The sequence below is a fragment of the Quercus suber genome, unplaced genomic scaffold, assembly GCF_002906115.3.
Source record: "Quercus suber isolate HL8 unplaced genomic scaffold, Cork oak 2.0 scaffold_457, whole genome shotgun sequence".
Classification (NCBI taxonomy): Eukaryota; Viridiplantae; Streptophyta; class Magnoliopsida; order Fagales; family Fagaceae; genus Quercus; species Quercus suber.
In genome coordinates, this window is record NW_027069908.1 from 133,702 (window position 1) to 205,790 (window position 72,089).

The window sequence follows — 72,089 nt, forward strand, 5'->3', positions numbered from 1 at the left end:
TGGGATCAAAATATAAATTTGAAACAGTTTTGGGGTCAAAATATGAATTTGAGATGTATGATGGCATATTAGCAAATATAGCAAAGCATGCTATTGGACCCATTTTTTTCTTTAGGAAAACATTTTTAAAGGTTTGTTTACCCAAGCTTTTATTTTATGGCAACAATGTACATGAGAAAGAATCTAAATTAACAAGAGTTAATATAAGTGCTAAAAATTCAAAGGCAAGAAAGTAAAGTGCATTAAAAGTAAAAGAATTTAAAATACAAGACGGAAAAAATAAATTGCTTGAAATTTAAAGGAATTTGAAGACAACAAAAGTAAATTGCTTGGAATTTAAAGACAATAAAAGTAAATTGCTAGGAATTTAAAGACAAGAAAAGTAAATTGCTTGAAATTTAAAGACAAGAAAAGTAAATTGCTTGAAATTTAAAGACAAGAAAAGTAAATTGCTTGGAATTTAAATGACAAGGAAAGTAAATGATTTGGAATTTAAATGACAAGAAAAGTAAATGACTTAGTGTGGGGATAAAAGTCCAAATTAATATATTGGGCCTTGGGCCCTATTCGAAAATATGGATACGTCTGAGGAGGAGCAAATTATTGGGAAAGGCCCCGAACTAGAGAACCATGCGAGGAAGTGATAAAGGAACGTTGTCCGAGGAGTATGTCCTCCTCAGATATGAGGAATATCGGTTAAGCAAATACTTGAGAGGTTTAGGTGATCTTCTTAGCATTTTCAACAATAAGGATGAGCTTCAGGCATGAATAAAGATGATAAGAACGGTAAATAACTAAAGGAAAAACTGCTACCACCACATTTAATGCACTACAACAACTTTTTTGACTGTATTAATGTGGAGAAGACTCCTGAACAGTGTAGTCTTAGCTACCACCACTCATGAAGAACCGATGAAGATACTTGATGGGACATATACTCAAGTGAACGGTTAGATGAAGAACAAGTGGACGATCAGGATAGTCTAAAAGAAAACTATATAAGTGTAAGAGACCTCTGATAGTGAGGGGGATCGGAAAAGAAGCGGGAAGGAGAAGAAAGGAAGATTTATTGTAGATCTAAAAATTATATTAGCCTTTCAAACAATAATCTATCTCTTCGGACATTAGTTTATTCAAATTTTATGTGTTTTTGTACTTATTCTTCCTTTAAAACCTTAATTAGATGTTGTTTAATTCACTATCAGCCCAACTCTTTCACTCACTCTCTACAAATTTATTATATTGGGCTCGTTGGACTCATTTCCCATATCCGTTGGGCTTAGGCTACAAAAATTGACCCTACAATTGACGCCGTCTGTGGGAAGAGCTTGAGCAAGAGTGGAAGCAACAATTGACGGTGGCTGAACCAAGGCAACAACGAGTAGAATCCAGAGCATCCTAACACGTTGATCCTTTTTTCAACCTGGAGCAAAGTCATGATCATGAAGGCAGTGTATATACTACACATACTGACCGAAGCCAGCCACAAGGTGGAAGTCACGTGTTTCATACAGAGAAGAATAAGAACATGCAACTAGAGATTGACCAGTTAAAAAGGGAATTGCGCCATACAAAAAGAAGGCGGACTTCTTCATACTCTGATGATAATTCTGACGACGAACAAAACGTCACTTATAAACGGAGGTCTCGAACACCAATTAGCGAATCATTTTCCTATGAAAAAGAACATTATCGTAAACAGCAGCCTCGAAGCCTATCACGTGGAGGCGTAGGAAATGACACTATGAGCAAAGCCTTGAACCAAATCTCTAGATCGCCTTTCACACGTAGGATTAAGGAGGCAAGATTTACTCGTCGTTTTCATCAATCGATGTTCACTATCTATAATGGTAAAACAAACCCTGTGAAGCATGTAAGCCACTTCAACTAGAGGATGGCTGTCCATTCCAAGGACGAAACTTTGATGTGCAAAGTTTTTCCTTCCAGTTTGGGACCAGTTGCGATGAGATGGTTTGACAGCCTGAAAGTAGATTCTATTAGTTCCTTCAAAGAACTCACTCAAGCATTTGGTTCTCGTTTTGTCACCTACCGAAAAGTCGCTCGGCCCTTAATTTCATTGCTATCCTTAAACATGCAAGAAGGTGAAATCCTGAAAACGTACTCAGATAGGTACTGGGAGATGTTTAATAAGATGGAGGGGGATTTTGACGAGGTGGCTCTTAATACATTTAAGCTCGGCCTCCCCGCTGACTATGGTTTAAGGAAATCTCTTACTAGAAAACCTGTCACCGGTGTACGTCAACTGATGGACAGGATTGATAAATATAAAAGAGTTGAAGAAGATCAGCAGCAAGGGAAAGAAAAGAACAAGGTTATCCCTCAAGAGAGAAAGGATTTCAGGTCGGATAGATATAGTAATAGCAACCCGTGTAGGAATTTTGCTAGGCAATCAGGATTAGCAAATCTTCAAGCAGTTAACGTTATATTCAAAGAGCCGGTACATCAAGTTTTGAAAAAGATTAAGAATGAGCTGTTCTTCAAGTGGCCGAATAAAATGGTGGAAAACCCTGAAAGGCGTAATCATAATCTCTATTGCCAGTACCATTAGGACCATGGGCATACTATAGAGGATTGTAGGAGCCTGTGGGATTATTTGGACCAACTTGTCTGCGAGGGTAAATTGAAACAACTCTTGCATCACTCTAGTGGTTGAGGAAGTCATGTGAACTCGGAACCTCGAAGGGATGATTCTTCAAGGCCCCTCTTGGGAACTATCAATGTCATCTTTGCCGCATTAGGGAGAATAGGATCTTGGCCATCTAGGGCAATGTCAGTAGCCCGATTACCCACAAATGTTAATCATAATCCGAAGAGAGCTAAAGCGAGTATTCCACCGGTTTTAGGATTCTCAAACGAAGACAAGATTGGAATCATCCAACCCCATGATGACGCTTTAGTAATTATCCTCAGGATTTGAGGATATGATGTGAAGAGGATAATGGTGGACTAGGGTAGCGCGGCAGAGATAATGTACCCTGATCTTTATAAGGGGTTGAATTTAAAACCTGATGACTTAACGCCGTATAGTTCTCCCCTGGTAAGTTTCGAAGGAAGAGTTGTTATCCTAAAGGGCAAATATGATTACCTGTGCAGATTGGTATAGAGGTAGTAAAGGTAGATTTCATTATCGTAGACGCGTATTCACCCTATACTGCAATTGTGGCTAGACCTTGGCTTTATACGCTAGGAGCTGTTTCTTCTACTTTGCATCAGAAGGTTAAGTATCCGTTTGGAGGTCAAGTTAGTGAAATCATGGGAGATCAATCTATGGTGAGACAATGCTTAGTGGCTGCCATCCAACATAAGCCCGAAGTTGAGTCCTCGGCCCATGCTGGAAGGGATTTATAGCAATTAAAACCTCTGACATTGCCCATCAATGATTCAGCCGAGGGTGCGACGTGTGAAGATTTGATAAAAGTTGCTATCAGAGATGATTCAGAGAAGTTCTTTCAAGTGGGATCTCAATTACCTCTTCAGGAGAAAGAAAAGCTTATAGAATTATTTAAGATAAACATTGATGTATTTTCCTAGAATGCTTATGAAACCCCGGGGGTGGATCTAGAATTCATATGTCACCATTTGAAGGTCAACCCATTGATCACCTCTAAGAAACAGCCTCTTTGGCGCCCATCCAAGAAGCATGATGACGCAATGCGAGAGAAAGAAACAAAACTCAAACAAGTTGGAGCTATTAAAGAAGTTTTTTTATCCTGAGTGACTAGCAAATATTGTGGTGGTAAAGAAGAAGAATGAAAAATGGCGAGTATGCATAGATTTCACTGACTTAAATAAAGCTTGCCCTAAGGATCCATTCCTTATGCCTAAAATAGACTAACTAGTGGATGCAACTGTTGGTCATCCTTGGATGAGTTTTCTGGATGCTTTCTAAGATTATCACCAAATACTATTAACCCTAGATGATCAGGAAAAGATTGCCTTTGTCACTCCTATTGGGAACTACCACCACAAAGTGATGTCATTTGGTTTGAAAAATACGGGATCTACCTATCAAAGAATGATGATGATGATGTTTGAGCCACAGCTAGGTAAAAGTATTGAGATTTATATAGATGACATGGTGGTGAAAAACAAGATCGTTTCTAAGCATATGAAGGATCTTGGAAACATTTTTGAAGTTTTGAGAAGATACAAGCTGCGTTTAAATGCTTCTAAATGCTCGTTTGATGTAGGATCAGAAAATTTTTTGGGTTATATGGTAACTTACAAGGGAATTGAAGTTAACCACAATCAAATAAAGGCTATCAACAATTTACAGGCTCCTCAAAATTCCAAAGAAGTCCAGAAATTGGCTGGAATGGCTGCTGCTCTAAACCAATTTATTTCTCGATCAGCAGATAGGTGTAGACCTTTCTTCTTGCTGATCAATAAGTGGAGAGGATTTGAGTGGACTAAAGAATGTGTTTTAGCTTTCTAACAACTTAAAAACTATTTAGCTCGGCAACCAATCATGTCTAGTCCTTAACCAGATGAAGTCTTGTATGCTTACATTGCTGTGGCTCCCTATGCTATAAGTTTGGTGTTGATATGAGTGGACTAAGGTGTGGAAATGCCAGTTTATTATGTGAGTAAGTCGTTGTATAAGGCCAAGATTCGTTATCTGCCACTGGAGAAAACCATCCTGACAGTAGTGCTTGGTACACGGAAGTTGCCTCATTAGTTTCAAGCACATACGGTTGTTGTTCTTATCCAACTTTCGCTTAAAACCATACTCAGAAGTGCTGACTACACAGGGAGAATAACTAAATTAGGCATTATCCTAAGGGCTTTTGACATTATGTATATGCTCCGTACCTCCATAAAGGGACAAGTCTTTGCAGATCTAGTAGCCGAGTTCCCTGAGCCTTCATTAGAAAAATTAACGCCAGCACAGAACAAGGATGAAAAATCGGTTGGTGTAATCTCTTAGAAATGCCCCTCATTTTGGGAGGCATATGTAGACGGTGCAGCAAACCAGAAAGGATCTAGAGTTGGGCTAGTCCTAATATCCCCAAAAAAGATCATCATTGAAAAGTCGCTAAGACTAGGCTTCACGACTATAAATAATGAGGTTGAATATGAAACTCTACTGATGGGAATGGCAATGGTTCAAAGAATGGGAGGAAAATCAGTGGAAATGTTCTCGGACTCAAGGCTCGTCGTCGGCCAAGTAAAAGGAGAGTTCGAAGTGAAAGATAAAAGAATACAAAGGTACTTGAGTCAAGTTAAAAGTTACAGTCAAAGTTCAAATCTTTTAATTTGCTACACATCTCCATAAATGGTATTGCACATGCTGATTCTCTGGCCACACTTGCAACCTCCTAGGCACAAGATCTGCCTCGGGTTATCCTCGTTAAAGACTTACATAAACCCATAGAGGTGAGAGGAGAGGCAGTCCATGTTCATCAAATTAGAGCTGAGCCAAGTTGGATGGACCCCATAATTCAATTCCTGAAGGAGGATTCTTTGCCTGAAGTAAGGTTAGAAACAGACAAAGTTCGGAGGAAGGCTACTAGATTCTGGCTATCCGAGGACCAGAAGTTATACAAATGCTCCTTTTCAGGGCCGTATTTGTTGTGCATACACCTTGAAACAGCTGAATCACTCCTCGAGGAGTTACATAAAGGAATCTGTGGAAGTCATACTAGAGGTAGATCCTTGGCACATAGAGCCATTACCCAAGACTATTGGTGGCTAAATATGCAAAAGGAAGCTCATGAATATGTTAAAAAGTGCGATCAGTGTCAACGATTTGCACTAAACATACATCAACCAGGTGGAATCCTTAATCCATTATCCAGCCTATGGCCATTTGCTCAATGGGACTTAGATATTGTGGGTTCATTCCCTAAAGCAGCAGGAAACAGGAAGTATCTTCTGGTTGGTATAGATTATTTTACAAAATGGGTTGAAGCTGAACCGCTAGTTAACATTAGAGACGTAGAAGTAAAGAAATTTGTCTGAAAAAATATTATCACTCGGTTTGGGATTCCTCATACCCTCATCTCGGGCAATGGCCTATAGTTTGATAGCAAAACGTTCAGAAGTTATTGTCGCGAATTGGGAATCACGAATAGATAGTCCACCCTTGCTTATCCCCAGGGAAATGGGCAAGCAGAAGCTGTTAATAAGGTCATAGTAAATGGATTGAAGAAAAGAGTGGATGACACGAAGGGCAAATGGGTGAAAGAATTACCGTATGTACTCTGGACATACAAAACTACGCCTCGTAGGTCTACTAGGGAGTCCCACTTTTCAATGACTTATGGGACTGAAGCTGTTATCCCTTTAGAGACTGGATTCCCAACATTGAGGATTGGTTCATTCAGTCCGATTAGCAATAATGAACAGTTAGAAAAGAGTTTGGATCTTATTGAGGAAAAGAGGAAAAATGCAATGGTTCGATTGGCATAGTACCAACAGAAGTTCAGATAAGATTATGATACCAACGTAAAGCTAAGGCCTTTAACACTTGGTGATCTAGTGCTCAGGAAAGTTGTAGACACTGCAAAAAATCAAGCTTAGGAAAAATTATGACCTAATTGGAAAGGGCTATACCATATTACCTCAGGGACTGGCATTGGGGTATATTTTTTGGAAGATTTAGATGGTCATGTAATACTACGCCCTTAGAATGTAAACAATCTTGAAAGGTATTATTATTAATCGAGTTTTCTTCCTTTGATCAATATGTTTATTTATTACATAAGGGTTTTGGTATAAGTGTTTAAACTTAAATCCAATCATGCCTGAAATCCTCGAACCAGATGATTTGGGTTAGTTAACACTCATTTAAAAGTGTTTAAACTTAAATCCAGTCATGCTTGAAGTTCTCGGACCAAATGATATGGGTTAGTTAATACTCTCTTACAACTCTCATAAGTGTTTAAACTTAAATCCAATCATGCCTGAAGTCCTCGGATCAGATGATGTGAGTTAGTTAACACTTCCTTACAATTTTTATAGGTATTTAAACTTAAATCCAATCATGCCTGAAGTCCTCAGATCAGATGATATGAATTAGTTAACATTCCCTCACAATTCTTATAAGTGTTTAAACTTAAATCCAATTATGCCTGAAGTCCTCAGATCAGATAATGTGGGTTAGTTAACACTTCCTTACAATTTTTATAAGTGTTCAAACTTAAATCCAATCATGCCTGAAGTTCTCGGACCAGATGATATGGGTTAGTTAACACTCCCTCACAATTCTTTTAAGTGTTCAAACTTAAATCCAATCATGCTTGAAGTCCTCGGACCAAGTGATATGGTTTAGTTAACACTCCTTAACAATTTCTATAAGTGTTTAAGTTTAAATCCAATCATGCTTGAAATCCTCAGGCCAGATGATATGGTTTAGTTAACACTCCTCAACAATTTCTACAAGTGTTTAAACTTAAATCTAATCATGCCTTAAATCCTCGGGCCAGATCATGTGGGCTAGTTAACACTCCCCTACAGTTCTTATTAATGATTAAACTTAAATTCAAACTACACCTTAAGTACTCTGTGGTATTTAAGTAGATTAACTTATGATAGGCCTCTTCGGTCCAGTAATTGGTTCAAAGTCAATGCCCAGTAGTAATTGGTTCGAGAACATATAAGACCTTCATATCATTCATTGCTTTTTATATTTATTAACAATTCTTGCACAACCCACTTCTTCCAATATTTGTATAAGTTATTTACATCATTAGCATGATATTATTGTTAAGTCTGCCTAGATCACAGTGGCTACAAGTCAGTTATTTGCAATAACAGTAAATTTTATAATATGTGCAACGAAGATAGAGAAAATAAAAGAAGAACAACTTCATTGATCAAAAAGAAAATACTTTGCAGTCCCTTATATATATATATATATAAACACTAATACAAGTATTAAATAAAGTTCCTAAACATCTAAGCCTTCATCTGTGGAGCCAAAGGGTCAGTAGTCTGGCTGGACTAGGCAGCAGCAGCATCGGGGGCTTGATCCTTAAATTCATGAGAAGTTTTCTTCTTCCTTAAGTCTTTACCCTTATCTTGAGGATCCTCAGCTTGCTTACCCTGATCACCAGGCTGACTAGACTCTTTAGGAGCTTCAGGAATGGCATGAGGGATTTGGCTGACCAAAGGCTGCTTCGAGGTCTCTGAGAGTTGTTTGAGGGGAGAAAAGTTAGAACCTGGAGTTCGCAAATATCAGAATCGTAGTAGATGCTATCAGGTTGCCTCTAGTCAGATTCTGCAAGGACCCTAGCAGCATCAAGAGCTTTACCCCAGGTTATATCGCAATAATCTCTACAGACTGTGGAGAACTCCTTTATGAGTCTGACTTGGGTCTCCTCCACCCCAAGCTTGTATGCTACTTGCTTTTCAGCCTCAACTGCCTCTTTGGCTAATTGGGCAATTTCCTGGGCCAACTGAGCAGTTTTCTTGGCTTTCTGAAGCTCAGCCCGAAGACCTTTTACCAATTCTCTCTTTGTCTCCAGATTAATCTCGGTCATGTTCAGTTGCTGGCGTTGGTCTTCGGCCTGCTTTTCAGCACTTTTCAGGCCTGCATCAAGACTATTCCTCCGCTTGATCATCTCTTTTAGCTGCTTGGACAGTTAAGAATAATCTTCTTTCAGACTACCCAAAGATTTTTCAACCTTAGACCGAGAATAGGCCTCCGCTTGGGTTGCGTTGTGAGCGTTTTTATTCTACTCCTTAGCCATATAAATTTGCTGGGTAATCTATATAGCATAATGAAAAATTTTAGTATAAAAAAAACGAATAAAAATGATCAATATCTTAATTAGAGAAGTGGATCAATTCACTTACCATGGCTAAATCCCTCTTAAGGGATAAGAAGAGCTCATGTTGGTTGAAACGCCTGTAAGCCTCCATATCCTTTGGTTGGAGAAGTGGTTGCTCCAGGGTCTTAGCAATGAGACCTGCCTTCCCTCCTTGGTAATTTCTAACAGTGGTGTCCCAAGGGAAGGGAACACCATCCAACTCCAACTTAGGGGACCAGGTGCAGTATCCTCGGCATACCTCAGCAAAGAGAGAGTCATCTCGACTCTTAGTAGACGAAGCCCTTTTGCTCCGTTGATCCTTAACTACCCTCTGTTGCTTAGTTCCTTTTAGAGGCACCACCTTAACTTTTTCAGCATCTGTAATGGACCTTTTCTTCTTCGGATCGGGGATTGGCTTGAGTTTGAGATTAGCAGGAAGTTAAGGAGGGGGTAGAGGAAGATTAATAGCTGGTTGAGATGGACCGGTCTCTTTCGCCTCAGGTGCTTTTTTCCTGGTCTTCATTAAGTCCCTTAGGCTTGCCATTTCTTCTTCTTTCGAAGAATCGTCTTGAAGGTCAGTTATTAAAACAGGAGCGCGGATGTTGGACTGTCTATCAGTCTTTTCATCGGCGTCCGAAACTAGAATCACCTGAACCTTTCTTGGTGCCTCTTCTTTAAATTGGAACTGATCAATCTGTTCCTCAAGTGAAGAGGTCGAGAAAGTAACTCTTTCCTCTGCTGCGACTGGTTCAATGGGAACTTGTTGAACCGGTTGGATGAGTAGTGGTACACCCTGCGAGTTCAAATGTGGCACGAGAGCAAGATCGAACGGCGCTAAAAAATTTGGCTGAGAGACGTCTATTCGTTTAATCCGATAGTCTCCTTGCCTTATAGCGTTGCCGACCGGTTGAAAGGCGTCCGAGAGTGGCGTGAAACTGAGAATAAGATGGGCAGCCCGAAATTGCCCGCCTTCACTTATAAAAATCTCTGATCTCAGTAAGTAGTTGAGCGCAACAATCTGTTCTTTAAATTGGAACTGATCAATCTGTTCCTCAAGTGAAGAGGTCGAGAAAGCAACTCTTTCTTCTGCTGCGATTGGTTCAATGGGAACTTGTTGAACCGGTTGGATGAGTAGTGGTACACCCTGCGAGTTCGAATGTGGCACGAGAGCAAGATCGAACGGCGCTAGAAAATTAGGCTGAGAGACGTCTATTCGTTTAATCCGATAGTCTCCTTGCCTTATAGCGTTGCCGACCGGTTGAAAGGTGTCCGAGAGTGGCGTGAAACTGAGAATAAGATGGGCAGCCCGAAATTGCCCGTCTTCACTTATAAAAATCTCTGATCTCAGTAAGTAGTTGAGCGCAGCAATGTTAGTCAAGCTAAGCCGAGGAGCAACGTGCCTTTTATCTGCCAACATCACAATAGTATCAACCATAATTAGAAACTCAAAAACACTGATACAAAGAAAAGAAAAACAATATTAAGTGATGAGGACCCTAAATCTATTGTTAAGAAACCTAAATCTAGGATATCCCACCTGACTCTCTTGGTTGGGTTGGGCAATGAAAACCATCATGTGACGCGCCTAAGATGATCAAGTAGTCATCTTTCATCCCCTTGTTAGACTTGGAAAGACAGAAAATGAGTCTAATGATGTTGGATCGGGATTTAAGACAATATCTCTCTCCCTTTTTGGCTATGACATTCGTACATATGTACTATGTCAAGGCAGGTGAGCCCCAGGCCTAAATGACGATTCAAAGCGTCAATCGCTCCTAGGATCCTAAAGACGTTAGGTGTGCACTGATCAGGAGAAAGCCTATGGTTACGAAGATAATCTCTTGTAACAAGACCTATAGGGAGAGTCATTCCCCCTTCTATGAACGCTATCATAGGGATTATGACTTCTCCCACCCTTCGGTCAGTTAGTAATCTTTTCGGGAGACAATACCTCAGGTTTACTCCCTAGGGTATGTCATGGGTCTCCTTAAAAGTCTCTATTAAGGTAGGACTATCAACCAGGTACTTAAATCTACCAATTTCGCATAAACAGAAAGAAGGAAACACTGAGAATAACAATTGGGAAATGACAATTTAAGGGCCGAGGAAGCTGGCCAAGAAGAAAACCAGGGGTTCGAGGAAATTAGAACTTACACAAACTGGGTTAGGGAGTGATCCTTAGGTTCTTGGCATGATTTTCGTGAGTTTTTAAAGAAATGAGACAGATGATCTAAAAAACTGGGTGAGCTTGAACGTTTGGGTTCGCTAAAGAGTCTAAGAAATTGCGAGGTAAAAGAGAGATGGTCTTCTTTGAGGCTTTATATAGGGGCTAGAAAGTGGGTGCGAGTTATCCCACCCAAATCTTGAGGAAAAAGGTCATTCGTTGGATCAATAATTCACCATTGGATGTCAAAGACATAGCACCGCCTGGAGTAATTAATAGCGCTTCGTGAATACTGAAACGTCAGCAACAATGATGAAGCGCCTAGATCTATGCTCCCACAAGTGTAAACTCAGGTATTTTTACGTTTTAAGCTTTTATTTTCTGTGACAAATTAAAATCCCATTTTTTCTCATCGGATGCAAGGGAAAAATTAAAATTTTGAGGGGTTATTGTGGGAATAAAAGCCCAAATTTATATATTGGGCATTAGGCCCTATTCGAAGATATTGGTACGTCTGAAGAGGAGCAAATTATTAGGAAAGGCCCCAAACTAGAGAACCATGCGAGGAAGTGATAGAGGAACGTTGTCCGAGGAGTATGTCCTCTTCGGATATGAGGAATATCGGTCAAGTAAATACCTGAGGGGTTTAGGTGATCTTCCTAGCATTTCTAACGATAAGGATGAGCTTTAGGCATGAATAAAGATGATAAGAACAAATAAATATCTAAAGGAAAAGTTGCTACCACCATATTAAATGCACTGTAGCAATTTTTCTGCCCGCATTAATGTGGAGAAGACTCTTGAATAGTGTAGTCTCAGCTACCACCACTAATGAAGAACCGACGAAGATACATGATGAGACATATACTCAAGTGAACGATTACATGAAGAATAAGTGGACGATCAGGATAGTCTAAAAGAAAACTATATAAGTGTAAGAGACCTTTGATAGTGAGGGGGATCGGAAAAAAAGAGGGAAGGAGAAGAAAGGAAGATTTATTGTAGGTCTAAAAATTGTATTAGCCTTTCAAACAATAATCTATCTCTTCAGACATCAGTTTATTCAAATTTCATGTGTTTTTGTACTTGTTCTTCCTTTAAAACCTGAATTAGATGTTGTTTAATTCACTATCAGTCTAACTCTTTCACCCACTCTCTACAAATTTATTGTATTGGGCTCGTTGGGCTCATATCCCATATCCCTTGTGCTTGGGCTACAAAAATTGACCATACACTTAGAATCTAAAGACAAGAAAAGTAATAACTGGGAATTTAAATGTTTATGGGAAAAAATTAATTTTTTTTGGGATTTCTCCTAAATAAGCTTTAATCTTGCCAAAGCCTTATGCGACTTTCACCAATAGAAGAAATGAGAGCACGAGCCATTACTATTCTCTAGGAAACATACCCATATCTTGCTTAAAAAAAGGTTTAGAACCCATTTTAGGAAAAATAGATATATAATATTTTTGGGTGACTAGAGAGAGAAGAACACAATATAGCACAATATATGTATATATATAGAACGATAAAAGAAACAATAAAGAGTGCAATAAATAAAAAGGGGAGGGGGTGAACAATATATAAAGATGAACAAATAAATATAAACAAGTAAATATAAATAATATAAATAGATGAGTAACCAAATGAATGGAATAATAAACGCGATGTTCCCAGAAGCCTAAAAGTGATGAGTTCTTTCCCCTAGGGTACTTTCCATAGAGTGTCTAGGTAAAGGTACGAAACCCATCTAGGAATCTCGCAAGCAATATAACAATATATACACATATGAGCATCAAGATAAATAAAGGAATAAATGAACAACAAATAATATATACAACTAGAGCAATATAAAAGGCAAACAATATAAAGATAGAGCAAGGAATTTAAATGCAAGAATATAAAGAGCCAATGAATAAAAGAGGCATTTTTATATAAAAAAATGATGTTTACAAGGAAAATGGAAAAAAGAAATAGGTAATAGCTATGAAGAAGCTAGCCCATTTCTTACAAACTTACCCATTTACCTAAGGTTTTGGAGGTGGAAAAATGGAGGAAAAGATGACTAAAATTTTTGTTTGGAGAGAGGTTTTCTAAAGAAAAAGGGAGAAAAACTATTCTTAAAGAAATTCCAGAGAGAGAGAGAGAGGGGGAGGAGAATTTTTGGGATTTTTGTGCATGAAATTGCTAAAATGAGGTGGGTCTATTTATAGGAATATGAGAGAACAAGTGAAGGTGTTGCTGGAACACCTTCATATAGTTGCTTGGCATTACGCGATTATGTGATGGTGTTTTGGCAACCAAAGTTTTGAATTCTGTTTTGGAGGTTGTTCCGAATTGGCCAAGGGAACCAAAATATGTTTTAAATAATGCACTAACATGACTTGGATAATTTGGTGTTTTTCCAATATTTTTTATTTTTACTTTTTTTCTTCTTATATTATTTTCTATAAATATTTTATTATTCTCTCTTGCATTCTCTCTTGAAAAGTGGTTATTCTCTCTCTCTCTCTCTCTCTCTCTCTCGCTCTTAATTTTTTTATTATTATTTCTTATAACTCTTCTTTATATTGATGAATCATTGTAATTTTTAGAACTCTATTTTGGGTTCGTATGTTTTGGTGTTATATTTTTTAGTTCCCTATTACAAATAATATTATCTCTCTCTCTCTCTCTCTCTCTCTCTCTCATATAGTTTTGGTTGGTTTAATTTTGTTTGAGTTAGTACTTGATTATTTTGGAAGCAATAATTTGAGTTTATATCAAAATAAAATATTGGCTATGCTAAAAACAGATTTACATTCAGTCTATTTCGGTCCATTTCATTAATTTGGTTTGGTTTGGTCTATTTCCGTTCGCTTTTGTTAATTTTGGTCTAAATTAGTATACTTCGGTCCACTCCAGTTCAATTAGGTTCATTTGGTCTACTTCAATCAATTTAGCCCAATTCAGTATATTCGGTAAATTTCAGTCCAATTTGGTCCATCAGTTTTGCTTTGGTCCAATTTAACATATTTGGTCAATTCAGACCACATTGATCTATTTGGTCCAATTGGGTCCACATTGATCCATTCGGTCTATATTGGTCCTTTCAATCTATTTAGTCAATTTCAGATTATTTCGGTCCAATTTAATATGCCTACAGAAGAATGACAAAATACAAGGCTTGGTTGAGAGTACTATTAATTATTTGAGTTATATCAATTGTAATTATATGATAAGTTTTGATTATCATAATAATCTCCTTAAGAGAATGAGAATTTAAATAATAATTTTGAAACTTAAAAATTTTAAATGTACCAAAAGAAATTAGAAAAATATAATACATAATAAAAATAGTTAGAAGAATATGACCATTTCATAAAAGAATAATATCAATAAAAAAACATAAAAAATGATAAAATTATATATTTGTAAAAATAGAGCAATGAAAATTACTTTTTGAAATTATTTAAGAGGAGGAGGGACTATTAAATGCTTAATCACACTGTATCAAGCTCTAACTTCTCATTTTTCTCTACAAGGTAATAATTTTCATTTTTAATAATTCGAGGTTGCTAAATTTTTAATGACAAAAATATATAAGATGTGATGATTTGTGCTTTTTTTGGTGAAATAATTTTGTATATAAATTACGTCACACCCTAGATTATTTTGTGATTAAAAAATGCATCAATAAAAAAAAAAAAAAATTACTTTTAAGAAAGAAAAAAAGAAGAAGAAGAGTAAAAGTCGGATTTGGGATGGAAAAAAAAAAAAAAAAAAAAAAAAAAAGGAAAAAAAGAAAGAAATCAGGGCGTGTGGCAGTTTTGTAAAATACAATACATAATATTGTATATAAATGGCATCACTCATCCCAACGGCTCTCTCATTCTCTCTCCCAAATCCCAAAATTTGAAATCCCAGACTTCTCTCTCTCTCTTCTCTCTCTCTCTCTCTCCCCAAATCCCAGAGTTCTCTCTCTTTCTCTCTCTCTCTCTCTCTCCCCAAAGGGTTAGGGTTTCATCAGTATTCTCCAGTATCATATCGCATATTTGTGTTAAGGTTAGGGTTTGAAGATTTTCTCGGGAAAGTGACTGCCAGATTTTCTCAGGAACAACAACAATATTTTCGGTGAGGGGTTTTCCATGCCGCCGCTGGCACGGAAGCCGAGCCGATGATGCCTATGTTAGAGAGGAGCACTAATGGGTATTTTTGTGCTTTCATACGGTTTAGACCGATGGGTTTTTTTGTGCTTTCATACGGTTTAGACTGATGGGTTTTTTTTTTGTGTTTTCATATGCTTTAGACATAATGGGTTTTTTTTTTTGTTTTGTTTTTTGTTTTGTTTTTTTTTTTTTTTGTTTTTCGTATTCTGATTTGGTTGAATTGAATTGCAAGTTCTTGTTGATTTGGTTCTTTTTGTAATGAAAAACTTCTTTTTGGATTTTCTTTGGTCTCTTGCCTTTTGGAATTTCCTGGTTCTTGAATGTTATTGATTTTTATTAACTAGACTTTTAAATTTTATATTAATTTTTATTAACTGGGGTTGGTCTATTTCTTGAAGGGATTCTCTTTTGCACTTTTGTGTGGTTGAGTTTCTCTTTTTCTTTAAGAAAACTTTTTACGTATCACAAAAATGTAAATCCTATTAATGATCATATGTGTCTTCTGTATTGTTCTAATTAATATTGTTATCCACATACTTAACTGACTTATTTTTTTTGAGAAAATTTTGCAGTTTGACTGTAGTTGGCAAGTAATACGGAGTTGTCTTTTGCATGGGTTACCAATGTTCAGATCAGTAACTGCAGTTGTAAGTTTTGTTTATGGAATCTTCTTTCGTATTGTCAATATAGCTGTTGTAAGTTCTCTATGTACAATCTTCTTTGTATGGTTCTATTTTGTCTTTGGAAAATTTAATTGATTATTTGGTTAACTAAATAATGTTGTTCTTGCAGAGGACATGCATTTTCCCATGTAAGCTTCTGTCTTTTTCGTTTTAGGTAACTGGGTTTGTCATTGATTTACTAATCTTGCTCACGTTTTATAAACACTAGAATGTGCTCTGCCCTGTTTTTTCCCTGATATTTAATTTCTAATATGCGTAACATATTAGACTGCGGTTAAAAGGAATGCAATTTAATATAATGACTACAGATGTGTCTTCACAACTGTGTGTGTAGTTTCTTCATCTCTCTTTATTTGATTACCGTTTAAGTACCCTAGTTTGATATTTTGCAATTTTGTGTCTGATCTTTGACTGATAGTGAGGTTTGTTGTCAATATTATGACTGAGAATGTAGACAAAAAAAGACTTGTTATGATTTCAAGTTGCGTTTATTTTATAATTAGATTTAGATTTAGATCTCTTGGTTTTGGTTTTCATTCATGGTTTCAGGTTATAATGTAACAATTGATAATTATTTATGGTAATTAAACTTTTGTAGAAATATTATATTACAGAGAAAACTTTGGGCTTTAAAATTTTTTGTGTCATCTATAAAAGAAATCAACAAAAGTCAAAGACTATTCTTTTATACACATTATAGACTATTCTTTTGGGTCATGATGATTATATCTTCCTGGACATAGTTACCATGGTTTTGGTTTCAATTACAGCATTTGGTTGTGTTTTTTTCCTTGCCTCTATATACTTTGCTAAATCGATGCAACATATTGGAGTGGAAGGATTTAATTCCTTACCGTGTATTCTACATCACTAGAGAGAGATGGTTGGAGCTTCGCTGACAAGGCCAATGGGCGCCTAAGTATGGTATGGAGTACGATATTTTTGTTAAATATTTCTGGTAATGGTTTTTTTTTATATATATATAAATATAAATTTTATTTTAAAACATGTCTCTATTGGATTTAAATCATTCAATTTCTTTCTCTGCAGAGATGAAGTGAAATCTTTCTACATTCTTGAGTTTCTAATTTCATTAAAGCAAAGGTACTAATTTCTTTTCCTAATATTCTCTTCAATTATGGTTTGCTGTCAATTTAAGAATTTTGATTCATAACCCTTTTCCTCTAAATTTGTTGAAATCAGGGAAAACCCTACAAGATGAAAGCCTGCCTAAATTTTAATGGTTGGTTATCTTTTAAACTTAATAATTTCATTTTAATTTTTGTGTCTTTGTTTTCCCTCTTACCTATTCTGTTATTTGTAATAGGGAGTGAAATTGTGTGATTTTGAATATTTGCTGAAGGTTATTTTTTGTTTGCCATGAAGGAAGAGTTTTCTTATGAGCATATAAGTGACATGTATGGTTTATGTGAAGGAAGCATTTTTCTGCAATATCATTCTTCATATCTTTTTGGTTCTTTAACCTGCTTCTACAACAGTTATTTATTTATTTATTTTATAATATTTAGTTATTCCAATAGTAGTGTACTTTTGAAAGTTGTTTCATTGTTGTTAACTTTATTATGTGTGTAACCAGCTTGATTCTATTTTTTTGGTTCCTAAGTTATTTGTTCTCATTTTTCTTTTCTTTTTAAAAATTTAAATATGCAGTGTAGCCCTTGTCCAACTTCTTTACATTTATTTTCCTCAACTTTCTTTTTGGGCCTTCATATTTACTCTAAATTGATATAATTAACTTGCTATTTTGGTACCATTTGTCTATACCGTTGAATATAAAAAAAGAGGGCTACCTCATGCACACATATTGCTTTTCCTACATCCTGATGACAAACATCCTATACAGCAGCAGCAGTTAATTTAGACATATACAACAAATTCATGTCGCTATCAATTAATAAGAACCAAGGTCAATCTTTTGCAACGTGTTGGACTTTATTTAGATAGACCAGTTTTCAGTCATGGACAGTTATATGTTACCCTCTCCAGAGTTACAATTGAAAATGGCCTTGGGGTATGAATTGTAGAAAATGATTATGGTGATCACCTTCATAAAATAAATATTGTATATAAAGAAATATTCGATAATTTGCCTAGAGGTAACACATACTGTTTTTTAAAATTATTTCAAGTTGTTTATAGTGTAAATTAGATTGTCACTTATATAATCTTTGAAAACACTAGATTTCTCTCCATAGTTATATACAAACTCTACTGATGTTTAGAGTGTTCAAATATTACAGATTTATATCACAATGGAGTACACAACTTTGAAGCAGATATCTGTGGACAAAGACAACTTGATTGTGAAAAGAGTTTTATGAATGTGGGATGCCGTTAACATATCAAACAACCATGACCTGATCAGTCTTGGTATGATATTGGTTGACAAAGAGGTAAGTTTAGAATTTTTCATTCTTTTATTCGTTGTGGTTCATAGGAATGGTAGATGAGAATATCACATTGTTAGGTAGGTTTAAAATCTGGTATGATTCAAGTTTATAGTTGTTTTGTTGAGGTTTTATATTTTATTTTTTTGTTTGTAGAAAAAAAAATCTTTCGTTTTTCCCTATGTAGCAATTTAGAATGTGGGACCCTCTATGATAGTGGGTTTTGGATGCAATAATAATGATTGCAAATTTGCAACTGTTAAGACTTGATTTTACACAAATTAAATTTTTACTGTTGGGTGATTCCTTGAATACGGAAGTCGATATATCATGATCATTGTGTGCGCATTATGTTGTTGTAATCATTATCATATATTTGGTTGATTATTATGTTCTGCTTGCATGCATTAGTAGTTAAAAGGCATATTTGGGTTCTCTATTTCCCTATTTGGTTAGTGAGAAAATGTACGAAATTTCTTTGGATTGTTTGCTTTGTCTAAAAGGATAGATAATGTGCCACCGTATAGTGCTCATATGCGTGTGTCGATTTGCAATTAGGCTCTTTCGTTATTTTTCCTAGGTTTTGTTTCCCTCTTTTTTGGCAGATTATTAATTCTAGTCTCAGTGCATAAGCGTTTGAAATTTCTCATGCGATTCTTATGCTTTTTTGTGTCTGTCTTGTTTGATTTTTGGTCATTCTGTGTTGGCAACCTTAATATCAATTTCAATAGCTAATCTGACAATGCCTCTTATAGGTGTGGGTTAGTAATATAACAGTGTGACCTGAATATGGTCGTAAAAGGAAATCAAGATAGTGCTTTCTCATCTACCGGCATGAGTTGGGCTTTTGGGGAATTATGTGGATTTAACTTATGTTTTGGATTTGCTTCATAATTTGTTAACTTGGATTTTTGCTAATTAATTTCCTTGTTTCCAAATGCCAGAAAGTAGAGAAGAGCTTGGCTTTTAGTGTTAATTGGAATTACCTTTATATTAGTTGGGTAATATGCTAGTTTTTTTATTTGTTGTTTTGCAACCCCTTCCATTCTTAGTGCATGCTATTAATCTCTTTTTTAGTTACTTTATACTGTTATTTATTATAATCTTTTTAGCATTTTGCTTTAGGTTACCTAAGTTTTGATTGTGCTTCTACCCTAACCACTTGTTTCAGATCTCCTTTAGCTTTAACAATTTTTTTTGTTGGGGTTTTGATTTTCTCTTTTACTTTATAAATTTATTTTTCGTTAAATGATGCTTGCGTATTTATTTTTTATTTTGTATAATCTATTGAATTCCAGGGGTGATGCATTTGCATCCTTTTATGATTGCATTCTTTTATGTAAGGTTGATTTGATTTCGTTGTTCTCTTTCTTAAATTCTTCTGAGTTAAATTTTATTTATTATTATTATTTATTCTAGGAAGCGTTTTTCTTGAACTGTGTAGCTGGGTATATGTATTTTCAGTTTGCTACATGTGGTGAATTCAAAGCTTGCGCCACTAAGGGTTTGCACTTTCCTCTTGTACATTTGTCTAATTGCCTTGTTTCTATTGATGTTTTCTTTGTACAGGACTCAGGAAACTTGTTGTACGTGGCCGCATGCGTGTCCCAACCATTTTTCTGCTCCAAAATAAAAAGCTGAAACACACTACCTCTCACACCGATCTTCTTCCCATCACGCCGATCTCTTCTTCTTCTTCTTCTTCTTCTCTTAGATCTATAATACTATTTCCCTTTTATAGTTTTGCCCCTCTGCCTTTCTGTCCATGTGTGCTTTTTATTGCTTTGTCTGCCTCACAATGTCACACAGTAGGATCTCTTTTATCTCCAGCCACCCACTTGAGCAAAAGATGTGTAAATAGATGTTTGATTTCAAATTTTTTTGTCTTTTATAAGTTAAAAAGTCTACAACCGATCAAGCTAGTTAGTCAACTTTTTACAATTCTTTATTCATTATCTAGGTAGACAGTATTAGTGGCTAGACTTTAAAATGCTTCTAATAGATTTTTTAACAATTATTTAAAAATAAATAATATTTTTGTTATAAAACAAATTTTATAAGTTGGAAGTATACACACACACGCACACACACACACACATATATATATCCCGGCTATATGCGTGTCCTAATTTTTCAAAAATTGCCATGTTGTACTGTACCGTTATCCGTGTCCGTATTTCCTAGATTGTAGGATATAGATTTCACTCCCTAGATTTCATGTTTGAAGTGTGCATATCTATGTTTTTGTGTTTAGCCTATGTTTTCATATAATTTACACATGCCGTTTCTTTTTTAGTTTTTGACCTGTGATAATTAGATGGAAAATCAGTTTTTTATTTCCTGTTGCTTTGTGATGCTTTACGTGCTACCTTCGCCCATGTGGTTTGTCCATTGTTCCTTTGGGATGCCCCAATATACTATGAATGTTGAAACCACAATGGGTAGATTATTATCTCTAATTTTCTAGAATGTTATGGCTGCTTTGTTTCAAAGCCGTCCCTCCTCCTCTCAATGTTTTCAAAATTCAAATCACCTAAAATTTTGGCTGCAAATTAATATGTGCTTTTATTTGATCTGAGGTTCAAAAGATACAGTCTCTTACATTAAATATTGAAGTTGTTTATAGGTTTGTCTTCTGTGTGTTTATTTGTAATTTTGAAAGTTTTCTAAGGTATTCATGTTCAAAATATATGTTCTTTGGTGGTTGCCATCTTTCAATGTCTCTCTTATAGATTAATATTCTAATTGCATGATTTCCATATGTAATCAGTCTTTTAAAGAAATGGTTGCAATGTGTCCGGTGAAAGATCAAGCAAAGAGGCAGAACTTATTGAAATACCCCTTTTTCAAGCATGAAAAGTCTCTTGTGATTTCTATGAAGAAATGATTCGCTAACTTGCCACCCCTTTGGAATCATGTAAAAGCCCCCTAGGTTACCCATCATATTGCTGAGAAGCACCTTCCGTACTTTCACTTGTCTTGGTAAGCTTGTCTCATGGCTATGGTTAATTTTTCCTTTGATTCGTGCCGACTCGGCTTAGATTCGCGCCGAACCAGGCCGATTCAGCTAGAATTGGGCCGTATCGGCCGAATTGGGTGGTATTGGCTGGCGACTGAAACGGCCGAAACAGGCCGAAATCGGCATTGAATCATGCCGGAACAGCCGAAATTGGCTTTGAATGAGGCCCAAACATCCTAAATTTGTCATTCCTCAATTTTATTTTGAATATTTGTTGCTTCTTTTGTGTTTTCTTTTTTGTTTTGTGTTTTGTTTTATGTTTCTTGCCTTCTTTCTTTGTTTTGTAAATCAAGGCCATAGTAATGTGTTTTTTAAGAATATTTTAATAGTAAAAATATATAGAAAATATAAATAAAAATATTTTAAATAATTTTTTAATCGCCGCACCCGTACCCTACTTTTTCAAAAATTGTTGAGTCCCGCACCCGAATCTAGAAATTCACCTGTGCTTGATTTCTCACTATAAGTCCTGAGTTCATCTTTATCCATTAGTGCATGAGAGATTGTACATATCTGGACACCTTGTTAGTCAAAAAAAGTAAAGACTTTATACCCACACACAAATTTATAGGTTTATTAAGTAAATGTTTTACATACTTAATCTCTAAAAAATTATGTTTTAAAAATCAATATCGATTTTTGACATCGATTAAACCCCAAACTATGTTGAACATCTTTCCATGCAATTATAGAGACAAAGTTATTGCATTCGATGAATAGAGATCTTGTCCCTCAATCCTAGCAGGGGAAAAAGGTGTGTTACACATGACAAGAAAATTTGGTTAAGTAGATGTTTCCTCCTTCATAAGCCATGGTCTGATGCCCTTGTAAAAAAGAGGCTTCAAGAATTTTGGATAAAAAGCCCTTCACATTGAGTAGCTCTTTTCTCTCCATTAATTTTTTTTTTTTTATTTTTTATTTTTAAATCCAATTTTTAAATCCACGTACTGGTGGTTAAATTCTTTACCATTGCACCCAAATCCCTCTAAACATTTAGAATGAAACTGCAAGAATTGGCGTCATGATAAGGGTATGAGCTCTCAATAGATTAGGGAGGGAGATTGTTGAATTTAGTATATAATCTTCTTTTGGTATGACTTACTAAATATGAGTTCTTTGAATATTTGAGTGCATGTGCTGACTCTTCTTGTATATGGAATTTGTTGCTTTAGTTCTTATAGAAGCTGCAGGATGAGGGTTTAATTTATTTCAATTGGTTATTCTACCTTCTACCGTAAATATAAATATTTTTTTGTTCAGTAGACCTTCTGAAATGTGTAATATTTTATTTCTGAATTTTAATCTTCCATGTTTCTGTTGTCAAAGAAATGAGCCTCATGGTGAAGTATGGTCCACCTCCCTTACGAGCACATGCGTCCTTGCATGTGGGACCCACACTTCTAGCCATTTCCATGCAATTGCAAACTTAGCTATACTATTTAATGTTATTTTGTATCATAAATTGCTCAATTGCCCGTGCATTTCACATGTCATCTAATAGGGTAGACTATATGTGTTCACGTGCTAACATATCTATGTATTCATTTGTCATTACATAGTGTAGATTATATTCTATTCTCACATATTCAAGCACCATGCATTCATATATCATACCTTCTTCCTTGCACCTATGTTTATGCATTCTACATGTTAGCCCTTAGGTTGATTGTACATGTTCAAATAAATAGGATTTCCTACAAGAGAATAAATTTGTCAAATGACATTCTTCTCACACTTTATAAACATTTAACCATTGTATACCTTTTTTGTCTCTTTGTTTCTTTTTGCTTGAGAAAAATATGTTGAAGGGAAAAAGTGCAAACCGAACTTGTTATGCTATGGTTTGAATGAGGTTGGTTGTATTTAGTTCAAGAATGCACTTTACCTTCCTAGCCAGTGCCACGCAATCACATGCATAGTTATACTCTTTAATTTTATTTTCTAGCATAAATTGCTACCATGCCCGTGCATTTCATATGTTATCTCCTTGGGGTAGACTAAATGTGCACACATTCTCACATATTCATGCATTCATTTGTCATCACTTAAGATAGATTATATTCTATGCTCACATGTTCATGCACCTAATATGCTCATGCATTCATATATCATAAGTTCTTCCTTGCCCCAATCTCTATGCATTCTCTACATGTCAGCACTTAGGTTTATTGTAAATGTTTAAATAAAATTGATTTACTATAAGGACAAATAAAATTGTCAAATGACATTCTTCTCTCACTTTATAAACATTTAACCATTGATTGTATCCCTTTGTTGTCTCTGTGTTTTTTTGCATGAGAAAAATACGTTGAAGGGAATAGTGCAAACCAAACTTTTTAAGCTACGCTTTGGAATGAGGTTGGTTGTATTTAATTCAAGAATGCAATTTACTTTCCTAGCTAGTGCCATGCAATCACATGCATCTATAGTGTTATTTTCTAGCATAAATTGCTCAAACGCCCATGCATTTCACATGTCATCTCATAGGGTAGACTATACGTGGTCACATGCTAATATATCTATGCATTCATCTGCATCACTTAGGATAGACTATATTCTATGCTCATATGTTCTTGCACCTCACATGCTCTTGCATTCATATATCATACATTCTTCTTTGCCCCTATGTTTATGTATTCTACATGTCAGCACTTAGTGCATGTTTAAATAAGAAGGATTTCCTACAAGGACAATAAAATTGACAAATGACATTCTTCTCATACTTTATAAACATTTAACCATTGTTTCCCTTTGTTGTCTTTTTTTGTCTTTTTGCATGAAAAAAATAAGTTGACAAGAAAAAGTGCAAATTGAACTTGTTATGCAATACTTTGGAATGAGGTTGGTTGTATTTAATTCAAGAATGCAATTTGCTTTCCTAGCCACTGCCATGCAATCACATGCATAGTTATACTCTTCAATTTTATTTTCTAGCATAAATTGCTAACATGTCCATGCATTTCACATGTCATCTTCTTGGGTAGACTATATGTGCTCACATTCTCACATATTCATGCATTCGTTTACCCCCCAAACTCAAAACCCTATACTCCCTTTATCTTTCTCTCTCTGCTCCTTACTCTATCATTGTTATCTATCTGTTTCTCTATTCTACAATGACATCAATTTCCACAGTTTGCTAACTGAATCAATGGGAAATTATCAACTGTGAGTTGAGTCTCTCTCTCTCTCTCTAGTAGCTTCATTTCTAGAGAGACAGCCAAAATGTCTCATGCACTACTGCTAGTATTGTTATTGTACTACTGTTACTTCTAGCTAAAATCAACAGCCAGTCTCTCTCTCTGTGTCTCTCTTCCTTCACATTCCATGCTTTCATTTTTTTCTTGTATGAATCTTCTTCTTCTTATAATTTTCATATTTTGTTGTAATTTTGATGACAAATTAAACTTTGTTGTTTGGTTTTGCACCTTTCTTTCTTATATCAATCTTCTTCTTTTAATTTTAATGGAAATAAGTTTTTGTAATTTGAGTGAAAAAATAAAATTTGGTGTTTGGGTTTGCGCTTCACAGCTTTGTTTTACAAATCAAGAAGAGATGAAAATGATAAGGAAGAAGGCTTCACAACTTCAATCCCTTCAACAACTCTACTTAGGAATCCTACCCGATTCTTCTCCTCTTCTCTTTTCTCACATCTCTATTTTTTCCTTTTTCTTTTTTTAAATTTTTTTAAAATTTTTACTCATTACTTGTACAATTCTTTTTTATGCATCATTTGGTTCATTGTGACAAAAAATATGTTCAACCCCACAAAACTAAATTTTTTTATTACTTCACATTTCTCTTTTTCGAAACTCTTAGAATTATGATTAAATAATTAAAGTCACCATTTCTTTACAACTTAAGCTTTTGAGACAATCTGTAATTTATTAGAGCATGATTTTGATTTTGGTCTCCACCTTGCCTCCCATTTAAAATGTTAAAAATTCTCATGTGTTGGGGCTCACTTATTAAGGAGTTTAGGCCCATAAATTGGGATAATTGGTAATTTATCATAAATTAAGGGCAAGTTTGTATAAGCGGGATTTTTAAGAAAACAACTACAAAACCCAAACAATATTATTAATTAGGCAACGTTTCAAACATATTGCATTTCTAACAATTCGACTTCATAGGAGTCGATTTTACTGTTCATATCGCCTATTCCTCGTGCCACGTAGCTCAATAAATCGACTTCAGTGAAGTTAATTTGTCTGTGTAGAAATCGACTCCACTGGAGTCGGTTTCTATACATAGAAACCGACTCCACTGAAGTCAGTTTTTATACAAAGAAAACGACTCCAGTGGAGTCGATTTCTTTGTATAGAAATCAAATGCTCCACACAAACATTTGTGGCACCATGTGTTGCTGATTTTTCTTGCTAGAGGTTGAAACCACACCCAGCAAACGACGAACGCAGGCGCCGACGAACTCAGGCGCCGATTCTGACCAAACCCCGACGAACCCCAACACCGACGAGCAAACCCAGGCGCAACCCAGCAAACGAAGAAAAGGCTACACGAAAAATCGGATCGGATCGGATCGGCGCCTGGAGTTTGTTCTTCGTTTGCTGGGTTCGTTCTTTGTTCTTCGTGCTTCGCCGTCGGTGTTGCTGGGTTCGTCGGGGTTTGGTGAAATCGGCGCCTGGGTTCGTCGGCGCCTGCGTTCGTCGTTTGCTGGGTGTGTGTTGCTGGGTTCGTTTGCTGCGTTCGTGCTTTGTTCTTCGTTCTTCTGTCGTCCTTCGTTCTTCTTTGTTCTTCGTTCTTCGTTCTTCTGGGTTTGTTCTTCTGCGTTTGTTCTTCGTTCTTCGTTTTTGGTTCTTCGTTCTTCTGGGTTGTTCTTCTGCGTTTGTTCTTCGTTCTTCGTTTTTGGGCAAATCGACTTCGGTGGGGTCGTTTTCAATACAAAGAAAACGACTCCACTGGAGTCATTTTCTTTGTATTGAAAACGACCCCACTGAAGTCGATTTCTATGTATAAAAAATGAGTGCAAAGAACTCGATTAATTGAGCTACGTGGCGCAAGGAATAGGTTACATGAACAGTAAAATCGACTCCTCTGAAGTCGAATTGTTAGAAATGCAATATGTTTGAAACGTTGCCTAACTAATAATATTGTTTGGGTTTTGAAGTTATTTTCTAAAAAAACCCGACCGTTGGAAAACTGTGTTTTGAGTTTAAAATGAGCATTAGTAAAAAAGTTATGGGTTGTGGTTACAAATTAGAGTTTTGGGTTTTAAAATTGCTCCTTTAATATTCTAAAACGCCTAATCAAATAGACCCTAAAACTTTACTTGTATAATTCTTACTAAACAATGAATAATCATTCATTATTTATTTGTTTCACTACCTATAGATTTACTAAAATGATATTCTTCTCACACTTTATAAGTGTTTAACAATTGCATCTGTTTGCTGTCTCTTTGTGTCTTTTTGCTTAAAAAAATGCGTTTGAAGGGAAAAAGTGCAAACCAAATTGTCATCTCCTTTATTTGTGTCTTTTTGCATTAACAAATTTATTTTTTCATGAATTTGTCATCTCCTTTCCTTTGTAAAATAGTGCTCAATACATAAAAGTAAGTTTTTTACTTCTCATTTGTTCATCTTTTTACAAGATTAGCATAATCCTCACCTAGAGCTCCCTCTCAGTACCCTTATTATCATAGGTGGAACCAAGGCTCTTTGTTAGTGTTATTCTAGGAAGATCTCCAGTGGACAGTGAGCATATGTGGAATAGGTGAGGCCCTATCACTGTTGGTGGGGCATCACACCATCACTATATATATAAAGGGAATTTAGTAAATTTAGTTATTGTTTTAATACCCTGAACCAGATTCTCATGTTGTAGTTGCTTTATGGTTTTATACGTAAGTTGGATCTATGTAACTTTCTACCTACCAGATAGATACTCCTTTCTTTTGTAAAACAGTTCCACACCATGCTGTTGTTGATTAGTCATAAAGTTAATTAAGCTATTTGTATCTTAGTGAGAAGAACATATATTTTCATGTTCTATGGTTCCATTAGACACTTTGTACTTTGGATGATATATTTGTGATGTAGCCACCCTCTACCTTTAGGCCAGCCAACCAACCCCTCCCCCCTCTACTCTTAGGACTGTCAACCAGCCACCCTCTACTCTTAAGCCAAAACAACCAGCCACCATTTATAACCTCTTAGGGCAGCCAGTCAGCCCCTTATTTTGACTTCTCAGATCTGCCATATATTCTTATTAATTTCAGCTTTGACTTATGTTGTGATAGCCTACCTAGATGTAACTATGAGCTAGTTTATTTCCTAGTAGTTAAAGATTATAAATTGGCTTGTTATGTAAGAGTAGAAGCAGTTTTTTGATGTAAATTTAACTTAGTTTCAGACCTGGACAGAAAATCTGTTTCTCCAGTTATTTTCTCTGTAATTCCAGCTTTGGTTCTTAATTTTAATGCAATTCCATTTCAGTTCTCAGTCAATTGATCTTGATTTCCATCAATTTGCATATGAAAGAAAGCCTTAGTTTACAATTCTACCAAATTACTTTCCGATCTTGGTCTGCAAAAGTTTACGTCTTCCTCACTGATTTTTAAGGGCTTTCATCATTCCCTATAATGCTGTGAAATAGACATTATTGTTCATTAAATTTAAGGTAGTAGTTGTGAATAAGATGATATGTTGTCCTGTTGATTGAGGATGAATTTTCAATTTGTTCATTATGATAATATTTAATATCATTTTCATTGTCCTCACATGTGTTCAGTTCTGTTTTTAGGTTCAATTTCAAAGAAATAAAAACTAATTGTGCCCTTTTGTTAGGCCATTAAAGGAACTTTTTTTTTTTTTTTTTTGTGTATTTCTTTTCATATTATTTTTGCAGTTGTTGGTGTGTCCTGCACAACACACAATTGACTTTATCGTGGTTAGACTAGTCTTTCTCCAAAAGCATTACCGGCAAAGGTTTTAATTTTGTTTTTAAACTCTCTCTATTGTTTCCCCCAACATTCTATCTCTGCAACTCTGCCCTTATTATGAACGCTCTGCTGCAAGCATCATTTAAAATAGAAAACAGCAAACATTAGGGGTAGAGAGAGAAATCCAAGAGACTTTACCACCGTCATACCTTCGGAAACATTACTGGTAAAGTTTTTAATTTTGTTTTAAAAATTTGCTGATAAAATATGATCTAGGTTTTGGTATTTGAATTTAGGCTTAGTCACTCAGGTTTGGATATGCGTTTCTTTTTGTAGATTAGCCGGGTGCATTTATTTATAATGATCGTTTAAGGTTTTGGAAATTCCCATTTGTTTTTGGGTTCTAAATCTGCATATATTTATTTTATTTTATTTTATTTTTAACTAATTACTCCCCAAAAGCTTTAAAATCCCAACTCCTCTGTTTTGTCTTTGAAAAATCTCTAAACTGAGAACCCTATACCCTCACACACCCAAATCTTCAACTGCTTATGTTTTGATTGCACTCTTTATTTTTGAATGATTTTAATTATTTTTACTTATGCTACATGATTTTTGAATGTAGTTTTGTTAATCAAACTAGATGTATGGTTGTTTTAAGTGGAATCTTATAGTGGGTTGTATCTGAAATTATGATTTGCAGATGGGATTGTTTGATTTTGATTGGCCCTTGATATGATTGTAATAGTTCTTACTAACACCGTTTGAATATGTAGTTTTTTTAATTAACGGGTCAGACATATGTCTATAGTGGATAATTGTGATAGTTCTTACACTGTTTGAATGTATAGTTTTGTTAATTAATTGGTCAGACATATGTCTATAGTGAATAATTGTAATAGTTCTTACTTATACTGTTTGAATGTATAGTGGCATAAGAACTTAGATTAAAAGACTGCATCGCCTACCTTTTGTTCTAACGTCCAAGGTTCCTCAATGATAATTCGGTAAATTTTTTTTTTTTTTAAGTAAGAATGATATATATACGAAAGGCTACTCTATGCAAGAAGAACATAGAGCAAACCTAGAAAATACAAGAAAGGAAAACAGAGAAAAACATAAAAGAAAGCCAAACAACATAAAAATTATAAAAGAGAAAGGGAGCAAAGAAAAAAAGGGAGGGAATCACTAGACGTGAGTCCCCACACCTGAGACCAATCAAAAAGAGTTCCGCTAAAGAAGCAAGCATCTGATTGCTGGAGCTATCCAAATCCTCAAAAGTCCTTCAATTTTGTTCCTTCCAAATACACCATAGGATGCACAACGGGACTAAGTTCCAAATCTGAGATGAATGCTTCTCCGGCCAATTCCACTAGCCAAAGAGCAAGTTTGGAATCGATCTAGGAATAACCCAAGACAAGCCAAAAGTTATAAAGACAAAGCTTCATAACTAATAAGCCATCTTACAATGAAGAAGTAAGTGGTCAACCGTCTCTCCACAATGACGACACATAATGCACCAATGCACAAAAACCAATCTCCTTAATCTCAAGTTATCTCCTGTTAGGATCTTATTCCAAGCTACACACCAAACAAAAAAAGAAACTCACCTAGGGGCCTTTACTCTCCAAATAGCTTTCCAAGGAAAGACAGTTGAGGGAGAATCCCTTAATTTGTTATAAAACGATCGGATGTCAAAAACCCCATTAGGCTTCAATTTCCATCTCATCTGGTCTCCAACATCCATAGGAGGAGTATTGGCTCCCAATATACGAAGAAAATGCAGCCCTTCATCCATCTCCCAATTATTAAAATCTCTAGCAAAACGTACATCCCAAATTCTTCTCTCCTCCGCCCCTTGCCTTAGCAAAGGTTCAACAAAAACCTCCTTATCAATGGCAATACCATACAGCCTTGGAAAAGCCAATTGAAAGGGTTGATCCCCATTCCACCCATCTTGCCAAAACCTCACTCTATTCCCCAACCCAACAACAAACTGACAATTTTTGCTGAAATCCTCTCATTCCATACGAATACCTCTCTACAAACCACACCCATGAACTCCCCTCCCTAGCTTTGAGGTCCATCCCCCCCAATCTTCCCCATATTTTGAAGCTACCACCCCCTCCATAACCGATCCTTTTCCTTCCCAAACCACCACAACCATTTTCCCAATAAGGCCTTATTAAAGGTAGTTAGTTTCCTTATCCCCAAGCCACCATTGGCTATAGGCGCACAAACTTTATCCCATCCTACCAAACGAATCTTGCTATCACCCCATAAAAAATCCCTTTGCAACTTTTCAATTTTATTAGCCAATAAACTGGAAGTTACTGACTTTTACATTTTTTTCTTTGAAGGAAAGCTCTTTGCATGGGTAGCCAGGTAACTTTTGCTCCCTTTTTATATCTTTAATTAGATGAAATCTACTTCTATATTTTGGATTATTTCTCCCTTTGCTGTGCCATTTTATAATTTGAGTTTATTACCATGGCTAGTAGGCATTTATATTTTTTGTTTCAAAATTGTTGTGCTCTATCATAACAGTGGAGAAAGGAATTGGGAAGAATGGGAAGTCGCTTCACTACAAAGGGAGCACATAGAATTATTCCCAATTTTATGATCCAAGAAGGTGATTTTACTCTTGGTGATGGCAGAGGTGGAGTTTCAATATTTGGGTGTTTTGCTGATGAGAATTTTAAACTAAGGCACACTAGGTTAGGCATGTTAAATTCCAGTTACCACAATTGTTTTTTCATTGTGAAATGTCTTTCAAAAATTTATAGTAATCAAATGTGTTTGATTGGGTTTTAAACTGAGGCACACTAGGTCTTTGCTTGATCATGCTGTTTTTTTCATTATTTTATTTTATTTTATTTTAATTTTTACCAGCCTTCCAGCCCAGGTGTGGGTTTTATTACTTGCTTTGGCCCAAGCCAGTTTGAAGAAGGAGAGAGCTCTCGGTCTGGAGAACAGAGACCAACCCAGAGCCCGATGAAGGAGGCGAGCTCCATGGCTTGCTCCCAGTGCTCCGACCTTGCGCCGGTGGTGCTGGGCCGGGGTTCTCAGCTTCCGATGGTGGCCGGCGACCCTTATTTTGCCGGAAGTAGCTCCGATGAGCCTCCTCTTTCACCGGGTAAGTCAGTGTTGACTATGTCGCGGTCACCGGTGGACTTTATCTCTACTTTTCTCTTCCTCTCTGGCTTCTTTTTGTGCTTTTCAAGGGCTGGGTCTGTGGACACACCCATGAAGGCTGTGGGTGATGCCCCTGGGGAGGGAGTTTTGGTGATGAAAGAGTTGGAAAACTTAGAAATGGGTTCGGATGTGTTTCACATGAAGGCAGTGGGTGAGGTTAGTGGGGAGGGAGTTTTGGTGGTGGAAGAGATGTACAATTCTGATTTGGGTTTGGGTGTGATACCCACGAAGGCAGTGGGTGATGCCCCTGGGGAGAGTGCTTTGGCGGTGGAGGAGTTGAATAACTCAGTTATGGGTTCGGGTGGAGAGGATAGCTTATCAATCCCTCTGAGGTCTATCACTCCCTTTGGGCTGCCTTTGGCAGCTGTGTTGGACTGTGATTATGAGGCATTGGAAGGTGTGGATACGTTGGATATTTCTAGTTGGGTGAAGAACAGACTTCCTGGTTTTAGTAAGCTGGTGGGGCTTCCTCTAAGTCAACATGACTTTCCTAGCTAGTGCCATGCAATCACATGCATCTATAGTGTTATTTTCTAGCATAAATTGCTCAAACGCCCATGCATTTCACATGTCATCTCATAGGGTAGACTATACGTGGTCACATGCTAATATATCTATGCATTCATCTGCATCACTTAGGATAGACTATATTCTATGCTCATATGTTCTTGCACCTCACATGCTCTTGCATTCATATATCATACATTCTTCTTTGCCCCTATGTTTATGTATTCTACATGTCAGCACTTAGTGCATGTTTAAATAAGAAGGATTTCCTACAAGGACAATAAAATTGACAAATGACATTCTTCTCATACTTTATAAACATTTAACCATTGTTTCCCTTTGTTGTCTTTTTTTGTCTTTTTGCATGAAAAAAATAAGTTGACAAGAAAAAGTGCAAATTGAACTTGTTATGCAATACTTTGGAATGAGGTTGGTTGTATTTAATTCAAGAATGCAATTTGCTTTCCTAGCCACTGCCATGCAATCACATGCATAGTTATACTCTTCAATTTTATTTTCTAGCATAAATTGCTAACATGTCCATGCATTTCACATGTCATCTTCTTGGGTAGACTATATGTGCTCACATTCTCACATATTCATGCATTCGTTTACCCCCCAAACTCAAAACCCTATACTCCCTTTATCTTTCTCTCTCTGCTCCTTACTCTATCATTGTTATCTATCTGTTTCTCTATTCTACAATGACATCAATTTCCACAGTTTGCTAACTGAATCAATGGGAAATTATCAACTGTGAGTTGAGTCTCTCTCTCTCTCTCTAGTAGCTTCATTTCTAGAGAGACAGCCAAAATGTCTCATGCACTACTGCTAGTATTGTTATTGTACTACTGTTACTTCTAGCTAAAATCAACAGCCAGTCTCTCTCTCTGTGTCTCTCTTCCTTCACATTCCATGCTTTCATTTTTTTCTTGTATGAATCTTCTTCTTCTTATAATTTTCATATTTTGTTGTAATTTTGATGACAAATTAAACTTTGTTGTTTGGTTTTGCACCTTTCTTTCTTATATCAATCTTCTTCTCTTAATTTTAATGGAAATAAGTTTTTGTAATTTGAGTGAAAAAATAAAATTTGGTGTTTGGGTTTGCGCTTCACAGCTTTGTTTTACAAATCAAGAAGAGATGAAAATGATAAGGAAGAAGGCTTCACAACTTCAATCCCTTCAACAACTCTACTTAGGAATCCTACCCGATTCTTCTCCTCTTCTCTTTTCTCACATCTCTATTTTTTCTTTTTTCTTTTTTTAAATTTTTTTAAAATTTTTACTCATTACTTGTACAATTCTTTTTTATGCATCATTTGGTTCATTGTGACAAAAAATATGTTCAACCCCACAAAACTAAATTTTTTTATTACTTCACATTTCTCTTTTTCGAAACTCTTAGAATTATGATTAAATAATTAAAGTCACCATTTCTTTACAACTTAAGCTTTTGAGACAATCTGTAATTTATTAGAGCATGATTTTGATTTTGGTCTCCACCTTGCCTCCCATTTAAAATGTTAAAAATTCTCATGTGTTGGGGCTCACTTATTAAGGAGTTTAGGCCCATAAATTGGGATAATTGGTAATTTATCATAAATTAAGGGCAAGTTTGTATAAGCGGGATTTTTAAGAAAACAACTACAAAACCCAAACAATATTATTAATTAGGCAACGTTTCAAACATATTGCATTTCTAACAATTCGACTTCATAGGAGTCGATTTTACTGTTCATATCGCCTATTCCTCGTGCCACGTAGCTCAATAAATCGACTTCAGTGAAGTTAATTTGTCTGTGTAGAAATCGACTCCACTGGAGTCGGTTTCTATACATAGAAACCGACTCCACTGAAGTCAGTTTTTATACAAAGAAAACGACTCCAGTGGAGTCGATTTCTTTGTATAGAAATCAAATGCTCCACACAAACATTTGTGGCACCATGTGTTGCTGATTTTTCTTGCTAGAGGTTGAAACCACACCCAGCAAACGACGAACGCAGGCGCCGACGAACTCAGGCGCCGATTCTGACCAAACCCCGACGAACCCCAACACCGACGAGCAAACCCAGGCGCAACCCAGCAAACGAAGAAAAGGCTACACGAAAAATCGGATCGGATCGGATCGGCGCCTGGAGTTTGTTCTTCGTTTGCTGGGTTCGTTCTTTGTTCTTCGTGCTTCGCCGTCGGTGTTGCTGGGTTCGTCGGGGTTTGGTGAAATCGGCGCCTGGGTTCGTCGGCGCCTGCGTTCGTCGTTTGCTGGGTGTGTGTTGCTGGGTTCGTTTGCTGCGTTCGTGCTTTGTTCTTCGTTCTTCTGTCGTCCTTCGTTCTTCTTTGTTCTTCGTTCTTCGTTCTTCTGGGTTTGTTCTTCTGCGTTTGTTCTTCGTTCTTCGTTTTTGGTTCTTCGTTCTTCTGGGTTGTTCTTCTGCGTTTGTTCTTCGTTCTTCGTTTTTGGTTCTTCGTTCTTCTGGGTTGTTCTTCTGCGTTTGTTCTTCGTTCTTCGTTTTTGGGCAAATCGACTTCGGTGGGGTCGTTTTCAATACAAAGAAAACGACTCCACTGGAGTCATTTTCTTTGTATTGAAAACGACCCCACTGAAGTCGATTTCTATGTATAAAAAATGAGTGCAAAGAACTCGATTAATTGAGCTACGTGGCGCAAGGAATAGGTTACATGAACAGTAAAATCGACTCCTCTGAAGTCGAATTGTTAGAAATGCAATATGTTTGAAACGTTGCCTAACTAATAATATTGTTTGGGTTTTGAAGTTATTTTCTAAAAAAACCCGACCGTTGGAAAACTGTGTTTTGAGTTTAAAATGAGCATTAGTAAAAAAGTTATGGGTTGTGGTTACAAATTAGAGTTTTGGGTTTTAAAATTGCTCCTTTAATATTCTAAAACGCCTAATCAAATAGACCCTAAAACTTTACTTGTATAATTCTTACTAAACAATGAATAATCATTCATTATTTATTTGTTTCACTACCTATAGATTTACTAAAATGATATTCTTCTCACACTTTATAAGTGTTTAACAATTGCATCTGTTTGCTGTCTCTTTGTGTCTTTTTGCTTAAAAAAATGCGTTTGAAGGGAAAAAGTGCAAACCAAATTGTCATCTCCTTTATTTGTGTCTTTTTGCATTAACAAATTTATTTTTTCATGAATTTGTCATCTCCTTTCCTTTGTAAAATAGTGCTCAATACATAAAAGTAAGTTTTTTACTTCTCATTTGTTCATCTTTTTACAAGATTAGCATAATCCTCACCTAGAGCTCCCTCTCAGTACCCTTATTATCATAGGTGGAACCAAGGCTCTTTGTTAGTGTTATTCTAGGAAGATCTCCAGTGGACAGTGAGCATATGTGGAATAGGTGAGGCCCTATCACTGTTGGTGGGGCATCACACCATCACTATATATATAAAGGGAATTTAGTAAATTTAGTTATTGTTTTAATACCCTGAACCAGATTCTCATGTTGTAGTTGCTTTATGGTTTTATACGTAAGTTGGATCTATGTAACTTTCTACCTACCAGATAGATACTCCTTTCTTTTGTAAAACAGTTCCACACCATGCTGTTGTTGATTAGTCATAAAGTTAATTAAGCTATTTGTATCTTAGTGAGAAGAACATATATTTTTATGTTCTATGGTTCCATTAGACACTTTGTTCTTTGGATGATATATTTGTGATGTAGCCACCCTCTACCTTTAGGCCAGCCAACCAACCCCTCCCCCCTCTACTCTTAGGACTGTCAACCAGCCACCCTCTACTCTTAAGCCAAATCAACCAGCCATCATTTATGACCTCTTAGGGCAGCCAGTCAGCCCCTTATTTTGACTTCTCAGATCTGCCATATATTCTTATTAATTTCAGCTTTGACTTATGTTGTGATAGCCTACCTAGATGTAACTATGAGCTAGTTTATTTCCTAGTAGTTAAAGATTATAAATTGGCTTGTTATGTAAGAGTAGAAGCAGTTTTTTGATGTAAATTTAACTTAGTTTCAGACCTGGACAGAAAATCTGTTTCTCCAGTTATTTTCTCTGTAATTCCAGCTTTGGTTCTTAATTTTAATGCAATTCCATTTCAGTTCTCAGTCAATTGATCTTGATTTCCATCAATTTGCATATGAAAGAAAGCCTTAGTTTACAATTCTACCAAATTACTTTCCGATCTTGGTCTGCAAAAGTTTACGTCTTCCTCACTGATTTTTAAGGGCTTTCATCATTCCCTATAATGCTGTGAAATAGACATTATTGTTCATTAAATTTAAGGTAGTAGTTGTGAATAAGATGATATGTTGTCCTGTTGATTGAGGATGAATTTTCAATTTGTTCATTATGATAATATTTAATATCATTTTCATTGTCCTCACATGTGTTCAGTTCTGTTTTTAGGTTCAATTTCAAAGAAATAAAACTAATTGTGCCTTTTTGTTAGGCCATTAAAGGAACTTTTTTTTTTTTTTTGTGTATTTCTTTTCATATTATTTTTGCAGTTGTTGGTGTGTCCTGCACAACACGCAATTGACTTTATCGTGGTTAGACTAGTCTTTCTCCAAAAGCATTACCGGCAAAGGTTTTAATTTTGTTTTTAAACTCTCTCTATTGTTTCCCCCAACATTCTATCTCTGCAACTCTGCCTTTATTATGAACGCTCTGCTGCAAGCATCATTTAAAATAGAAAACAGCAAACATTAGGGGTAGAGAGAGAAATCCAAGAGACTTTACCACCGTCATACCTTCGGAAACATTACTGGTAAAGTTTTTAATTTTGTTTTAAAAATTTGCTGATAAAATATGATCTAGGTTTTGGTATTTGAATTTAGGCTTAGTCACTCAGGTTTGGATATGCGTTTCTTTTTGTAGATTAGCTGGGGGCATTTATTTATAATGATCGTTTAAGGTTTTGGAAATTCCCATTTGTTTTTGAGTTCTAAATCTGCATATATTTATTTTATTTTATTTTATTTTTAACTAATTACTCCCCAAAAGCTCTAAAATCCCAACTCCTCTGTTTTGTCTTTGAAAAATCTCTAAACTGAGAACCCTATACCCTCACACACCCAAATCTTCAACTGCTTATGTTTTGATTGCACTCTTTATTTTTGAATGATTTTAATTATTTTTACTTATGCTACATGATTTTTGAATGTAGTTTTGTTAATCAAACTAGATGTATGGTTGTTTTAAGTGGAATCTTATAGTGGGTTGTATCTGAAATTATGATTTGCAGATGGGATTGTTTGATTTTGATTGTAATAGTTCTTACTAACACCGTTTGAATATGTAGTTTTTTTAATTAACGGGTCAGACATATGTCTATAGTGGATAATTGTGATAGTTCTTACACTGTTTGAATGTATAGTTTTGTTAATTAATTGGTCAGACATATGTCTATAGTGAATAATTGTAATAGTTCTTACTTATACTGTTTGAATGTATAGTGGCATAAGAACTTAGATTAAAAGACTGCATCACCTACCTTTTGTTCTAACGTCCAAGGTTCCTCAATGCTCATTCGGTAATTTTTTTTTTTTATAAGTAAGAATGATATATATACGAAAGGCTACTCTATACAAGAAGAACATAGAGCAAACCTAGAAAATACAAGAAAGGAAAACAGAGAAAAACATAAAAGAAAGCCAAACAACATAAAAATTACAAAAGAGAAAGGGAGCAAAGAAAAGAAGGGAGGGAATTACTAGACGTGAGTCCCCATGCCTGAGACCAATCAAAAAGAGTTCCGCTAAAAGAAGCAAGCATCTGCTTGCTGGAGCTATCCAAATCCTCAAAAGTCCTCCAATTTTGTTCTTTCCAAATACACCATAGGATGCACAACGGGACTAAGTTCCAAGTCTGAGATGAATGCTTCTCCAGCCAATTCCACTAGCCAAAGAGCAAGTCTGGAATCAATCTAGGAATAACCCAAGACAAGCCAAAAGTTATAAAGACAAAACTTCATAACTAATAAGCCATCTTACGATGAAGAAGTAAGTGGTCAACCGTCTCTCCACAATGACGACACATAATGCACCAATGCACAAAAACCAATCTCCTTAATCTCAAGTTATCTCTTGTTAGGATCTTATTCCAAGCTACACACCAAACAAAAAAAGAAACTCGCCTAGGGGCCTTTACTCTCCAAATAGCTTTCCAAGGAAAGACAGTTGAGGGAGAATCCCTTAATTTGTTATAAAACGATCAGATGTCAAAAACCCCATTCGGCTTCAATTTCCATCTCATCCGGTCTCCAACATCCATAGGAGGAGTATTGGCTCCCAATATACGAAGAAAATGCAGCCCTTCATCCATCTCCCAATTATTAAAATCTCTAGCAAAACGTACATCCCAAATTCTTCTCTCCTTTGCCCCTTGCCTTAGCAAAGGTTCAACAAAAACCTCCTTATCAATGGCAATACCATACAGCCTTGAAAAAGCCAATTGAAAGGGTTGATCCCCATACCACCCATCTTGCCAAAACCTCACTCTATTCCCCAACCCAACAACAAACTGACAATTTTTGCTGAAATCCTCTCATTCCATACGAATACCTCTCCACAAACCACACCCATGAACTCCCCTCCCTAGCTTTGAGGTCCCTCCCCCCCAATCTTCCCCATATTTTGAAGCTACCACCCTCCTCCATAACCGATCCTTTTCCTTCCCAAACCACCACAACCATTTTCCCAATAAGGCCTTATTAAAGGTAGTTAGTTTCCTTATCCCCAAGCCACCATTGGCTATAGGCGCACAAATTTTATCCCATCCTACCAAACGAATCTTGCTATCACCGCATAAAAAATCCCTTTGCAACTTTTCAATTTTATTAGCCAATAAACTGGAAGTTACTGACTTTTATATTTTTTTCTTTGAAGGAAAGCTCTTAGCATGGGTAGCCAGGTAACTTTTGCTCCTTTTTTATGTCTTTAATTAGATGAAATCTACTTCTATATTTTGGATTATTTCTCCCTTCGCTGTGCCATTTTATAATTTGAGTTTATTACCATGGCTAGTAGGCATTTATATTTTTTGTTTCAAAATTGTTGTGCTCTATCATAACAGTGGAGAAAGGAATTGGGAAGAATGGGAAGTCGCTTCACTACAAAGGGAGCACATAGAATTATTCCCAATTTTATGATCCAAGTAGGTGATTTTACTCTTGGTGATGGCAGAGGTGGAGTTTCAATATTTGGGTGTTTTGCTGATGAGAATTTTAAACTAAGGCACACTAGGTTAGGCATGTTAAATTCCAGTTACCACAATTGTTTTTTCATTGTGAAATGTCTTTCAAAAATTTATAGTAATCAAATGTGTTTGATTGGGTTTTAAACTGAGGCACACTAGGTCATTGCTTGATCATGCTGTTTTTTTCATTATTTTATTTTATTTTATTTTAATTTTTACCAGCCTTCTATAATGAATGGTTAACATTGAGGAGAGAATGGGAAGTAGGAACCAGTTGGCCACCCTTCATCTCATTTAACACCTAATTTATCCCTAGGATACATTAAATACAATTATTTTAAATGGGTTTTAAGTTAGGGAGCTGTGGTAGTTATACACTATTTATAGCAAACACTTGAAATTGTGTTTTAAAAACATGATTTCTAGAATGTGTATGACAGAGACTGTGTTATAATCAGCTTAAATTAAATGACATAACTTGGGGTTTTAATTTGCGATTTTAATTTTATTATTAAAAAGAAAAAAAGGCTTCTTGTCCAACAAGAAAGAATGGTCACAGAACAAAAAAGAAATCTCTCATTGGCTTTCTCTCTTCTTGGGTCTCTCTCTCTCTCAAAAAGACAACATGGGCGACAGTCAGTGCTCATTCTCTCTCACCACTTTCAGGTTACCATACCATACTTTCAACTTGTTTTGTTTTCACAATTCATGTTTTTGTATACCTCTTCTTATTATTGTTTTTATTATTGAGTAGTCCTTCATGGAAGCTAGCACAAATTGAACATGCCTTGACTACCGTTGGATCAGGCCAAATCTCTCTTGGGATTATAGGTACTTTCTTTTATCATTGTTTTTTATTACCCATTTGAAAATTTTCTTGTATCTTCAACTTCATTGTAATGGGCCAAACCTCTCTTGGGATTAAAGGTACTTTCTTTTATCATTGTTTTTTGATTACCCATTTGAAAATTTTCTTGCAACTTCAACTTCATTGTAATGGGTCATCTTGGTTTGCATTCATACACAAGTCTGACATGCCATCTTGGACAAATGTCACATTTTGGACGAGAACCATGAATGATTTATCCAATTGCTGCAAATTTTGATTTTTCAAAAATTCTACAATTAAGAAGATTGAGAAGATGCAAAGGGACTTCTTGTGGGGGATTCGAAGGCTCACTTGGTGGGGTGGGATAAGGTTTGTGCTCCTAAGGCGAACGGTGGTCTGGGTGTTAGGAAAATAACCACTTTCAACAAAGCCTTACTAGGAAAATGGTTATGGCGGTTTGGGTTGAGGAGACTCGTCTTTGGAGGAGGGTTGTAGTTTCGAAGTTTGGGGAAGAGTGGGGGGTTGGTCTTCTAAGCTGGGCAGGGGTGCCTATGGGTGCGGTTTATGGAGAAGTATTCGAAAAGGTTGGGAGGCGTTTAGTAAATGCATTCAATTTGAAGTAGGGTGGGGGATAGAGTGAAGTTTTGGACAAATAGGTGGTGTGGGGACTTACCACTCCATCGATCCTTCCCATTAGTGTATGGGATTGCTTCTAATAGAGAGGCATCGGTGGCCTTGTCTCTCGAAAGGTTGGGGATGGAGGCTCAGAGAAGCTGGAATGTTCGCTTATTAAGGGATCCTAATGATTGGGAGATGGGTGAGGTGGATGAATTCCTCCGTACCTTAGGTTCTAATTTGCCTCGTTTTGAGCTTGGAGACCGTATGAGGTGGATGTTGACAAAGAAGGGGGTTTTTGATATTCGCTCTTTCTACAACAAGTTTCGTTGTCCTTTGCCTATTATCTTTCCTTGGAAAGGTATTTGGAAGGTTAAGGCTCCTCCGCACGTCTCTTTCTTTGTTTGGACTGCGACTTGGGAGAAGATTCGTACAGGAGACATTCTGAGGCGTAGAGGAGTGGCTTTTGTTGACCGGTGCATTATGTGTCGTAGTAATGGAGAGACAGTGAATCATCTACTTCTTCATTGTGAAAAAGCTTATCTGCTGTGGAGCTTGGTTTTTAGAACCTTTGGGATCTCATGGGTTTTGCCAAGATCGGTTGCAGATACGCTTTTTGGTTGGTGGAATTGGTTTGGAAAGCATTCTTCTAGCATTTGGAATTTAGCTCCTTTGTGCCTTATGTGGTGTATCTGGAGGGAGCGGAATTGGAGAACTTTTGAGGATACAGACAAATCCAATAATCAATTGCTCGCTTTCTTTAGTGGTTCTCTTTTTGATTGGTCTAGGGCTTGGGAAATCACCTCTAGTGACTCTCTCCCTTTGTTCCTTAATTCTCTGCTCAGTACTTAGTTCTTATGTTGGCTTTTGTTTGTTTTGTTGTATTTTCTTGTTGTTTGTTTCCTTCTCTGTAATCCTTGCTCTACCTTTTGTTTTTCATGAGGTAGCTCTTTGAATATACATCTTCTTACTTATCAAAAAAAAAAACTACAAATTTATGTTGTGGGTTTCTATATTGTGCTGCAATATTGGAAGAAAAGTACACAGATTTGTGGTCGAAATCTAAACTTATTTCTTCTTTATGAAGGAAAATGCTAAAGATATCACCATTATTGCTAAAAAATGCTTACAAACTGACATGACAAACAAATGTGATTGGTATTTGGTGCCATTTCAACAACACAATAAATAATGTTTGAATTAATTTTTTGTGATTTGGGACACGTTAGTTTGTAAGAATTTTGTAGTATTCCTAGTATCATGCCTCTATGAATATGAAGCTTAAAAATCATGGATGTGCAGTAGTTTCCACATGATAGTCCTTGGTGTTGGGGAAATAATTTGATTTAATCCTTTAGCTAGTGATTATTTGTGTGTTATTTGCATGTATACCTGTAGATATTGATTAATGTGGTAAGTGGATATTTTTATCTTAAATTTGTTTACTGATGATATATTTGTGTATTGCTAATGGTGTTATTATTGCGACTGAGAAGAAACATCCTTCTATCTTGGTTGATGAAGAATCTGTGAGTAACTCATTAAGTTTATAATCATTGGATTGAGGTTTTGTTGCTCCATATTTTTATTATTAGCTCTCTTGTATTGGTTTATTGTAGGTACTTATAGTGATGTAGTGTTTAGAGGCTCTGGCTTGTAGACATTTAACATGATATGTGAAATCTAATTCTAAAGTTTATTTGTCACTTCAAAGGTTTAAACATCTCTTCTGTCTAAATATGTGAATTATCTCTAATTTTCTAGAATGTTGTGGTTGCTTTGTTTCAAAGCCATTTCTCCTTCTCTCAATGTTTTCAATATTTAAATCACCTAACATTTTGGCTGCCAATTAATATATGATTTTATTTTATCTCAGGTTCAAAAGACAGTCTCTCACATCAAATATTGGAGTTGTTTACAGGTTTGTCTTCTGTGTGTTTGTAAAGTAAAGTTTTACTTATATGATTTGTTAAAGGGTATTGTTGCATTAAATCTTCTGAAAGTAGTTATAAATATAACGTCTCATGGCTTTCATATAACCCTTACTTCTCATGTTTTTTGAGCAACAACTCATATAGCCTTTGATCTCTTGACATGGGCTTTGATTTAATAGCTTCAAATCAGAGTGCTAGTTGGTAATATTACCATTCGTTTCATGATATGGGAGCAGTGTAGAATGTGCCATTGATGATGAGCTAAAACTTCATTTGTCAACTTAGTTAATCCAATCTCCTGTATTCTTTATATTTATTGTGAGACTTATTGTTCTTAGAAAGGGTATTTAGTCTTGCCACAATTTCCTATTCGTTAACAAATTAGAGCTAGGTGATTAATGAAAGGAGATAAAAACTCCTAGCTAAAAAAAGGTTGTACCTAGTGCACAAAACTCTCACTTTTGTGGGTTTTGGATAAGGTCATAGTAGGCAGTCTTACCTCCAATTGTTTTGGAGAGGCTGATTCCTGGACTCAAACCCACAACTTGTCACTTTTGGTAAAAGACACTAGTCATCACACCAACTACTTAGGAGTATTTTGATGTGGTTTTGACTTTATAATTCCTTCCTATAAATCAGCAAACAATTTGATCTGGCTTTTTCTTGTAACATGGACGCGTTAAAAGGGTGAAGCACCTTTGTCAGCCAACCAACTAGACTTTTGTGGAAAAATACCCACTCGCTGGTTTGGTAAACAAAGATGGTAACACGCATTTAGTCAATAAGCAGATCTTTAACTTTAGGTTTTATGTAGGCTATACAAAGAGTGAAACAATAGAGCATTTGAAGGGTTAGAATGGTCCATGACGGGTTATAAGATGCTTTTACTTTATTCCTTATATGAATGGATGACTGCTTTATAATACCATTCAAGTTCTAATTTGTTCAAGTTTCTTGATGATTGTAATTTCCCTTGATTTGACCACCTGCGTGTACTTGTGTGCAGGGTGATGTTTATATTTTTAAAGTTTTACTTATTCAAAAAAAAAAAAAAAATGATAAGTTTAACTCCCAAACAAGCATCATGACATTATTACTACTTCTACCTTAGTCTATGGAGTGATTTAATTTGGGCCTGTTACTATCTATGAAGTATGGGTGGGTTTCAGGACTTGGGTGCGGGTGCGGGTGCGGGACTCGGCAATTTTTGAAAAAGTAGGGTGCGGGTGTGGTGGGACTCGACAATTAAAAAATTATTAAAAATATTTTTATTTATATTTTCTATATATTTTTATTATTAAAATATTCTTAAAAAACACATTGCTATGCCTTGATTCACAAAACAAAGAAGGAAGAAGGCAAGAAACACATTACTATGCCTCTGAGGTCAGAATTTCGGCTGTTTCGGCTAGTTTCAAGGTCGATATCGGCTGTTTTCGGCATGTTTCGGCCGTATCAGCAATATCGGTCGCTGGCCGATACGACTCGATATGGCCAATACGGCTCGATTTTGGTTGAATCGAAGCCGATTCGGCACGAATCGAGCCTCGTCTGCGCGAATCGAGCCGATTTGGTGCAAATCCAAGAAAAAAAAAAAAAACTCAGACACGGCAACGACGCTCGGTCAACTGCATCGGACGCCGCGTCCGACTCGGGTGTAACACCCTCCCAGCCGCGTCCGTGCTTTCTAGGTTACTATGTATCCTCTGTTTATTATTCAGTTTCTCTTGCCTAATTTTAAAGTCTATGCAAAGTCTTTGTAGTGGTATGCAGTTTTGGTTCAAAAAAGTAGGAAGTAGGCAAAACAATATCATAGATTGTATGAAGTATGTGATCTCCATTCCAATATTTTGCTAAGTTGTGGTATGACATATGTTTATCATTTTGATGCAAGCTTTTATAAACTACTTTATCATCAGTCTATTCCTGTTAATCTACAGGGAACAGATTGATGATAAAGTAGTATTTTGCTTTTCAACTATTAAATCTCTTATGCCTTTCATGAACGTACACAATTAGTCAATAACCTATGCAATGCACGAGAAAATTCGACAAATAAAATATTATTTATTTATTTATAAATATAGAATTTGATAATTATGGCACTTATTATGATTGTGTCTGCAAATAAAAATATTTATTCTGTTATTTATAGAAAATATACTGTGTCAATATCCTAATGGAAGGTGTAAATATATGAGGTTTATAAGGAATCTTTATAGAATTCAAACTCATTTAAATATATATATATATATATATTTAGAAGAATGACAGAGAAAAATATGGGCTTTCAAAACTTATGTTTCATCCATAGAAGAAATCAACAAAAGTCAAAGACTACGCTTTTATATACATTATATATTATATCTTATTTGGGTGATGATGATTTGTCATTAAGAGGTTTCTTGGACATAGTTACCATGGTTTTGGTTTCAATTATCCATTTGGTTGTATTTTTATCCTTGCCTCTATACTTCGTCAAATCAATGAAACGGATTGGAGTAGTGGATGGATTGAATTCCTTAACATGTATTCTACATTGCTTACAATTCTTTTCTATACTACACTTGTGTGAAAATGGCATGCTTGGAGGAACCAATTCCTGTTATGCAACTTGTATGGGAAACTGCATAGTTGTTATGCTGGAGTTCACTCAATTTGGGTAATCAAAATATCTTTAATATGATATCAATTGTGTTACAATTATTATTTGATTAGGTGTCTAGAAAAATTATTTGACTCCTATTAGGTCACTTGGACTCTTCAGCCAAGTGGTGGTTGGTAGCCGATGGCAAGAATGTTTACAAAAAAGTTTACAATTTATAAATATTTATATAAAAAAAAAAGTGTAAATATTTGCTGTAACTTTCCGTTTGGGTAAAATTTTTAGACACACCTAATACTTGAAAACACAAAAACAGTTTATGCCAAAAACAAATGAAACCTAGAGTTTTGTTGTTTTCTGGATTGGTAAGTAGTTATACATGCACTCCATGGTTCTTGAATCATGACCTCACACTCCTTGCCGTTATTGTTGGAAGCAGAAGTGCCATTTAAAGCTAGAGCTCATTGGCTAGGACCTTAAAGATTTTGTGATGCTTTGTTTGCTTAAAATGGAGCAAGTGACCCTGCCAAAGCATAATGTTGGGGACTGGTTTTTTTTTTTGTTGTTTCCTGGTATAGAGATTTATAAATTTAGCTTTTTCCAAACCAAAATATTTTGCATGTAGGTCAGAATTACATATTTTGAAAGGGAAAAAAAGGATGCAAGCTTTGTGAATATAAATGCAAGCTTTATTTCAATTTGAGAAATGCTCCCATAACCTGCATTTTTAGTGTCATAATTAAATTTGAGAAATTTAGTTATTAGACTGTCCTGTCCCTGACTTTTTCATTATTTTATTTCAAGGCAACAACCAGCCCTGCTTTTGTTATGGGAATAGAACTATGGTTAATAAGCTTGACCATATTTTTCTAAGCATAAGAAAATGAGGGAAGCATGTTTATTATTTATCTATTTGTTTATAAGTTCAATACAATTGATTATTTCCTTTTCTTGCTAGTGGTGTAAGGCCATTTGGAGTATCTCTGCTGGTTGCTAGGTTTGATGACTATGGACCACAATTATACCAGGTATTTGTTTTTCTAATATGCTTATTATAGTTACTAACTGGCTGCAATTTATGATTGCATTATCTAATGGGTTGCACCTTTGAACATGTTGGCATACAGAAACCTTCTTTACACCAAATTTATAAAATTCTTTTGTCTTTGTCTTGTCTCAATTGCAATAAACTTATAAATGAGTTTATGCTTGAATTGTTTAATGTTTTGTATCAAGCCTAATAGCTCACGAGTTTGTTCATGAACATATGTTTTTACTTGAGCTTGACTTGTCTACTAAATGAGACTAAAACTAAGGCTCAAGCTTGGCTTATTTATAAACAAACAAACATGAATGAGCTTTTTATTGAGTCAAGCCCGAGTTATTCATGTTCGACTTGGTTCATTTACACAGCCAATGATGGATTTGTCAAAATTCACATTAAAAAAAAATAAATACTAAATGGAGTTGTAGCCTTAGTCTACAATTAAGTTTGCTACCAAATTTTGTCCAAAGTTTAATTTTGTTAACCCTAAAAAATTTAGGGTTGTCACCATAGTTGTCAAAATTGCGATCTGGGTTGTAGGATCGTATGATTTTATGATCCCACCTCACCAAAACGTTTAGAATCACACTAGAATCGTAAAAATAGTAAGATCGTATGTAAGATCTTATAAGATCGTATAAGATCGTAGAATCATAGGGGATCCTACCAATTCTACCGATCCTACCAAAACATCAGTTTTTTTTTTTTTTTTAAGGGATAAATTTTTGGGTTTGATGAATTTTAAGGGTTTTTATTTTTCTATGTTGAGATGGTATGACTTTTTATTTTTATTTTTATTTTTATTTTTATTTTTTTTTATAAAATTATGTTAACCTAAGCATATGTTTTCTAGTTTTTAATTCACTTGTAATCAAAATGAAAGAATGCTTTATCATTTCTAAATGAAGAATTTATATTGACTTTGTTACATTTTAAGTTATAATGTTGTTAAATTTGTTTGATCAATATATTAATTTGTGTTATAATATTATTAAAATGTTTTTCTTATATATAATTTTATTAGTATGCTTGTATTTATATATTGATTGACCAAAATACAACTTCATACTCAACTATTCAAGTTATACCGCTCAGCAACAATTACAAGCATGCTAATATACAATGTCTACATAGATGATGAAATGGTTGATGATGATTAGGATGATGATCATAAGAACCCTATAATGAGAATAATTAAATGTTCATTTCACCTTAATATTAATCTTGCTTTTGGATTTCATATTTTAGTCTAGCTAGTTTCTATTTGATAACTTATTTTGGATTTTAATCTTGGAACTTGGAACTTAGAACTTGGAAAATATTTCCATATTGTTGATAAATATTTTGGTATTTGGTTATTAATTAAACATTTATTGAACTTTTTAGATACATTGTGTTAAAACGTAAATATATTTGTTTCGTTTGTATAGATATAGCGATGTATGACATATAAATTACGTCATATAATGCAATTTTTTTTTTTTAATGGATAAATTCACAATTTATGTGATTATTCAACATACAAAGTCATTGTCAATGTGTTTTTTTTTTGTTTTTTTTAAAGTAAAAAAATCATAAAACTTTTAAAATTTATATGTAATAATAATAATAATAATAATAAAAATAAATTTTTTTTTCGAAGGTTAAGGAAGACCGCCTTGGCATCAATGTAGAGCCGCACATAATGAGATGGCAATGTGATGAGAATTCAAGGGCTAAAATATATAGAAATTCAAGAAATTTTAATGGTAAAAGGACATTGAAATTGACATTATAGTTGAGAAGTTCTTTTTGTTTTTTTGTTTTCTGGGTTTCAACAATATTACTATTGCAAGTTTATTTTGCTCGAATTGAAAGTTAAGAGTAAACTTGCAATTGACCTAGCAGTTTGGATCAGAAAATATGGTTTATTCTAACTGTTGTATATAAGTATTGAATTTGTCAGTCTTGCGTAACATAATGTGCTATCCAATCTTTCTTTCTTAGGGAGGATCGTGGATTTGAATTTCTCTTCTCCACTTATTTTTAAAAAAAAAAAATTATACTTATGTATATCAATAAAAAAATTGCAAATAGTGCATTCAATTCTCTCATTCGGTCACTTAGTAAAGAAACTTTTTTCCATCGCTAACTCTCTTCAAATCTACCCTCTCATACATATAGGCGAGATAAAGCACAAGCACGTGCTCTAACTGGGAAAACAAAGTCTTCTTTTTCTTTATTAATTTGGATGAAGTTTGTTCCTCATAACATCAATAGTTTATTTATTTATTTATTATTTATTTATATGATTTATTAGCTACTAAGTAAAAGCAATGTTGAATTGATTCTAACAAAACACATAGAACATGAAAGTATTTAGTTGTTATGATTTCCGATTTAACAGGAAAGGTTTTATTTATTTATTATTTATTTTTTTATTTTTAGAAATAATCACACACATGAGGGAGATGAAATGAGCTTCTAATATTAAGACACACTACAAATTAATTTAAAAACCATGATAACCTTTAAGAAACTTAAATGGTGGCTAGTTATACTTCACACAACATTTGAAAATGTTATTACAAGCATTTCCTATAATTTCTTAATAGAAAACACAAAATTTAGAAAAATGGAACGTATAGACTTTAATGTGTCTGAAAAAATATTCGGTAACATGTTTCTCTAAAATAAATTTTATAGACCTTAATGTGTCTGAACAAATATTCGGTGTAACATGTTTCTCTAAAATAAATTTCGTAAGGTAGAGTTGTATCTGGGGAGGAGGGAGTTATCCACCTATGCTTGAAAGTGTTGTTCTTTGAAATAAGTTTAAAAATAAGCGAGAGATTGGAACTTTGCCTCGGCAGATGCGGCCGCCAAAGCATATCCTATAAGCTAAATCTAATATATATATATATATATATCCATATAAATTGTTGTTTATGTCGATCAATTGATTATAAAACAGTATTTGATAGGGAAAAAAAAATCACTCAAAACATATAGCAGTCTGGGTGCTCGTAACATTTAGAAAGCTGCATAAATTAACAAAAGGCACAAATTAATCACTTAGTGTGCGTTTATCACTGGCTTTTTTATTCTAGTTTATTTTGTTCATGTACAATTTTTTAAAATATCAATTTTCTTACTTTTCAAAGTAAAATTTTATTTTAGCCTCCCACTTTCAAAAGAAAAAGAAAAAGAAAAAGTCAAATAATTTGAAGCAAATTAGCTCTTAGTATCTAAGTGAATAGGAATACAAAAATAAAGAAATGGAAAACATGACTTATGTTACTAGATGTGAATCAAACTAATTTAATGAAGCTATGTAATATGTCCTTCCTATTTATCATAATGCACATCAAAATTTCAATTATAAGTCTTGTTTGAGAACTTTTTTTTCTTTAGGTAAGAACGTTTGAATAACGGATGAAATAATATTTGCCAGCAAATATGCAGTAAATAAGGTATTACCCTCGCTCACAGCACAAAAGGATTGCACACGTTTATTTCGGTTCAAATATGCAGAAAATAATGTTTCACACTTATTGATGTACAATCTATACACACCATCTGTAATTTCATGAACAATTTTAACATTTTTTATTAATGTGTCTATATTTAAAATGTGAAATGAGTAATGTGTATTAATAATGTAAATGCACAAAGCGGTGTATGACAGTCAATGCACTAAAATATGTCAGAGTCTAATGACGTCTCAACATCTTAGAGCATCTCCAGGGGCTTGGGCATCCGGCTCTAGTAGCCAAAATTTGAAGAATGTGCTACACTGTAGATGCTCCAACATGCTCCAACAGCTTCGGCAAATGTGAATTTTTTTTTGGCTAATGAACAGTAGCCCATCAAGTCTGATGGGCTACTATTCATTCTTCAAATATATATTTTCTATTATAATAATGATGTGGTGTATAAAAAAATGTTGGAAGATGTGTAGTTGTTAAAAAAATAATAAATAATGAATGAAAAAATAATATTTAAATGAGATAGAGAATGAGATAGAGAATCTGTTGGAAGTGTATTTGAAAAAGTGAGTAGGCAACCATGTGACCATTGTTATACTATGCATGCCCCCAATGCATGCCCCCAGTTGACGTGGGGTGGGGACATGCATAGTAGAAAAGGCATTTCCCAACTAAAAAAATTAAAGGTATTTTAATTAGGCGAAATTACATTATTAGTTCTTGAAACTTACTTTATGTACACAATTAGTCTCTCAAGTTTCAATTGAGTCCAATTGGTCTCTCAAGTTTTCAAAATGAGCAATATAAGTTCTTTGATTAACTTCCATTAGTTGTATTATTTACGTGGCTAACAGAATAATCACCTAGCATTTTTTTTATTTGATGTAACATTTCTTTTTATTAAAAAAATTAAATTTACTCATAAAAAAGAAACTAAACTCATTCCAATTCAAATCTTTATACTAACCCGATACAAAAAAAAAATATCCATTTGCAAATTGTTCAAGGCCTTCTTGCACTTCACCCATGGTGGGTTGACGTTGGGTTCGAATTTGCACACAAGAAGTAGCAATGTCGACATAATAAAACAACTCAATTCACATGATTCTTTTAACATCTTTAGCTGCATTAGATAATTACTAAAAATTAAGAAAAAGATTATTCATCAAACAAAGCTTAAAACAACAAAAATCTAAAAACTTATTTCCTAGAAGCCAAATTCCCAAAACCCAAAACCCAAATTCTTAATTCTTTATTTCCCCTCACTTTTCCAGCAACCAAATAGAAAAAAAATAATAAAACAAATTCCCCAAGATTTCAAGAACCCCACAGATCTACTACCCAACCCCAAGCTTCTGGTGATTGGAGTTGCAGCAACATAACGTCAGTAATATCCCCAAAGCAAATTATCTTAGGATGTTTGCAAATTCAAATCCACAGCTCCACACTGAAATTAGATTAAAAATTAAATAAAACAAGATCTACTGATTCACTAGTAAAACAAGGCATAGTGAATGGCTCCCCATATGTTTGCGAGAGTGCCTCAGTGGAGTTGGTAAAGCACTCTTGTACTGTGCAAATGAAGATTTTTTTTTTCTTTATTAGGGTTAGAGCATTCTCATCAAGAGTATTATAAATGCTAAAAAAGCTATTTTTAGCATTTATAATCACAAAAACCTTCTCCATCAAAGATGCCATATGCTAAAAAATTTGACATCTTGCTACAGTGAGCTCTCATTTTTGAGAGCACACTGTAGTAAGATGTTATAATTTTTTAATTTTAATTTTTTTTACTGTTGAGAGAGAGAGAGAGAGAGAGAGAGAGAGAGAGAGAGAGAGAATAAAAATAAAAAATAAAGAATATTTAAATGAAATGGTAAAAAAAACAAAATTTTTGATGTTATGGGTATTGTACAGTGAAGTGTTAAATGCTATAAAGTTAGGTTTTTAGATGGTAAATGCTAAAAATTTTAGATCTCTTGATGAGAATGCTCTTAGAATAAAGATTTGAATTGGAATGGTCTAGTTTCTTTCATATGTGTAAATTTAATTTTGTATTTTTTTAATAAAAAGAAATGCGACATCATTTAAAAATAATGTAAAGTTATTATTCTATTAGCCATGTAAGCAACATCACTAACAGAAGTTAACTGAAAGATTTATATTGCTCATTTTGAAAACTTGAGGGACTAATTGTACTCACTTAAAACTTAAGGGACTAATTGTGCACATAGGATAAATTTCAAGAACTAATAACGTAGTTTTGCCTTTTAATTATTATGATTTCTAAATTAAAGTTGCACACAGTGTGGTTTGGTATGTTTTTAGGCTATAATATATTTAGTACTACACTATGCAATGCGGTTTGCCTAATGCTTATTGATGATGCTGAAAAGATCACCAGTGAGCCACACGATACTCGCTCGCTATGAACGTAACCTGCATAACACAAGAAAGGAGAAAGACCTTAATAGAGAGCACCGATGTGGTGTCGGCCAAATACCCTCCGAAGATCAAGTTAAAATTGTTTACAACTCCAGAGTGCTAGAAAGGGTCAATTATGCGTACCTTGATTTGTGAGGGTATTGGAGTTTTTATAGTAGTCAAAGGTGGACCTTTTTTACTTGGAATCGAAGTCCTTTCCTTGTAGAAATCCTTTTTGAGAAGTCCAAAACGTGATAGACAAGTCTTTTCCTTATAGAGAGGATCTTTATTAATGCGCGCGCCCTCTTCACCCTGTGGGTCCGCAACATTAAGACGGACATAGGGGTGACGGTTTAATAGGGACTTCGTGAACTTAGTGTAGCCCTGTCAGTCTCGGCAGTCAATCTCCAGATCGTACGACACGTGTTACCTTTTCACTGGTTCTTTCCTCGGATCGAAACGTCGCTTCGTCTTCCGTGCACTCCTTATATATATATCACCCATCTCCTCTCATTTTTACACTTTTTTACTGAGAATACATTGTCAGAGCACATCCATCATCTTTGTCAGAGAATACTCCGTCCTCTTTCTACATTTGTCACCAACGGCACTCCGTCATCTTACTGACTTGGTAAGTATTCTACACTTCTTCTTTTTTGCATGTTTTCTTATCTGTCAGACGTGTACTTTACTTTGATAGACTTTTATTTTTTCCATCGCCTTTGTTGGACTCGTCATAGTCTTAGGTTTTGTCATCCCGTGTAGGCGATGTGTAGTGCATCAAGTAATCAATCTGTTGTCCGTGACAGGGCGGATTACGAGGAGGTATACCCGTCAGGTCACAAAGACTACTACAGTACGGGGGAAGATAGGAGTCCGTCCGCCTTAACCCAGTCCTCAACAAATGAGGATATGGAGATGGCTGAATTAGAGGAGAGTTCCGACGATGGAGGGGAAGAACCTATAAAGCTCATCACAGGTGCTGATGGACCTAGGGAGTTCATCATGCTACCAGAGTGGACAGTGAATGCATTTGTGTCAACCATCAAGGAGAAACACTTTAATACTCTTAGAGCTAACTACCAAATTCCAGACAATATCCCCTTCTGTCTACCCTATAAGTTAGGGAGATGCTACTACAAAGGGGTGGTAGCTCTATGAGTATACGAACAGATGCTAAAGGCAAGACTACGGTTCCCGTTGAGCTCCCTTCATCATGAGCTTCTTAAGTATCTAGGCCTATCTGTCAACCAAGTATCTCCAAATGCTTGGAGGGTCTTCATAGCCATGGAGGTCCTTTATGGTGCTATGATGGATGGTGCTAGAAGATTGACGGTGCGGGAGTTCCTCCATTGCTACCATCTAGATGAAATTGATAGATCACGGGGAATGTATAGTTTTGTGGCTAGGAGTCTTATGTTGAAGGTCATATACGACACCCCAGACTCCAATAGGGATTGGAAGAGTCGTTACTTCTTCCTAGAAGGTGACGAATGGATGGGCCGTCTAGGGGACACGAAACATATGCCCGTCGACACAACTTGGGGTGTGTTACACCCGTCTGGTATGGGCCTGTCTTAGTGTTTTGAACTAGCTACCCGTTCAATTGATTATAGTGTTTTAACTCACTTTTTCAACAATTTGTAACCGTCTTCTTCTTTGCAGTTAGACAACGTCCACAAGTTGATCTTGAGGAATTCACCTTTCTTGAGAGAATTTTTAACAAGACCATGCCGGAGGAAAGGACTTAGGTGAAATTAGTCACACTTGATACCATCCACTGGTATTGTGACGGGCTTGAACCTTCATCGGCAGCCAAAAAATACGACGCCCGAGTTTGCCAACGTAAGTCCATCATGTAAATTATGCTCAGATAGTTCTGATTTTATTTGATAAATCTATTCTCTTATCTAACTTTATCCGTCTACCTCTATAGAGATGGATGATGCAAAGAGGAGGGCCCTGATCAAGGCAAATGCTGCCAAGAAAAAGGAGTCCGTCGACGCGGACCCTATGAGGCCCGGCTCAAGCAACCTAGATTAGAAAAGGAAGTATCTGCCAAAAGGGGACCATCCTCCCAAAAAGCCAAAAGTCCCCCTGGAACCCGTTGTAAGGTTAATGGCTGGGGGTTCGAAGATGGTCACCCTGGCCAAGCCTAGGGCTGGCAAGGGCCTTATGAAGGGTCCGTCTGCCCAACAGGAGAATCCACCCGTCCCCCTCCTTCAAGAGGACTCCAAATATGCTCTGGAGAGGTTGTCATCTATCATAACTAATGAAGACTATGAAGATCTGGGCAATCACTCGACGGAGGCAATGGGCGAGATGGGGCTATTTAGCATTGCTCAGGTAGTCCTCTGTCTATTTTTATCCTCCACTTTCCTTAGTTTGGAACTAATCTTTCCTCCCTATTTTTCAGGCTATGATAATGGTTAAAGGGCTAATGGGATGGTGCCTGAACTGTGAGACCACACTGGACAGTTTAAGGGATAAAATGACGGTATTGGAGGAGGAGTTGGACAAATTGAAGACTGGGAGAGTTGCTCAGTTGAAAAAACTTTCGGCGGCAGAGAAAGCAAGGGACGATCTTTACCAGAGGATGGAAGAGCTAAAAAAGGTCCTGGAGGAGAAGGAAAATGACATTCGTCATGCGAAGGAGGTCGCTGTACAAGAATATTGTGACTCCGACGCCCTTCTGACGGAGCTCGGAGTCTCTTATGGGGACGGCTTCGATGACACCCTTCGTCAAGTAAAATCCATATATCCCGAGCTTGATGTTTTCATCGTCAGTATTAATGCCTAGGATCAATGGTCTGTTCAACCCGTCCATTCAGAGAATACAGATGAGCTATTTGGTGAGAATGCACCCGTCAACCATGCCCAGGATGAAGGAGCTAATATTGAAGTAGAAGATGAACAAGCCCATTGCTTATCTGATGTTTTGATTGAGGACAAGGATGGAGCCCTTGCCCCGACTGTGCAACAATAGAGTTTTTTATTTTTTTTAAGAATATGTGGAGGACAGATTTATTATTCCCCATCGTGTTTTGGGGATATGTAAATATTTCCCCTTGAGGGTTTTTATTTATTTGTTAAACTACGCTGGATTTGTCGACCTTTTTGATGCTTTGTTTTGTGGGATGCGTCCATCTATTTTAAACATGTTTATGCTTTTTGTGGGCCTTGGACCTTATTGATTTTGATTGACTCCGTCCATGCTGCAACTTTTTATAAAAGCATCCTATTTGGATAATTCGTCCAGTTTGTGGGCATCTAGCTGATATCCGTCCATTTTTGGACTTAGGAATTTTCATCCACTTAGGATGATCCGTCCAGCTTGTGGACCTAGTTTATATCTGTCCATTTTTTGGACTTGGGAATTTTCATCCTCATAGGATGATCCGTCCAGCTTGTGGACTTAGAATTTAAGTAGAAAAAACATAATCGTATCTGAATATTCCTCTTATTAATTAAAAACCATGCGTTTGTAAAAAGCCAAAAAAGTACCTGCCCCCTTGGGCTTAAAAAGGCATTTGTAGAAAGAATTGTTTGAAGTAAAAACTAGTAAAACTAAACGATAAATTGGGAAACTGGGAGACGTCAATGCTCTTCATATTTTCACACTGTCTCTACTGGTAGTATTTCCGCAAGTGCTCCGTGTTCCATGGGTGCTGCAGCTTTCGTCCGTCTAGGGTTTCGAGGTGGTAGGTCCCCTTCCTTTGTCATGACGAGATCCTGTAGGGTTCTTCCTAGTTGGGGTCGAGCTTCCCTTGCGAAGGATCTCTAGCAGTGCCCATTACCTTCCATATCACAAGATCTCCAACCTGAAAGTCTTTATGCCTGACATTGGAGTTGTAGTACTTTGCCATGAGATTTTGGTACTGCGCCAACCTCTGCTCTACTGTTGCCCAGACCTCGTCCACTAGGTCTAGCTGAAGACACAAGGCTTTTTCGTTTTTATCCTCGTAGTTCTCCACCTGATAGCTTGTAAGTCCTACCTCTGCTGGGATGATAGCATCACTTCCATATGCTAGCCGAAATAGCGTTTCCCCAGTAGGTGTTCTTGCTGCAGTACGATATGCCTATAAGACGCTTGGTAGTTCGTCAGGCCAGATACCCTTTGCCTCTTTGAGCCGGGTCTTGATTATCTTGAGCAAGGATCGGTTCGTGACTTCGACTTGTCCATTAGCCTATGGGTGTGCGGGCGAAGAGTAATGATTCTTGATACCTAGTTTCAAACAGAAGTCCCTAAATGCATTGTTGTCGAACTGCTTTCCATTGTCGGAGACTAGCACTCTTGGTATCCCGTACCTGCAGATAATATTCCTCCAAACAAAGCTTCGAATGTTTTTCTTCGTGATAGTGCCTAGGGCCTTGCTTCCACCCACTTAGTGAAGTAGTCGATACCAACTACTAGAAATTTTAGTTGCTTGACTGCTATCGGGAAGGGGCCCATGATATCTAGTCCCCATTGGGCGAATGGCCCAGGGGCTGTCATGAGTGTCAGCTCCTCGGGCGGTTGCCTGATCAGATTACTGAATTTTTGACATTTGTCACATGTCTTAACGTAAGCTTGTGCATCCTTTAGCATTGTAGGCCAATAGTACCCTGCTCGGATCAACTTGTGTACTAAAGACCGTGCTCCTGAGTGGTTTCCACAGATACCCTCGTAGACTTCTCTTATCACGTAGTCTGCTTCCTCGTGATCTAAACATCTCAGGTACGACTGTGAGAATCCCTTTTTATATAAGACATTCTTGATCAGTACAAATAGTGAGGCTTGGACTTTTAATTTCCTGGCTGCGTCCTTTCCGTTTGATAGCATGCCAGATCTCAGGTATCCCGTTAATGGCGTAGTCCAATTGCTCTCAGAATCTACTTCTTGGACATTTGCCCCGTCATCGATGAGTGAGTATTTTTGAATAAACGACAATACCTGTTTGGGGGCAATCATAAATTCTACTGAGGTGGCCTTCGCTAGACAGTTGGCACATTCATTTTCTTCCCTTGAGATTTGAATGACTCTGACTTTGAGGCTGCTGACCCGATTCTTCACTCCTTCCAGGTATCTCCTCATCCTTTCATTCTTGCACTCGTAACTGCCGTTTACCTGACTTGCTATCACTTGGGAGTCATAATGTACGATCCCGTCTTCTGCTCTTGCTACTTTTGCTAGGTCTAGTCCTGCCACCAATGCTTCATATTTGGCCTCATTGTTCGTAGTGGGGAAGTCTAGTCGAATCATGCATTCGATCCTATCTCCCTCCGGGGTTTTAATCACCACACCTGCTCCTCCTGCGCATTTATTGGAAGATCCATCCGTGTGGATGCTCCACTGCTTAGCAGCCTCTGCCCCCTTGCCTTCAGCTGGAGTAAATTCAATGATGAAATCGGCCACAACTTGCCCCTTTATCGAGGTTCATAGGTGGTACTGTATATCAAACTCACTCAGTTCTATCGCCCATAAAGCCATCCATTCGGCTGCCTCCGGGTTACTTATTGCTCTTCTTAGGGGTTGATTCGTCAAGTCTATAATGGTATGCGCTTGGAAATAAGGCTTAAACTTTCGTGTTGCTGTTACCAGCGTGAAGGCTAATTTTTTCATTTGGGGGTACCTCTCTTTTGCTCCTTGGAATGCCCAGCTTATGAAGTAGACAGATCTTTGGGATCCTTCTTCCTCTCTTACCAAGGCATGAAGTAGACGGGTCTTTGGGATCCTCCTTCCTCTCTTACCAAGGCCGCGCTTACTGCCACTTGTGAAACGGTTAAGTAGAGGTAGAGTTCATCCCCTGGCTCGGACGGGCTGAGCAACGGTGGGGATGAAAGGTACTTCTTTAAATCTTCAAATGCCTTCTGGCACTCGTCCATCCATTCAAATGATTTCCTGAGAGTGCGGAAGAATGGTAGCCACTTGTCTGTCGCTTTCGAGACGAACCTGTTTAATGCCACAACCTTGCCGTTTAAGCTTTGCACCTACTTAACCGTCTTTAGTGGGTCTAACTCTATTATGGCCCGTACCTTTTCTGGGTTAGCCACTATACCCCTTTGGGATACCATGAATCCCAAGAATTTCCCTGCCGTCACTCCGAACGCACACTTGCTTGGGTTTAGCTTCATGTTATATGAGCGGAGGGTGTCGAACGTCTCTCGAAGGTCGTCTAGGTGATCATCTTCGTGTAGGCTCTTCACTAGCATGTCATTAACATAGACTTGCACGTTCCTCCCAATCTAGTGTGCAAACATTTTGTTCATCAGCCTCTGGTAAGTTGCCCCCGCTTTCTTGAGCCCAAACGGCATTACCTTGTAGCAAAAGAGTCCTTGGCTGGTGACAAAGGAGGTTTTCTCTTGATCAGCCTCCTTCATCTTGATTTGATTGTAGCCCGAAAAGGCGTCCATAAAGTTTAAGAGCTAGTGTCTCGCTGTCGAGTCTACTAAAGTGTCTATCCGAGGTAATGGGTAGCTGTCTTTTAGGCATGCCTTGTTGAGGTCCGTGAAATCGACACACATTCGCCACTTCCCGTTAGTCTTCTTTACCATGACCATGTTCGCCAGCCAGTCAAGGTAGTACACTTTTCGAATAAAATCTGCTTCTAGCAGCTTCTTGACCTCTTCTCCTATAGCTCTATCCTGTTCCTGTGCAAACACTCGCTTTTTCTGTTGGATGGGTGAGAATCCGGGGTTCACATTCAAACTATAGACTATGACCAAAGGGTCAATTCTGGGCATGTTCTCGTGGCTCCAGGCGAACACGTCTTAATTCATTCTAAGGAAACCTGCGAGGGCTTGACGTATCGGCTGGCTGGCCAATGTCCCTACTCTAGTTGTTTGTTCGGGTCTCAACTCATCGAGAATTATTTCTTCTAGTTCTTCAACCGGCTCTGCTGTGGTTTGTTGCTCTTCTATACACATAGTCTATTGGTGATCTTCCATCTCCAGCATGGCAATGTAGCATTCGCGTGAAGCCACCTGATCTCCTCATAACTCGTCGATCCCATAATCCGTATGGAATTTGATCATTAGGTGCTATGTCGATGTTGCTACCTTCCATGAGTTAAGGGTGGGTCGTCCGATAATTGCATTGTAAGCCGATGAACAGTCGACCATGAGAAATGTAACATCCTTAGTGATCTGCTGAGGATAGTCACCGACTATCACCGAGATCGTGACCGAGCCCAATGGGAATACTCTTATTCCTCTAAAGCCTACCAACGGGGAGCTCGTCGGTATCAATCTGTTTCTATCGATTCCTATTTGCTGGAATGTCGGGTAGTATGGTATGTTTGCCATGTAGCCATTGTCAATTAACACCTGATGAATGTTGTAGTCCTTTACACGTATGCTGAGAACAAGTGCGTCGTCATGTGGATGATGAAGACGTCACGCATCTTCTTCTGAGAATTTGGCGATAGGGCTTTCCCTTTGCACTATCTTTGGTATGGAGCCCGTCAGCTGGACATTCTGGACCATCCTAAGGTAGATCTTTCGAGCCTTTTTGGATGAGCCACTAGTCACAGTGCCTCCTACAATCATCCTTATGTCTCCCATGGGGGGTCTTAGACACTCGTTATCCCATCGGGGGGCCTACTCTTGAGGATTTGAATCCGTTCTCTCCTTGCTAATGAACTTCTGTAGCTTGCCTTGTCTGATAAGGGCCTTAATCTGCTGTTTTAAGTCGTAGCAATCGGTCGTGTCATGACCGTGGTCCTATTGTAAGCGGCAATATTTGTCTCTAGAACGCCTGTTTGGATCACTCTTCAGCTTTCTTGGAAACGTTAGAGCCTCCTCATCCTTGATCTGCATTAGGACCCGGTCTAATGGGGTGTTCAATGGCGTAAAGCTTGTAAACCTTCCTCCCGAGGGCTTAGGGTGCTTTTCATCCCTTCTGTCTCCTGTCCTTGGTTTCTTCTATCTTTGGTCCAGTCGTGTATCTTCTTATCGTTTTCTCTTCCTGGGCTTTTCTTCTTTAGCCAGTAGTGCGTCCTCCGCGTTCATGTATTTAGTGGCTCTATAGAGTACTTTTGACATGGTCTTTGGGTCGTTTTTGTATAGAGAGAACAAAAATTTGTCCTTTCGCAACCCGTTGGTGAAGGTTGCTACCAATATCTTGTCGTCAGCTTCATCTATTGAAAGTGCTTCCTTATTGAAGCGAGTTATGTAGGATCTCAGTGTCTCGCCCTCTCGTTGCCAGATGTTCATCAAGCATGCTGTGGACTTCTTGTACTTGTGTCCCCCTGTGAAGTGTGAAGTAAACTGAGCACTCAGTTCCTTGAAAATGCTGATGGAGTTCGGCGTCAGTCGATTGAACCATATCCTCACGGGACCCTTTAGCATTGTGGGGAAGGCCTTACACATGATTTTTTCTGCCACGAAGATGCATCAAGGTTTTGAAGGTCTTTAGGTGATCTAGAGGATCCTTGACTCCATCGTAACTTTCTATCTGTGGTATACGAAACTTATGTGGTAGGGGAAAGAAATTGACGGGGGCGGTAAAGTGAGAGTTGGTCCAGTTGACTAGGTTGTCTAGATCGCTAAACACTTGTCCCCTGAGGGCATTCATCATGACCTCCATCTGTTCCTTCATTGCCTGCATCTCTGCGACAATAAGGGGTAGAGCTGTATCCATGAGGGATGAGAGGTTTATATGTTGTCATTCTTGCTTGCTTGGGGCGTTGCTACCCTCAAGCCCCTCTCGATCTCTTCATGCAGCGCTGGTACCTTCTTGGTCTTCTCTCTGATTGTTTGGTGCCGCGTTCTTGCTCAGCTGCTCTTCTAGGTCGTGGTTTTGTTTGGTGAGACGCTCCACAACTGTGGTGAGAGTTTGGACCTGTCTCTTGAGTGCAGTTGTGGGTGGTTCCTCTCCTTAGATGTCATTAGTGGTTGTCATTGAGCGAGTGAGCACCATGCAACTCTTTTGTCCGAGAAGTGATAACACGGCTTATAGATCGCAAAGATCATTTTTCCACAGACGGCGCCAATTGATGATGCCGAAAAGATCACTAGTGAGTCACACGATACTCGCACACTAGGAACGTAACCTGCACAACACAAGAAAGGAGAAAGACCTTAACAGAGAGCACTAGTGTGGTGTCGACCAAATTCCCTCTGAAGGTTAAGTTAGAATTGTTTACAACTCCAGAGTGCTAAAGAGGGTCAATTATGCGTACCTTGATTTGTGAGGGTATTGGAGTTTTTATAGTAGTCGAGGGTGGACTTTTTTTACTTGGAATCGAAGTCCTTTCCTTGTAGAAATCCTTTTTGAGAAGTACAAAACGTGATGGACAAGTCTTTTCCTTATAGAGAGGATCTTCATTAATGTGCGCAACTTCTAGAATCCTATTTGCGCTAGGATTTCATTCTATGGTGTGCGTCGCAAGTATTCCCATCTAGGGATTCTGTCTGACACGTGGCAAATAGATCCCTCTAGTTTGTCCATCGATGAGGGATCCGTCCTGTAGATACAAGGGTCCATCCAGTAGCTACAAAGGTCCGTCCATAAGAGTCAACTCGTCATGTATAATTTCTTCCTCTTCATTTACCGTACCTCATCTTAAAAAATCGGTTTTCATATATATTAAATTTCTATTAAATATATATATATATATATATTAAATATATAATAAAAAAACATATATTAATAGGTGTAGTGTGATATGACTATTTCTGATACGACTCTTTGTGATACGGCGCTTCTTTATGGTTAACCATAAACTGCACCACATTTGTTCCTCCACCATGGTCAAGGGTGCAATGCCACATTTAACAATTTGTTTTGATTAGTTTTATTTTGGTCAGTTTAGGTGAGGTCGAAGTGATTTCTTCATACATAAAAAAAAGATTTTTTTTTTTGACATTAGGAAAAAAATAATACTTTTAAAGTAGTAATCATATGTAGTAGCAGTAGTGATAGTATTTTCTTTTTTGAGCAAGTATGTAGTCGTATATAGTACAAATATAATATGTCCTAATTGTATGGAATTTGAATTTTTTATTTTTACTTTCTTAATATATATACTTTTTGCAGTCCATAATTTTGAAAAGAGGTAATTAAACTCCCCTACCTTGAAGTTTGGAGAAATGACATTCTACCCCAAACTTGAATGAAAAAAAAATCCCCCCTATAATCCAGTTGACTAATTTTTTTTTAAAATTAATATTAAAATGTTGTTTTTAGGACATATGTGGAACATGTTATGAACATATGTCATATAGAATTGACTAATCTTTTGACGAAACGCATTTTACTTGTAATTTGGTAGATCTAGGATGGTTTAAATCTTCAAGAAACATGTTGTTCAAGTCAAGAGTTAAAGCCATGCAAATTTGTTCAAGAAACAAGTGAATAAGTGCTGTATTTTAAAGCTCGACAGATAGCTCAATAGATTGTATTATTGAGGTTTAAAAGGCAATTTTAGCTTGATACTTTACAGCTGCTCGACAAATACCATATCTATTGAGAATTATAAAATTCAGATTTTCAGATCTGTTTTTCATGCAAATCCAAACTATGTGTTTAGGTTTACTTTTCTCACAACCCTAGACATATATAAGGATTATTTTAAAGGCCATCTTAGTGGATGCAAAGGTTGTTGCACTTGTTATTACATGCATATTGTGACCAGAGATAATCTGTCCTAATTCATTTTTCTCTTGAAGAAGCTGCTACGTTTATACACAGTAGGGTTTTGTGACCAAGGAGTTTCTTGATCTTCATCATGTGGATGAACTAAAGAACTTTGCAGCCAATATATTTTTCAAGTTGGTGTAGTCACGTACTGAGATTTGTGCATCACGGTGCAAGAAAAGAGTCTACAAGTGAGGCTTAAATACCCTTGCAAAAATTCAAATATCGTTGCAAAAGGTTATTAGTGAGGGCATATGGCCCTCGAAGGCCGTCGTATTTGCTCCTGTTGCTAAAAGAGATTTTGCGACCATACCTTCGTAAATAAATAATTTATGAGGGTAATCCACCATTGTTACTGAACAAATCTGCCCTCACAAATATATTATCAAACGACGAGAAAAGTCGATCGATTAGTTAGTCATGTATTTGGAGCCGTGCATTGAAAAGAGAGATTGTCACTACATTACAAGTCCAATTGGGTATTGGGGTAAGGGTTCAACTGTAGGTTGGTATAAGGTACTGGGATTTCTTTAATTGTAATCGCTTGGTTTGATAATAGTGGATTCTCGGGAGTGGTGATCTCAAATTCACTCGGTGGGATTTTGGCTCAGTGGTTTTCCCTATTCGTAAACAAATCACCTGTGTCAAATTTATTTTCCGCTGTATTTAGTTATTTAGTGATTTGTTTGTGTTACCACGCTTATTGCATGTAATTGAATCTAATTAATTAACTTGGCTAATTAATTGATTAATTTACTAAAGGGGTCAATACATTCTTGGCCTATTAAGTGGTATCAGAGTGGGCATACTCTGATTAGAGTTAATCTTTGCTATGTGATCCATTGACCCCTGTTTGTCATGGATAGATGACAGTCTCTTATTATACATCCTTTATTTGATGACACTAACTATGCATACTGAAAAGTACGCATGAGAGCTTTCTTGCAGTCATTAGATGAAAAAGTGTGGTAAGCTGTAGAGATAGACTAGACCAAGCCAAAAGAAGCACCAACTAATTGGGATGATGCTAAGATCAAGGCGGCAAACTTCAACAGTAGAGCATTGAATACTTTATTCAGTGCGGTCACAAATGAGGAGTTCAAGAAGATATCCTCCACTGAAACTTCGAAGGAAGCATGGACCATCCTCTAGACAACCTATGAAGGAACCAAGGCTGTCAAGGATTCAAAGCTTCAAAGGCTTACCATAAGCGTTGAAGAAATTAAGATGGAGGAGGATGAGTCGTTTGATTAGTTCTATGCCAAGCTGAAGGACATAGTGAATTTTGCATTTAATTTTGGAGAAACCATTACAGAATCCAGGATTGTTAGAAAAGTGCTCAGATCTCTTCTATAGAGATTCCATGTCAAGATCACCACCATTGAGGAATCAAAGGACATTGATCAAATTCCTTTGATAGTGCTGGTTGACAGTTTACAGACCTATGAATTGGGTTTGACTAGAATTGAGAAATTGAACAAGAGCAAGAGCATGACACTGAAGGCTAAGAGTAGTGATACTGATGAGTCTTCAGATGATGAAAATTCTAAGATGAAATCCTATATCACAAGGCAGTTCAAAAAGTTCATGAAGAATGCCAATGCAAAAGGATTTGACAAAGACCGTAAGCAATCCAGTTCTTCACAGTTCAAGAGTCAAGATAAAGGAAAGATGGATACTAGGGATGGCAGTTAGTACACTGTTCCCTTCGAACCAAAGTGCTTCGGATGTTAAGGGTTTGGACACATGAAACAAGAATGTCCAACATATCTCTAGACAATTGGGAAAAGCAAGACATTTGCTGCTACCTTGAATGACACTGAGCCTAAGGATGATCCAGATAACAATGATGATGATGGAATCTTGAATGCCTTCACTACTACAGTTGATCCTACTGATTGGGGTTCAGAAACAGTAGATGGTGAAGAGGACTTGGTGGACTCAAAGTTTGAGAAAATGGACTATCAAGATGACATCCATACAACCTATGAAAAGTTGTACAAAGTTTTTGAGAAGCATAAGAAACTATATAGGTTGGCCACCAAGAAACTAAGTGATGTGGATCTTGATCGAGAAGAACTTTCCACAAAGTTTGACGAAGCTAATCAGACCATTAGAGCCCTGTAGTTTGAGAAAACTTTCTTGGCTGAGAGGACTAAGAAACTTGAAGCGGAGTTGTTTCAAGTCAGAGCTCAGTTGGAGAGGACTTCAAGTGTAAAGCTTGATGAGATGCATAGCTTTCAAAAATCTGCTTTTGATTGGAGCCGTTTGAGGTATGATTTCTCTTCCTCTAATATTGCTTCTTCTAGTACTATTGTGTTTGTTTCACCTACTAAGAATGTTGAATCTGAGGAAAATGATGTGAAAACTGTTTTAGCTAATGAGAACATGGATAAGGGTAAATCTATCTTAGGAGTACCCCCTAATCTTGATAAAAAAGAGACTAAAAACCCTAGGACTAAGAAGGGAAATAACCAAAAGTCTAAACAGAAGAAGCAGCATCTTTGTCATCACTGTGGAGCTACTGGACATACTCGATCTAATTGCTACAAGTGGTTAGCCACTCAACAAAACAATAGTATGATCTCATTTGGAAACTAGAATCAGTTTCCATCCTCTTTTGCTCATCGTGGAGATCTTCTTAACGCCTTCATGTTCTTTTCAAACTTGAATGGTTTCAATTCTTCCCCCTTACTGCCAGATCAAATGTTCGTTCTACGAAAAGGTTCTTCCAAGATGTGGAAGGAGGCTTAAAGTGATTTAGTCACTTTTTTCTTTTTCCTTCTTTTTGTTTGTGCATTACTTGTGTATTTTGCTTTCTTATTTTGAGTCAGTCTAGTTTTATGCTATGCTTTGTTTAACATGTTTTTGCTTGTTTGTTTTCAATTATGCTTTATTTTGTTTTTCATAAAAAAAAAATTGAAAAATTAGAAAAATACAAAAACAGTGTGTGTTTTGTGTACATTGATACTTGTGTAACTTTGATGGCCATTGAAATAAAGTTTTCTAAACTTTGTATCTTTTGTAACTTAGATAAGCATCTCTATACACAACTAAGCAAGTGAGCTTTGTGGCTTGTTTGTGATGAGTAAGATTAAGTAATCTCTTGTATTTAGTACTCATATCTCTTTTTTTGATGGGAAGAACTAAAAAATCCTAAGAGAAATGTATAAATAACCATCTCACTACTAAAACCCGCTAATCATGATATGACATCTGTATGTTTTGGCATAACAAAATTGCAATGTCAAAAGTTTAACATAATTGGATATTTCTTCTCTCTCTTATGTGCCCATGCATGATATGCTCAAAAGAAAAAATATATGCAAAGAAAAATCAAAAGCAAAAAGAATCAAAGTGCTTTAAATATGGTTGCAAGTGTGTTTCTAGGAGATGTGAGAGTTATAGGATGTACCTCAAAGGTGATAGTCCCCATCAAGCAGTTATGATTGTGTGTGAGTTAAATTGATTTTCTTAATTTTGCGATGTTTTTCACACACAATATGCAAAATTCTTCACTACTTTTGATACATGTGCAAGGACAATATGATTTGGCCATTACAAGGAATATATGTGTTAATGTATGCTTATTAAACTGTCTTGACTTGTTTTTGAAATATTAAAATTGTTTAGACTTGTTTAGTGTGTGTGTGTGTGTGTGTGTTTTGGATTTAAATGCTTTACATTTTTCTTATTGAGAGATGTTTTTGAAAGCTTAAAATGTTGTTTGGGTCTTTGGTTGAGTAGCTTGCTTGATTGCATTTATTTCTGTGTTTTTCTCTTCTTTGAAAAACTGTTTTTATCAAGCTAGACAACTTGTCGACAGATCTCGATAGATAGCCATCTATCTAGACCCTTGGACTGTTGTTTCTCGATAGATCTTAACACATCTTCGATCCATCGAAGCTTTCTGGAATTTGTCTCGATAGCTTCTCAACAGATTCTCGATCCATCAAGGAAGTTTCTGTCTGGCCAATAGATTCCCGATAGCTTCTCGATCCTTCGAGGTATTTTGCTGTCGACAAATTCTCAACAGCACCTCGACAGATTCATCTGTCAAAAATTAATTCTTGACAGATTCTCGATAGCTCTCGATCCATCGGGATGCGTTTTCTATAAATAGATTCAACGAGATTTCAGATCTCATTTCCTTCGATCTCTCTTGACAGTTTTATGTCTCTTTACCTCTCAAACACATTTCTCTCTCTCTAAACCTCAAACGCAGTTGATTTTCAGTCTAGAGTGTTTCTTCCTTCTCTGGTATGATCTTGTTTTCTCTCCTTTTCATGCATTTCATACATTTTAACCTAGGTTTTTGGGCTTTCAAAATTTTTTTTTGGGGGTTTTTGGAAATTGTTGAATTATTTATGAAATTTTGGGGTTGGGTTTTGTTTAAATGATCTTGTATGCTCATGCATTGCATCGCATTTGCATTTTCAAAATATTTCGTGCATTATAGATGTGTGTTTTCTATATTGAAATCGTGTGTGCTGGTAGGTTTGAATTGGGTTGAGCCCATGATGATATTCTTGTTGCACGTCCAATGATCATGCATTTTTCATGCATATGTACCATTCTTTTCTATCTTTTTGGTATAACTGTTAATTAGAGTTTTCCTATTTGTTTCTCTCTCTCTCTCTCTACCTACTGTCATTCACAGTAGGGGTTGGGAGTCTCTTTGTGAGATCTCGGTGAGTTGTCCCTCTATGATCATACAAGAGTTTTACTCCAATATGCACGGATTCGATTATTTTATACCTCATTTCATCACTTCTGTTCGAGGTATCTATATAGTAGTCACTTCGGAGCTTATCTCTGATGTGCTACATGTCCTAAGGGTATCACATCCTAATTACCCCGGTTATCCTCCTCTACGGATTGTGTCCAAAGACGAACTCTCATCTCTATTTTGTGAGGCACCTTCATCTTGGGGTGACCATTAAAACACCCCTTGCTCGGGCTTTACAAAAGGTCCAAGGTTCTTGATTATGGTGATGCCATTTGTTTTACATCCCTTTTCTCACTATAATTATATTAGTGAGCATCGTGCTCGCTTTTTGCTTGCCCTCATTAAGGATCTTACCATAGACTTCCCTTCTCACTTCATTCTCTCACTCATCGATGTTTATAGAGACACGACAACCTATGATAAGCTTATCTTCCCTTCTGCTATCACGAGGATCATTCGCCACTCCTCTACCTCTTATCCTGAGTCTCCTCGTTTCTCCATCGTGGGTGCCATTAGCAAGGTGTCCGTTAGACGAAGCAAGGCCCCGCTTTGACCGAAGTGGCCACGGACTGAGACGATGACTCCTCCAGCCCATTCCACTCCATCCACCTTCGCTCCTTCTACATCCACGGGTGGTGTGACTCTCGAGGCCATCATGGCACAGCTTGAGCACATGGATGCTTGCCTTGACAATCTTAATGATGAGTTTGTCAGGTGAACACCTGTGTTGGTCGTATCGCACAATGGTAGGTTGCCATGGTTGGCTTCATTGAGTCTCCATCTCCATCTCCACAAGCTTTAGAGGATGAGGGCGATGATGGTGACTCTGATGGTAATGATAATGATGATGATGAGGATGAGGATGCTAGCTCTTCCAGCAATGAGGAGATGTTTGCTTTTTAGTGACTTACATTTTGTCATTCGCGACAAAAAGGGGGAGTAGTTTTGGGTATGAGAGTAGTCACATAATTAGGGGGAGAGTTAGCATAGGACATTTTTGTTAGGGGGAGTGATTTTTTTTTATGAGGGATGTAGTGAGGATTTTTGTATCTTTTCTTTTCTTTCTTCTTTAAATACATTATTCTTGTACATTGGTCTTGTGACCACTTAGTGATAGCAAACATTGTATTTATCTTTAATATATATATTTGATGATGTTGTTATCACATTTTCACCTATCTCTACTAGTGTTATTTCTTTTCTTTCTTTATACACATGTTTCTTATTTTGTATGCAATCTTTTATTTCTGTTTCACACTAAGATGCCGTGATGAGTTTTGTTTAAAGTGTTTCAGAAATACAGGTTATCAAAATCTTCTATGCCATGAACTCTCTTCTTGCAAAGTTTTTCAAGAGTTTGTGTTAGGGTGGATTTTATTGTATTCAACAATTGATTATGACTTCTCGCATAGTTCATTTGTTTGTTGTGGTTTTGTCATGGATTGCCAACGGGGGAGATTATTAGGACATATGTGAAATATGTTATGAACATATGTCATATAGAATTGGCTAATTCTTTGACTAAATGCACTTTACTTGTAATTGTGTAGATCTAGGATGGTTTACGTCTTCAAGAAACATGTTATTCAAGTCAAGAGTTAAAGCCATGCAAATCTGTTCAAGAAACAAGTGAAGAAGTGCTGCATTTTAAAACTCGACAGATAACTCGACAGATTGTATCTATTGAGGTTTAAAAGGCAATTTTAGCCCGATGCTCAACAAATACCCTATCTATCGAGAATTACAAAATTCAGATTTTCAAATCTGTTTTTCACGCATATCCAAGCTATGTGTTTAGGTTTTATTTTCTCACAACCCTAGACATATATAAGGATTATTTTAAGGGCCGTTTTAGTAGATGCAAAGGTTGTTGCACTTGTTGTTACATGCATATTGTGACTGAAGACAATCTGCCCTAGTTCATCTTTCACTTGAAGAAGCTACTGTGTTTGTACGCCGTAGGGTTTTATAACCAAGGAACTTCTTGATCTTCATCGTGTGGATGAACTAAAAAACTTTGCAGTCAACATATTTCTCAAGTTGGTGTGTTAGTCACGTACTGAGATCTGTGTATCGATTGGTTAGTTACGTACCTGGAGTCATGCATTGAAAGGGGAGATTGTCACTACATTACAAGTCCAATTGAGTATTGGGGTAAGGGTTCAACTGTAGGTTGGTATAAGGTAATGAGATTCCTTTAATTGTAACCGCTTATTTTGATAATGGATTTTCGAGAGTGGTGACCTTAAATTCACTCGGTAGGGTTTCACCTTGGTGGTTTTCTCCATTTGTAAACAAATCACCTGTGTTAAATTTATTTTTCGTTGCATTTAGTTATTTGGTGATTTATTTGTGCTACCACACTTGTTGTATGTAATTGAATCTAATTAATTAACTTAACTAATTAATTGATTAATTTACCAAAGGGGTCAATACATTCTTGGCCTATCAGTTGTGTACTAAGCTGCTCTTAACTTAAGGGTAGGTTTCCAAATTATTTTTTATTTTATAATTAAAATTCATTGTTTAAAAATATTTTATTAAAGTGTATTTTAAAATATTAATTGCAAATTTTGCTTATTATTATTTTTCTTTTTTCAATAGGTTATAAAGAGATTTGTCATTGTAAGTGTTTTGGTATTTATAAATTTTGCATTTTTATTCTAAATTTATAAGTTATTTTTTTATTGACCATGGTTAAATTTTTGTAAAGATATTCTTATAAAACTTTAGAATATTTCATTACTAATATAAAGAAAATGGGAGAGTGCTAATTTATTCAAATCTCAAGAGAGGATAGTGTTTTTTCCCTCACATTTGGGATGGAGTGTAATTACCCCTTTTGAGAATGCGGATTTTTATGTTGGAACTCATGTGTAAATTTTTAGTGAGAATAAAATTTGATGGAAAATATCAAATTTCTCAATTTATTTTGCATTGCATAAAAATATGGATTTATAAATTACTTTCAACTGGGTAGTTAAATTATTTTTAGAAGTATAAAAATGCAGATACTAAAAAAATCATATTCTTATTATATATCTTCTTCTTTTTTGAGAAACTTTTTTTATTATACATCTAAACGAAAGTGTTAATTACGTTTTTTTTTTTTTTAATAATTGGTTAGTTACGTACCTGGAGTCATGCATTGAAAGGGGAGATTGTCACTACATTACAAGTCCAATTGAGTATTGGGGTAAGGGTTCAACTGTAGGTTGGTATAAGGTAATGAGATTCCTTTAATTGTAACCGCTTATTTTGATAATGGATTTTCGAGAGTGGTGACCTTAAATTCACTCGGTAGGGTTTCACCTTGGTGGTTTTCTCCATTTGTAAACAAATCACCTGTGTTAAATTTATTTTTCGTTGCATTTAGTTATTTGGTGATTTATTTGTGCTACCACACTTGTTGTATGTAATTGAATCTAATTAATTAACTTAACTAATTAATTGATTAATTTACCAAAGGGGTCAATACATTCTTGGCCTATCAGTTGTGTACTAAGCTGCTCTTAACTTAAGGGTAGGTTTCCAAATTATTTTTTATTTTATAATTAAAATTCATTGTTTAAAAATATTTTATTAAAGTGTATTTTAAAATATTAATTGCAAATTTTGCTTATTATTATTTTTCTTTTTTCAATAGGTTATAAAGAGATTTGTCATTGTAAGTGTTTTGGTATTTATAAATTTTGCATTTTTATTCTAAATTTATAAGTTATTTTTTTATTGACCATGGTTAAATTTTTGTAAAGATATTCTTATAAAACTTTAGAATATTTCATTACTAATATAAAGAAAATGGGAGAGTGCTAATTTATTCAAATCTCAAGAGAGGATAGTGTTTTTTCCCTCACATTTGGGATGGAGTGTAATTACCCCTTTTGAGAATGCGGATTTTTATGTTGGAACTCATGTGTAAATTTTTAGTGAGAATAAAATTTGATGGAAAATATCAAATTTCTCAATTTATTTTGCATTGCATAAAAATATGGATTTATAAATTACTTTCAACTGGGTAGTTAAATTATTTTTAGAAGTATAAAAATGCAGATACTAAAAAAATCATATTCTTATTATATATCTTCTTCTTTTTTGAGAAACTTTTTTTATTATACATCTAAACGAAAGTGTTAATTACGTTTTTTTTTTTTTTAATGTCTGAAATATTTCTTGAATTATTTATATTTAAAACAATTAGCTTGCATCTGAATAGAAAAACTAAAGAAACAAAGATATGGAACCAAATTAGCCAAAGAATCTCTCTCTCTCTCTGGGGGGGGGGAGAGTAGGATTTTAGACACTTGTCCCTTTTTTTATTTTTGCTACCACGTACCCCTGTATGTGTTAATTGCTGCATACAAGTATGTAGTAAAACTTATCCCTTAATCTTATACCCATATAACCCAATCAATCAACTCGACCAATCCAACCTGACTTGAAGAATGACAAATGGGTCAACTGAAATCTGGTGTCTAGGTTTGAAAATTTTTGGGTATGCAAGTGGGTGGCATTTTAACTAAATTTCACCCTTTCCACCTAAGTTGATCAAGAAAATACGATTCTCTGTTAGGTTGGGGTGATAAAAAATATTGGGAGAATTGAAAAGTGAGGAAATATAAAATATTTAGTTTTTCACTATATGCGTATTTAGTTGGGTCAATGGAAAAGCGAAATGATAGAAAATTTCCTTATTTAGTTGAGAAGAAAAATGAAAAGATTGTTTGTTTGAATTTTTTATTATGTCACAATTACATAAAAACTAATTTTTTAATAGTTTATAAGAATTTTTTTAATCATGATAAACTTACAAACTAACCACAACAAAT

General features: G+C 36.2%; 3 protein-coding genes across 3 annotated transcripts; 2 read left to right on the top strand and 1 right to left on the bottom strand.

The window, feature by feature from the left end:
* Positions 1 to 1,894: 1,894 nt before the first annotated feature.
* On the top strand, positions 1,895 to 2,569 carry LOC136062826 (uncharacterized). The gene has a single exon (XM_065762406.1). The coding sequence runs from the start codon at positions 1,895 to 1,897 to the stop codon at positions 2,567 to 2,569; it is 675 nt and encodes a 224-aa protein (XP_065618478.1).
* A 28,081-nt stretch (positions 2,570 to 30,650) lies between these two features.
* Positions 30,651 to 48,142, top strand: LOC136062831 (uncharacterized). Its single transcript, XM_065762420.1, has 6 exons — positions 30,651 to 31,233; positions 39,615 to 39,660; positions 39,749 to 39,825; positions 42,315 to 42,359; positions 45,936 to 46,005; positions 47,665 to 48,142. The coding sequence occupies exons 1-5, from the start codon at positions 31,092 to 31,094 to the stop codon at positions 45,941 to 45,943; spliced, it is 318 nt and encodes a 105-aa protein (XP_065618492.1). The 5' UTR covers positions 30,651 to 31,091; the 3' UTR covers positions 45,944 to 46,005; positions 47,665 to 48,142.
* A 7,517-nt stretch (positions 48,143 to 55,659) lies between these two features.
* Positions 55,660 to 58,636, bottom strand: LOC112032374 (uncharacterized). The gene is made up of 5 exons (XM_024065142.2): positions 58,445 to 58,636; positions 57,929 to 58,138; positions 56,299 to 57,317; positions 56,139 to 56,221; positions 55,660 to 55,976 (listed from the first exon to the last, which is right to left on the bottom strand). Exons 1-5 carry the CDS (start codon positions 58,634 to 58,636, stop codon positions 55,660 to 55,662), a joined length of 1,821 nt encoding a protein of 606 aa, XP_023920910.2.
* Positions 58,637 to 72,089: the final 13,453 nt, after the last annotated feature.

What these genes read in the sequence shown, in the direction of transcription:
- LOC136062831 (XM_065762420.1), top strand. Translation starts at nt 31,092, where the DNA reads ATGAAGGAGGCGAGCTCCATGGCTTGCTCCCAGTGCTCCGACCTTGCG. An exon ending in TGAGCCTCCTCTTTCACCGG is followed by an intron (nt 31,234 to 39,614) that starts GTAAGTCAGTGT and finishes TCTCTCAAAAAG; the next exon opens with ACAACATGGGCGACAGTCAG. An exon ending in AATCTCTCTTGGGATTATAG is followed by an intron (nt 39,826 to 42,314) that starts GTACTTTCTTTT and finishes ATTTTATCTCAG; the next exon opens with GTTCAAAAGACAGTCTCTCA.
- LOC112032374 (XM_024065142.2), bottom strand. Translation starts at nt 58,636, where the DNA reads ATGCCCAGAATTGACCCTTTGGTCATAGTCTATAGTTTGAATGTGAAC. An exon ending in GGCTGGCGAACATGGTCATG is followed by an intron (nt 58,139 to 58,444) that starts GTAAAGAAGACT and finishes TTTGCACACTAG; the next exon opens with ATTGGGAGGAACGTGCAAGT. An exon ending in GGTATCGACTACTTCACTAA is followed by an intron (nt 56,222 to 56,298) that starts GTGGGTGGAAGC and finishes TATTATCTGCAG; the next exon opens with GTACGGGATACCAAGAGTGC.
- LOC136062826 (XM_065762406.1), top strand. Translation starts at nt 1,895, where the DNA reads ATGGCTGTCCATTCCAAGGACGAAACTTTGATGTGCAAAGTTTTTCCT.